Here is a 67,535-nt window from a genome sequence, read left to right as displayed (position 1 = left end):
AGATACTTTCTTCACGACATGTTCTTTCGTATAATTAATCAGTATGGAGCCCGCACGGACCGGTTAAGCTGTGGATACAACGAAATATAATGCTAACTTTCTGTGGTTATAAACATTATTGCATGTTGACCAAAAAAAAAAAAAAAAAAAACATTATTGCATATCACTACAAGAAAACACACCGAATTCCGACGGAGGTTCCGACGGACACAATTGTCGTCGGACATTTGTGACGGAATACTGACAAATTTCCGACCAAATCCAAAAAAATTAAGTCGTCGGAATTCCGTCGGCCATTTCCGACAGAATTCCGACGAAACATGGTTCGTCAGAATTTTTCGACGACTTTTCGACGATATTCCGATAAAAAATGTAACCGTTGTAGTCGTCGGAAGTTCGTCGGTATATTCCGACGAATTTCCGACGACATTCCGATTAACAGCAAAGTCGTCGGAATTCCGTCGGTATTTTCCGACGGAATTCCGACTAACCATGTGACCGTTGCCGACAAATATATATGACCGTTGTATAGCCGTTTGAGATTGGACAATACCGACGGAATTCCGACGGACTGCTTTACATCCGTCGGAATTTCGTCGGAAAGTCGTCGGAGGTCCGTAAGCAATTTCCTATAAATACAACCCCTCCTCATTCAACTCATTCACACTTCATTCTCTCTTCATTCTCTTTAGTCATAACAATTCCGTGAAAATCATGTCTTCAGAAGTTTATTATCTTTCGTGGATGGATAAACCTCATTTGGATCCGAACACCAATTTGCTTACGGAAGAATAAGTTCAAGGGATTGGAGAATTCATGAGGCTTGTTCAACAGCAACCGGATGCAAAAAGTGGTATGTTAAGATGTCTCTGCTCTTCTTGCAATAATAATAAGGTTATAAAAGAATTTGATGTTTGGACTCATTTGTATATGAAAGGGTTTTCACGTAATTATAAAGTTTGGTACCTTCATGGGGAAACTGGTTATGAATATGGTAGTACTAGCGAACCTCAGCCTGTTAGTGAACCTCAGCCTGATATTAGGTTAGAAGAATCTAGAATGGATATAGATTATGGTGTAGGTACTGAGCAGATGGTACATGATCATTATAGAGGGGAAGAACCAAACCCCGAATCTAGGAGATTTTTTGACATGTTGGATGCAGGAAAACAACCTTTGTATCAAAATTGTATAGATGATCATTCAGTCTTATCATCTGCAACTAGATTAATGGGTATTAAGACAGACTATAATTTGGCTGAAGAATGTATGGATGCGATTACTGATTTTGTCAAAGGTATTCTACCTGAGGATAACCTTGCACCGGGTTCATACTACGAGGTTCAGAAACTTGTTGCAGGTCTTCAACTACCGTATGAAGTGATAGATGTATGTATTGACAACTGCATGATCTACTGGAGAGCGGATGAGACACAGAATGTATGCAAATTTTGTGAGAAACCTCGTTATCAGGAGACGAGGGGAAGAGTTCCGATCCCATTCAAAAGAATGTGGTATTTGCCTTTGACGGAAAGATTGAAGAGGTTGTATCAGTGTGAGCGCACAGCAAAAGCAATGAGATGACATGCAGAGCATTCCACAAATGGTGAGATTAGACATCCTTCAGATGCAAAGGCTTGGAAACATTTCCAGTCAACATATCCAGAATTTGCGGAAGAGAGAAGAAATGTTTATCTTGGATTATCTACTGATGGTTTCAGCCCATTTGGAAAGCATGGAAGACAGTATTCTCTATGGCCAGTTATTGTGACACCGTACAACTTACGGCCGAGCTTGTGCATGCGACGAGAGTTTTTGTTTCTCTCAATTCTCGTCCCCGGGCCAGATCATCCTAAAAGATCACTAGATGTGTTTCTTCAACCACTAATATATGAGTTGCAACAACTATGGGCACATGGTTTTGAGACATACGATGTTTCGCGCAAAGAAAACTTTCAGATGCGGGCAGTACTTATGTGGACAATAAGTGACTTTCCAGCATATGGTATGGTTGGATTGCGTTGTGTAGTATTCTATTGTGATTGGTATGACACCACCCCAGATAGAGGAGTGAAGATTGATGCGTTTGGTGTTACATCAGTTCATTCGCGGCGGAAACTTCAATATTATGATCCCTTTATTCTTGGTTCGCAAGCTGATCAGGTATGTCAATCTATTCATAATTTTTTACCAATATAATTAATTAATGTTATATATTTTACTAATACTTGTATAATTGATATGTATAGGTGTGCTACATCAGTTACCCTCGGGTGACGTACAGAGACGATCCATGGGTTACTGTAACGCAAATCAACCCAAGAGGACGAGTGGATGGAACTTCTGATGATGATGAACCATTGCAACCAGAGTCTACCAGCAACGCCCAGGCAGTTGAAGATTTGGAAAATGTTCAACTCGTTGAGAATTTGACTGTGTTTGGACATGATACTGTCGTACATTCAGAGCCGGAAGCCGAGGTTGGGGAGTTTGATGAAGATTCAGAAGATTCTGATTAGTTTTTTTTTTTTTTTTTTATTGGTCCGTCGGAAATCCCTCGCAATATACCGACGACATAGCGACGACAATGGGTTTCATTGAAAATTTGAAAGGTCGTCGGTATTTCGTCGGAAAATACCGACGACATTCCGACGAACTGGACAAGTTCGTCGGAATGTCGTCGGTATTTTCCGACGAAATACCGACGACATGTGTTTCTATAAAGTTTCAATAATAAAAATCTATAAATTTAGATACCAAAACTATGAAAATAACACATAATAAGTGTTTAGTATAGTATTAGATCGCAACCGTTCAAATATAACAACTCATTAAAATATTTATGTATGCATATCATTGTTTTCATAACATCTCATCTTAACATTATATACTTATACAATCATATTTATATAAGCTTACACTACAAAAAATGTTATTGTGTAAAATCGTGTTATAAAACATTTTTATTGTTAAATCTTTATGCAAATACTATATATATTATCAAAGATTTGGATTTTGCATTTAGAAACTTGAAATCAACACCCTAAACACTAAGTCGTCGTAATTCCGTCGGAATATACCGACGGAATGTGTCCGTCGGAATATACTGACAGACACATTCCGTCGGAATTTCAATTTGCCCGGGAGAACCAAACCGCTTGAAAATTTTCGCGAATTGGCATTTGGTATATTTTAATTATACCGACGGAATACCGACGAACCCGTGTCCGTCGGAATCGTCTGATATAATAACCCTCCTCCTTCTTCTTTCTTCGTTATCTCCGCATCTCTCTCTCTAAATTCCTCTCTCCACCGGCGATTCACCGGCGATTCCTCTCTCTACACCGGCGATTCCTCCCTCTACACCGGCGATCTCCTCCTCCCCAAACCCTAAATCATGTAAGAATCATCCCAAACCTTCTTTAATCTCAATTGTTTAGGGTTTTGGATGTTAGATCTCGGATTTTAGGTTGTTTGATTGATAGTTTAGGATATATAAGTTAGGATTGTTGTTTGGATTGTTGTTTTAGTTTTTTTTGGAACATTTTTTTATTTTTAAAAACGTTTTTTGATTTTTAAAAATGTTTTTTGATTTTTTAAAACGTTTTTTTATTTTATTTTTAAAAACGTTTTTCAAGTTTCCTGTAATGAAATATATATAATAAAACGTTTTTAAAATTTTTTAAAAATATTTAACAACATTTTTCTATATTTATAAATTTTTTAAAATTTTGTATACATATATATATATATGTAAATCATGTATAATAAAAAATTTAAAATTTTTTATAATTTTTTATAAGTTTCCACTAATAAACTATGTATAATAAAATGTTTTTTTTAAAAAAATATAAATATTTAACAACATTTTTCTTCATTTATAAAATTTTAACAACATTTTTCTATATTTATAATTTTTTTATAATTTTGTATACATATATATATATATATAAGGTTTAATAGTTTTTTTTAAAACGTTTATAAAACCTTTTGTAAATATATAAATGAAAACATTAAAAATAGAAATGATTTGAAAATATGTTTGATGTATTAATTTTTTTTTTAGGGCCGAGGATGAAGCCCGTCCCGCAGCCCGTCTTCGACGTAGTTCGGTGAGCAGTTCCCGTGCATCGGGATCGTCTCATGACTTGGTTCCCGCATATATTCCCGCTCCAGCTCCCTCTGCCCCTCACGCTGCCCCTCACGTTGCTGCTCAACAAGATCCGGGGGTCATGCCGGTTCATCTATTGGTTCAACAACCAGGTCGAGAGCATCTCCCGTTTCTCCAACCCAACCCACGACGAGGCCATAGCACTTGGTTAGTATTTTTTTTATTTGTACCGTTATATTTTTTCCTTTAATTAACTTGCTAACTTGTATTTTTTTAAAGGTTCACCAAGTCAAAAAATGGCATTAGCCGGAGCATCAACCAGATGATGTACTCCATGCTCCGTTTTGGATATCCAAAGTGGAGTGTGATCCCTTCCGACGAACGAGAGTTGTGGTTTCGTCAATTTGCGGTATAGTAACTCTTCATTTTTTTAAAGTTTTTACATTTTTTTAAATATATTTACTTATTAAATTGTGTTTGTTTTGTAGCAAGAGTTCAACTGGCACTCCGATCTTACGGAAACAGTCCGTAAGAAATTCAACGAAAAGGCCATGGACTCTTACACAAAGCAGATAAACGCGTGGAAGACAGTTTGGCAGAAGAACAAGAAGCCACGGTTCATCAACGGGACGGTGTGGGAGCAGTTGATAGCTCATTGGGAGAAGGAAGAAACTGCAGAGACGTCTTCCCGGAACTCCAGGAACCGGAAGAGCGATCGTGGCGGGAAAGGTATGTATGTGCACAACCTCGGCGCTTGCTCTATGTCTACTAAGGAGGATGAACTTGTAAGTTTTTTATTATTATTTATCTTTATATTTTTTAAATAAATATTTTATATATTTCTTGGCTAATAATGGCGGTTTTTTTAGATCGAAGCAAATGACGGTAATCCCGTTGATCGTCTCCAACTCATTAAGGTGGCTCACACTAACAAGACGACGGGTCAAATTCAGGACCCCGTGATCAAAGGTGTAGTTGATTTGGTGGAAGCTGAAATAGTTTCTCAATCTCAGCCTCTCTCTGATGACGGCGACTCTACGGGAGCTTCAACCAACCTGTCTCTATTGCAAATAAATGAGATGGTTGAAAAGGTAATTTTTTTATTAATATATTTTTTTTATAATTTCGATTACTTACTTGTCCCTATTTACTTACTTTAAATATTTTTGTAGGCGGTTCCTAAAAGGAAAGGAGGCCGTTTAGTTGGGTTGGCCCGTCGTGCTTCTTCGTATCCGGCATCTTCTTCGCAAGCTCCGTATGCCGATCCCATGATTCTCGAGGAGCTACATGACAAAGATGAACGGATTGGGGCATTGGAGGAGCAGAACACCACTATCCTTTCGGAGAATGCCACTATCCGTTCGGAGAATGCCACTATCCTTGCTGAGTTGGCATCCCAGAAGAAGTTCAACACCGAGATTATGCAGAAGCTAGATCGTTTGATGTCTTCGAGTTCATCTTAGTTTATTTCGGCTTTTTAAAACTTTCGGAATGTTTTTTTTTCTATTTCGGTTTGTATGAATTTTAAACTTTCTGAATGTTTTTTTCCTATTTCGGTTTGTATGAATTTAAATTATATAATATTATTAGTTTTAAATTTCTGATTTTTTTAATTTATTAATATCAAAAAATATATAAAAAAGCAAAATCAATTCGTTTTTAAAATTGGTATATACCGACGGACAGGGTCGTCGGAATATACCGACGGACAGGGTCGTCGGAATATACCGACGGATATATATCCGTCGGAATGTACCGACGAACCACATTTCGTCGGAATATACGACGAACCACATTTCGTCGGAATATACCGACGAACTAGGTTCGTCGGTATATTCCGACGACCATTGTCCGTCGGTATATTCCGACGACCAGTGTTCGTCGGAATACACCGAGGAACACCCTACGTCGGAATTGTCCGAGGAACGTTGTCCGTCGGTACGTAGTTTTTCCGATGAACTCTGGTCTCGTGTGTCCGCATCGTAATATCGTCGGAAGTTCGTCAGAATGACGTTTCTCGGTATTCGTCAGAAAGTCGTCGGAAGTACTGACGAAATTCCGACGAATTTTTTTTTCCGACGAAACGATACTGACGGACGGGTTCGTCGGAAATTCGTCGGAATCGGGCTATTCCGACGAATTTCCGACAATTTCGGCCATCAGAATCCCCCTGTTTTCTTGTAGTGTATAGTATAGAATTTGACTTACCAACTTTACCTAGAAAGCTGGATAACACATGAATCCATCCAAACCTTTGAATTCACACTAGATAATCACCAGACGCTTTGAAATAAATAACTTTTTTAAGCTAAAACAAATAAGGTTAACAATTATAAGCTAGAAATGAGGTATTTGGCTGATTACAAGATGTTAGATTTAGTATATGGTTCCGATATAGTATAGTAATTTGTTATGTACAGTATACGATTCCAAGGTATATAAAAATTTAGCATATGATTTGTTGTATGTAAATGTTAACTAGAAAAAAAACATGAATATTTAGATGATATACGCTGCCCACAAGATAGAAAATCATTGAACTATGTGGTTATAAAGAATGCATGAATTTCAAATGTTTTTTCCTCGTTCATAACATATATTACATGGACGATCCTACAGCCGACAATTCTACCACCATATAAGAATACACGTTTGACTATATCAGACCTAGCCGTCCTATGAGATTCATGTTCGATGGTACGCCATGACCATGTTGAAAACCTCTTGTAACTCATTTTCTCCATAATTTGCGTTTTATGGGGTTTGAACCCTAAAACTCCTGGTGTCACTTAGTCAAAACCATTGAACTAATGGGCTTCCACACATACTCATCTATAATTTGGGGATTTTAATCAAATAACAATCATTGACAAAAAAAAAAAAACTTTTGACCATACACGAACAAACCAAAAAACGGCAAGTAGTGTCAAAGGCTTTCCAACACAGCTGGCTAATTCGGCCGATTTCCTAATTACTGGGCCTTTGAGTAAAGAAAAACCCAATATCTTCTTGTCGGATTTCTGAAAATTCCTAGCACGTGAGTTCCACGTGGGGGTAAGGAACTGAGAAAACCCTAAGCGAATCACTTGTTGGGAGGAGACGCTGCCGGAGTCGCTGATTGAGAGAGAAACAGGTACGTTCTCTGCGGCGATCTCTCTCTCTCTGTATCGATTAACTGTTTGATTATAGAGTTTATAGACAAGTTGTCAATCTCTGCTTCAGACAAAACCTAGGCTTCGTAATGTTCTGTCCGAAATGTACACTTTTTTTTTTTTTTTTTTCAAACTTGGTTTGATTTTTTTTTTTTTCACTTTTTTTTTGCGTTGTTAGGTCGTTTTCCGATCCAACGAAAATGGCAGATCAGGAGGCAGACACCAACATCGAGATCTGGAAAATCAAGAAACTGATCAAAGGCCTCGAGTCCGCAAGAGGCAACGGGACGAGCATGATCTCGCTCATCATGCCGCCGCGCGACCAAGTCTCCCGCGTCACCAAGATGCTCGGCGACGAGTACGGAACCGCCTCCAACATCAAGTCCCGCGTCAACCGCCAGTCCGTCCTCTCCGCCATCACCTCCGCTCAGCAAAGGCTGAAGCTTTACAACAAAGTCCCCACCAACGGGCTCGTCCTCTACACGGGAACCATCGTCAACGACGACGGCAAGGAGAAGAAAGTCACCTTCGACTTCGAACCTTTCAGGCCCATTAACGCCTCCTTGTACCTATGTGACAACAAGTTTCATACTGGTGCGTTGAACGAGCTGTTAGAGAGTGATGATAAGTTTGGTTTCATCGTGATGGATGGTAACGGGACTCTGTTTGGGACTTTGAGTGGGAACACTAGAGAGGTGCTTCATAAGTTCACTGTCGATTTGCCGAAGAAGCACGGGAGAGGAGGGCAGTCCGCGCTTCGTTTCGCTAGGCTAAGGATGGAGAAGAGACATAACTACGTGAGGAAGACTGCAGAGCTAGCGACGCAGTTTTATATTAACCCTGCTACTAGTCAGCCGAATGTCGCGGGTTTGATCCTTGCTGGTTCTGCGGATTTCAAGACCGAGCTTAGCCAGTCTGAGCTGTTCGATCCGCGTCTTCAAGCTAAGATCTTGAACGTGGTTGATGTCTCCTACGGAGGCGAAAACGGATTCAACCAAGCGATTGAGCTCTCTGCTGAGATTTTGTCTAACGTGAAGTTCATTCAGGAGAAGAAGCTGATTGGGAAGTACTTCGAGGAGATTAGTCAGGACACGGGGAAGTACGTGTTCGGTGTGGAGGACACTCTCAAGGCTCTGGAGATGGGTGCGATCGAGACCTTGATCGTGTGGGAGAATCTTGATATCAACAGGTACGAGCTGAAGAACAGCACGAGCGGGGAGATAGTGGTGAAGCACTTTGGGAAAGATCAGGAGACTGATCAGAGCAACTTCCACGACGCGGAGACTAACGCTGAGCTTGAAGTCCAGGAGAAGATGCCTCTCCTCGAGTGGTTTGCGAACGAGTACAAACGTTTTGGATGCACGCTTGAGTTCGTGACTAATAAGTCGCAAGAAGGGTCGCAGTTCTGCAGGGGGTTTGGTGGGATCGGTGGTATGCTTCGTTACCAGCTTGACATGAGGACGTTTGATGAGTTGTCGGATGGTGAAGTTTATGAGGATTCTGATTAGAGTGGGAACACTTTTGGTGATGGTTTTGGATCGATACAGTGATTGGTCTTTTATCAAAGCTTTTGTCTCTTTCTTGAGCTTTTTGTCTTCTCGGACAGTTTAATGTGTTTGCTAGACAGTTTTTGTTGTAATTGATTCTATTTTGGAGGTTCTGGATAATTCCTTTTCGTTTTTAGTTTTTTGGTTTTCAACTATTTTTTGACGAGAAAATCAATGGTGAAATGTTTAGTTTTGTATTTGATTTAGACCAATGGAGAGCTAGAGTTAAACTACACATCTCATTTTATAAAGTTCTCCTGCATGGCTTTCTATCAAGTCAACGCTGTTTACTCGTTTTCTATGTGTGTGTGTTTTAGTGTTCTTGTACAAGAGCAAAGCATTGGAAACACACATTTCTCAAAAAGCTAAATAAAAAGTTGAAAAGAAGCAAAACACATGTTTTGTTTCAAAGCTAAAGATAAAACAATTATCTTATGAATACATGGTTAAAACTTTTGATGGAACTAAGTAATAAGAAAATGACTGAACTAAAGACGGCTTAAGTCTAGCTCTGTTTCACACAGATACTCCTTTCTGTTCCCCCAAAAGAACTGGACTCATCAAACCAAACCGGTGTAACCGACAGTGTCTAAAAGCACTGCTTTGATTTGTTCAGGCACCACATCATGGCCTTCTTGGCATTGCTGATTTAGTGAAAAAAACAAAAAAAAAAAACAAAACATGTTAATACCACTACAAACCATTTCTAAAATTAACTACTCTTTTGACTGCTTAGTGTACTAACTTAGTAATAAAAGTACCTCAGCGCGGAAAACATCCAAAGCAAACCCGTTAAAGCAGCTAACAACAGCTTGTTGAACATCCAACCCTAAATTATCCAAAGCTCTCATGGTCGAAAGCAAAAGACCAGGTCGTCGTCCACAGAACATGTGAATGTTCACTGCCTTCCCTTCCCTTAACTTAACCTCAATCTACATTATTAAAAAAAAAAAAAACAAAATATATAACAAACCAAGAAGCCTTACTTTAAAGCAAACAACAGAATCAGGTTATTGTTATTCTTACTCTTGCTTGCTCGCCTCTAGGGCTTGGGAAGGAAGAAGAAGGGCACAACTCTTCCTTAACACGGTAACTTAGCGTTTGCGTGGTCGGTGTTAACGGATTCAAGCTTGAAGAACTCGGTGGAGCAGTAGACTCAAGTTCGGTATGAAGATCGTTGATTCTCTGTAAAAGCTCTTTAAGATAATCAATAGCATCACCAAGTATAGATGCTCTATCCATCTACATCCACAAAAGAAACAAGAATCTGCATGAGATCTTAAAGGAGAAGAAAGAAAGAATCTTTAACTTACTTTGCTGATCTTGGGAACGACCGATCTAAGCATGTAAAGCCTGTCGTTAAGCTTCTTCCTTCTTCTTCTCTCAGCCATTAGATTCTTAGCAGGCATGCCTTTCTTCTTGCCTTTGTTATGTTCATCAGAGATGATGTCGATGATTCCAGTACTTGCGTCATCGATGTCAGGCTCGTAGCTTGATCTCCTCATCTCTGAGGAAGACTCCGAGTTGCACGTTTTGCTGCTTGAGCTCTGACGCATCGCAGCTCGTTTCTGGAACAGTGTCGGCTGCGAGGTGGACGAAGCTAAGACGTCTAGTGGTTTCAGAACCTTGGCTCTGTTCTCGAAAACTCCATTAGCGACTCCTGTAAACTCCAGAGGACTGAATCTGTTACTTACTCCGGCGGTGTTTTCCGGCGGTGAACTCATTCCAGCGAAACTCATTGAGTTTGGAGTCTGGTTTACATGTGTTTGTCCGAAAAACCCAGAACTGAAACCGAGTTCATCAAAAGGGTTGTTGTTGTTGCTGGTGGGGACGTTGAGGAGAGAAGTGATGCATGCTTTGGTAGCTAAGAAAGATTGTTGTTGTTGTTCTTGTGGAGTAGGGTCGAGTGTGAAGTGTTGCAATTGAGAAGATGTATCAGTAGATTGCTGAAGAAGGAGAAGTAGATTCTCTGAGGGGTTTGAAGGAAACCCACCACTGAATCTGAAGTCGTTTTGGTTGTTGTTATGGAGGATGGTTTGAGAACCGTGGTGTAGTGGTTGTGGGTTATTGAACCAGTTTTCTTCTGTGTTTCTGACCCACGAGCCAGATTCATCGTTATCATTGCCTGCCTGAGATTGTTCACCAGCGTCGTGAAGCCAAGTTCCGTCGCCGTTCATAGTGAAAAGTTTCGAACTTTGGGAGAAGTTGGAAGCAAAATGAAACCTCTGAAATGGGAGAGACAAGGCGAGTGGAATCACGAGGATCTTATGAAGATGGCTGATCAAAAAAAGAAGATAAAGGAGAAAAAATTCAGAGCTCAAATACTAAAAGCTAAGACTTGCCACTGATTCTCGTGACGATCCCCTTTGCTTTGCTTTACGTCTCTCACCTCCTTCACTTCATCTTTGCCACCTCTCTCTCATTTTTTTTTTATTTTTCTGTGTACTTACTCCAGTTACAGGGAGTGGTATGATTAGAATTTAGAGGGCTAAACCGGACCGTTAAGTTTGTTACTTTACATTTTCCATGTCTAACGCCTATTCTTATTCCAAACAAACAAAAAATTGTAAGTCGGTTGACAATTGTAAAGTTGAAAATAGCTAATGTAAATGGTTATATGAAATAGTCAAATAAGAATATCCGAGTATTACAATTTCATCTTGTATTTTGTCTTTTGGATTTGAAGCTACAACTTGAATCAATTTTCGACCAAAAAAAGAGAATCCAATATTTCAAGATTAACTTGGATAAAAGATGTCGGAAGCAATGGTCCCTTTCTTTTATAACAACGAGGCCATGGTCCCTTTCTTCTCATCTTCCTTTGCCCTCCACTCATTTTAAAAGTAATAAAAGTTTTTTCTATTATAAGAAAAAAAACATCCACAAAACAACAATTGTTTCACATTGCTGTAGCTAGCTGATTCCTTTTCTTATGAGCATACTTCAAATAATCGATTTTTTTGTTATCTTTCTAAGTATCTTTTTTTTTTTTTTGAAACACTATCTTTCTAAATATCTAAAATCTATTGTAAATTAATGGGAGAAAGAAATTGTCTATATCTCATAATTATGGAGCTCTTTATATATATAGGGAATTACAATAGACCGTCATAGATAAATGGAAAGTATACAAATCCTAAAGTGATTAGGAAAATGAAATCCTAAGCATACAAAGAAAAGAAAACTGTCTAAGTAAAAAAAGAATATGCCTATTTGGTTATGACATTCACAAATCGGTTCATAACACTCCCCCTTGAATGTTATAACCATAAGAGCTCGTAATACGCTTTGGATGTTGCCTTATTAAAATATTTCCAGAAAAACCCAGTGAGACAAAACCATGGATAAGGAAAAAGAGTAGAACACGTATTACTCCTTCTGATTTGAACCTCAGTGAAAGGTTGATGTTGAAAGTAACTTGATGAATAGATCTTTTGAACTGTCACTTGAATGAACATGAAGTACTTGGACCCCTCTCGTCTTCTAGAACTCGTTGGTGAAGAAAACTTGGGTAGAATATGTTACTTAGCCGTCGATCATCCTATACTCTGATCGAATGGACCTTGACTACACGCGCCTACGGCTTGCCCCATGATAGTTGGTCTTTCTTTACCATCGGCCAAAATCTGATCGAACATATTGAGTTATGGACCTCCAGCCCTGCGGCCAAATATACTCACAAATTTCTTGGCTAATGTTGTTGCGATGGTTTGTTTCATAACCTGTCTGAGATCTGATAGATAACATGTATCAACAAAACCAATTAACCCTTCTTTGGACTGGTTAGTATAAAATAAATCAAAATATATGTCTAATCCCGTCTCAGTGCCTTTAGGTCAAATATGAGCTAAGTTTAGATAGTAAATACACGGCAAAACATGTATCTGGTCTAGTGTAGCTTGCCAGATACATCAGAACTCCTATGGCACTGAGATATGGCATTTCAGGACCAAGAACTTCTTCATCCTCTCTCATTGGACCATGCACACGAATTTGTTCTTTATCAAATCTCTTGAGTACATTTTCTGTATATGCCATTTGATGCACAAGGATTTCATTATTAATGTACTCAAACTGTAAACCCAAACAGAATTTCGTTTTGCCTAGGTTTTTCATCTCAAATCTTTCTTAAGATATTCAGCTGTTTGGGACATGTATCGAGAGGTTCAGATTATCAACATACACTGATATTTTCGAATTTCTTTATGCAATGTTGTTCTCGAGAACTTTTTTTATCTTTGAGCTCAATAACCTCTGGTACTTCTATCTTTTTATCCAGTGGACCATCTAATTTCATTTCTTATATATATAGCCAGACTTATTAGGAATCTAAAAGTATATGTATCCACCACAGGGGAGTATATTTCCTCATAACCTATTCCTGGTCTATTGTGAGAATCCTTGTGCAATAAGCCGTGCTTTTTATCTCACGATTTCTCATATTCATTTCTCTTACTCACAAATACCCATTTATATCCACTGGTTTATATCATATGGCGTCTATATTATATGACCAAATACGTCTCTCTTCTTTAAATAGTCTAACTCCATGTTTCCATTTAATCCAATCTGATCTTACGAGTGCGCACTCTTATATTGACGTGGGTTCCTGATCCTCGTTTATATCCATTAGTTCAAGTGCTACCTTGTGTATAAATATATCATCTATGTGTCGACATTCTTATGTATTCCATTATGTTCCAGACATGATATAATCGATTACAAACTCATTATTATCAGGACTATTAGTACCCTGAAGCTTGGCGTCCCAAGCCTCAGTGTTTGGTACCTTAGAGCCGGCCGGCTTTGTTTTCATGTCTAGGATGGTTTCATCGACCTCAGATTTGTTTATCATTCTCTGCACCTTTCTTTTATTTCCGAGGATTCTTATCTTTGGAACCTATCGGTCTACCACGTTTATAACGTTGTCTAGACTCTGTAGCAACTTGATTATGTCCTTCTTGGACTTCATTTCGAATTAGTGCATTATAAGCTGGTATATATGACTTAGTCACTCTCTTTCGGGTCAGCAAATGAGTCTGGCAATTGATTAGCTACCTTTTGTAAATGTATTATCTTTTGGACGTCTAATTCACATTCTTTAGTCCGAGGATCTTGCCAAGACAATGATGGTTGATTCCGTGTAATCTCTTTTACTCTTTTACCAGCTTATTACTTTCTTCCCCTAATCCGTATACCTGGCCTCAAACTGATCACCCATATTTGGCTCAAGATACTTAATAATCGTGGGAGAATCATATCCAAAATAAATTCTCATCCTCCTTTGAGGTCCCATCTTAGTTCTCTGTGGTGGAGTAATTTGTATATAGACGGCACATCCAAATGTCTTATAATGGGATATGTCTGGCTCTTGACCCGTTATCTAATTGATGGAGAATATTTATGCTCACTAAATGGCATGATGTGTATTAACTTAGATGCATGTAAATTTCGTGTGGTCCAAGCTGTGACTGAGAGTTTTGACCTCATAAGTAATGGTCTAGCAATCTCTGTTGTATGCGTTTAATAAAAGATTTCGGCCAAACCGTTATTGGTATGGACATGTATCACGGAATTGTCCACACTTACTCTCATAGACATACCATAATCATTTAAATGCTTGAGACATGTATTTACCAGTTTATTATTTACTTAGTCTCATTGACTGGTGATGGCCTATCAATGAGTTTCCCTTGTGTACATGCTACACACGTGAGATTCTTTGGGATAACTCTTTCTTCCTTTCAATGTGTGCCCATTTGTATATCAATTTCGCATTATGTTTGAACCAGGATGACCAATCCGGTTATGTCATAAAGTGAATATTTTTCGCAGGCATTTAGCCTCTATCATCCTGATCTTGACATAGTAAAGACCAGTAGAGAATTCATGTATAGTCTCGGCCATTTTTCTATGGTCTTGGGCGAATTTTATATATCTAAAAGGAACTTTTTATTTCCTTTGCCCATTGTTTCAATATGGAAACCACTCTTATATCTTTTAAACTCAATGGGCTTCTATGAGTGAATATAAATCATTAGATCTCTTTAGTCTGCCCGTAACCTATCATGAGAATGGCAATACCCGCAACTATATTTCTTATAAACTTATATATTTGAAAAATCATTCATTCCTTTTATTAAGTTCAGAGCAAACAAAGCAATAAAATAAATTCAAAGTGATAAAAAAAAGCAAGTATAAAAGCAAAACAAACACATAAGTCGAAATCAACATTATTCTTTTAGGCAATCAGAAGTTTCATATTCCGTAGGATCATCTCTTTCATGATCAAAAATCATCTTTACCATCTTTATATACAAAGTGGACTTCAGGATTCTTCCCTTTCAGACTCTCTTGATAGAGGTCATAAAGATGTTTGGGAATCCTACATATCTTAGCCCAATGGTTCCCCATTCCACATCTATGGCACACTGATTTGGTCGAGCTTTGTGGTTTAAAGGATATACCACAGTCTCTGCCTCGACCATGGCTCAAATTAGGTTGATATCCATGGCCTTTGCCATAGTGGTTCCCACGACCAAATGTATAATAGTGGCCATGGCCACGTCCTTTCTACCCTCCACAGCCATGGCCGTGTGGTCTATCATCCTGGACGTGGTTAGATTCTTTGGATTCTTTCTTTTCCTTTGCGGTCTTATTGGCTTCAGGTAATGGGGTTTATCCAGGAGGTCTCAATTCATTGTTTCTTATTAGCTAGCAATAGACTCATCCACGGACTTGTAGTCATGGATTCTGAGATTCCTCCATAGCTTTTTTGTAATAACACATTTCTTTGGTGATCATATCTCGATTTGAATTTTGTCCAAAGGTCTAGAGGATTCTCAATTGTGAAATACTGATCTTTGAGACTCTCAATAAGATGATGGTGAATAATTAATGTTGCCCTGTATCAATCTTTCTCATTGGCATTATTGCCTTCTATGATACATTCACCAAGTCTTTTTGACTTTACGATAATCTTTGTATCCAAAGCCCACCGTAAATAATTATCTCCAGAGAGATTTAGGGCAGCAAAATCCAAGTTGATTTTCGACATCTCAAATCATATTTCACTCAATATTTAGGTATAATTTTCATGCGGCCTTACTCTTAAAAACAATCAATTCGGATTTCAATCTTGTGAGGACAATGAAACTATCAATCTTAAAGGCATTTAATCAATCAGTCAATTTCTAGCAAGTCTCAGCAATACTATTTCAATGTGCTCATAATATTATGGTTTATCAAAACTAGCAAAAACAGATTCAATTAATCATGCAATTAGGGTTTAACAATCAATGGATTTTAGCAAGACTAGTAAAATATTTATTAATCACTCAATCAGTTTCAAGGCTGATTTTAGCAATACTAGAATATAGATTTCAAGCATGAATTTCAATGAATCAGTTTCAAGGCTGATTGGTATTTAGCATAAACCGTGTGTAAATAATCTCTATAGTATCCGAATTTATCAAACCTCAAAAACATATAATCAGATCAATCAATTTAATAGAACTCATAAGCATAATGAATTTAGGGTTTCAAGTTTCAGATATGCGGATTAAGGTTAAGACTAGAATTAAAGTTTCATGATTTCTAATCATATCAATCAATAAAATCGAACCTAGCATACAATCTTAAACCTCAAGACATTAGATTTTATCATGAATCTATCAACCTAGCATACAGATTCTCTATTCTCAAAAACATCCAAATCATATCAATATAACCTATCATACGGACTATTTAGGGTTTTTATTTAAAACTGATCAGATTACAAAACTATCAATCCTAGCAGATGATATTAAACCTCAAGAATCATGCAATCAGATCATTCGGATTTTAAACAAGTAAACCTCAATCAATCTATCAACCTATCAGATTATATAAGCAAAGCAAGCTAGCAACCTATCAGATTCAATCAATGTTTTAATAGGCTGGTCGGTTTAAAAAAATCAGATGAACAATTAACCAAGCAGGATGCGAAAATAAATCTATCAATCCTAACTGTGATCAAAGCATTAATAAAAACAAGCAGGTCAGATTTAATCAAGACTTAAACAGATCAGAATTATTAAACTAGCAGGATGAGAATAATAAATCTAGCAACTTAACGGTTAAACAATTCTAGCAACATCGCATCAGATTCAATCAGATTTAAAACCTCAATGATCAAAACCGAAAACAGTTTTGATTTCAAAAATATTCGATTAGGGTTTTAATATGTGATTTTGATAATTATAGTATAATTAATTCCGATACTTATATTATTTAGGGTTTATAGATATAGGGTTAGGGTTTATCGGATTTTAACTTGTAAAATCCGATTTGGGGTTTTAATCATGTAGGAACATGATTTAGGGTTTATCGGATTATTAGAATCCGATTTGGAGTTTTAAGGTTTTAGGGTTTAGATGTTTACCTTAACCTCCAAACGGGTTGAACGGACCACTGAGAATCGAGAAGAACTTCGCGAGCTGGTACGTGCCGAATCGGATCGTCGGGTCGCGAAGAGCAGTCGGGATCGTCAGTCGGATCGTCTATCGGATGCGATATCGGGATCACCTGGTCGTCGGTACGTCAGGATGCAAACAGATCATCTAGTCGGGTACTTATCGGATCGTCGGATCGACTGAGCTTCTATCGGGTCGTCGGATTGAATGGTCGTATTGGATGGCTTTATCAGATGAGAGGGTAACCGCCGAGAGAGAAAGAAAAATTATGGTTTATGATGATCAATGTTTCAAAACGAGAAAGAAAAGGAAAATAGGGTTTCTGGTCGATTTTAAAACTATGGAATTAGGGAGCTTCGTGCTGATAACGTGTTGTAAATTAATGGGAGAAAGAGATTGTCTATATCTCATAATTATGGAGCCCTTTATATATATATGGAATTACAATACATCGTCATAGATAAATGGAAAGTATACAAATCTTAAAGTGATTAGAAAAAGAAAATCTTAAGCTTACAAAGAAAAGGAAACTGTCTAAGTAAAAAGGAAATATGTCTATTTGGTTATGGCATTTACGAATCGGTTCATAAAAATCCTCAATTATACCATAATAAATCCAAGGTTAAACATTTAAATATCAAGCCGATGAACACAAGAGTTATTTACAACTAGGAGTTAATCCGCGCTACGCGCGGAGCTATTTTGATTTTTAAATGTTAACTATATAGTTATTCATTTGAACGTTGTATTCTGAACAACAACAAAATTCTAAATTGTATGTTCGTGTGAATAGTAATTTCTTTAGAAAAAAAACAGAAAACTATACATTTTTCATATAGATGTTTCATATAATTTTCCATTTTTTATATTATATATTTACTTATTATTTAAATTTTCTTAATTTGTAGGGCAACTCTTTCAAATAGTCGTTTTTAAGTTTTTGTCACAAAATAGTCATCAATAAGGAAATGACCAAAATAACCCATTTTATTTTGAAAATTTTAATATTTCTTTTTTATTTTTCAAACTTTGAAATCATATCCACAAAACTCCACCTCATAACTCTAAACTCTAAGTCTAGTTTATTTAACCTTATAGCATAGATGTATTTTAACTCTTTAATAAATGTTTAATTCAGATAAATGTTTAATTTAGTTTTTCTTTTTTTTATATTGTATATTTACTTAATGTTTATCTTCTCTTATTTTGCATAGTTATTTATTATAAATTTCCTGCTTTTATATCAATCATAATATTACGACATATTTAATATAATATTTTATTTCTTATATACTATATTTACTTATTATTTATTTTTTCTTATATTTTATATTTACTTATTATAGTATATAACATTTCTATATGATTAATATTACTAACAATAATATTAAAATATTACATAATATTAAATTATAAATCTATTATAATATTAGAATAAAAATAAAATATCATAATAATATTTCTTATTATTTATTTTTGTACTAATATTTATATGTCTTTTTTTTTTTACATCAATCATCTACAAACTCATGCTGACTCTGTAAACAAAACCGGTAACTCTGTCCATGTGAACGACGAAAGATGGTTGTTTCCTAGCACTGCGTGCTAAGCTATCCGCCTTTGGATTTTCTGTCTGAGGTACATGAACGATCTCTGAGTTTTGAAAGCTTCTTTTCAGCAGTTTAATGTCTTCCTGATAATTGTCAAACGCTGGTCATTCTTCTGGTTCCGAAACCATCTTTATTAATTGAGAACAATCTGTCGCAAATGTGACATGAAATTACCGTAAATTCCTCATGCATTCCATTGCCCATATTAGCGCTTCTACCTCCGAATGAAGAAGTGAAAGACTTGCCCGGACATTCCGTGCCCCTAACAATCCATCAAAACCCGCTAAAGTGATGTACCAGCCTTGTCCTAAGAATTGTTCCTTATCTTTCCATGAGCAATCTATGAAACACCATTTTCCTGGTATTGTTGGTACAATTCTTTCATGTACTTGATTTGCAACCCTCTAATTATTTGTTACATGTGCCTCCGCCCAAAGTGTTGATTCTAATTCCGGTAGTTTAAGCGTATCTCTTGGATCAACATCCAAATTGCTAAAAACTTTGTTGTTTCGACCTTTCTAAATATACCATAATATCCACGCAAATTGGTGATCCTCCATTTTTGGATTAACTCTCCAAAAAAGATGATCCATATTTTTATGTCTTATAGTCTATATTTACTAATTATTTATTTTACTATACATTTTTCAGATAGATGTTTAATTTAGTTTTTCCAGTTCTAATATTATATATTTACTTATTTTGTATTTTTCCTTATACTGTATATTTACTTATTCTAATATTACGGTAGATGTTTAATATAATACTTGTATTTCTTATATAGTATATTTACTTATTATTTATTTTACTATACATTTTTTCAGAGATATGTTTAATTTAGTCTTTTAATTTCTTAATTGTATTTTACCTTCTTCTTTTTTTCTTATACTATAAATTTACTTATTCTAATTATTTTGTTTTTATATCAAATGATAATATTATGATAGATGTTTAATGTGATAAAAAATATTATCTTATATTCTGTGCTTATTTTTCTTATATTATATATTTACTTAGAAAAATATTTGAAAATAATAAAATGTTAAACTATACATTTTCAGATAGACTTTTAATGTAGTTTTTTTATTTCTTATATTGTATATTTATTTATCTAATTGTTTTGTTTTATATCAAATCATAATATTACGATAGATGTTTAATGTAATATTTCTATTTCTTATATTATATATTTACTTATTATTTAGATTATTATATATTTTCAGATAAAAGTTTAATGTATTTTTTGTATTTGTATATTGTATATTTACTTATAATTTATTTTTCTTCTATTTTATATTTCCTTATTCTAATATTATAATTTATGTTTAGTGTAATATTTTTATAATGTAAATTTAATTTAATTTATTTAACTTTACATTTTTCAGATATATGTTTAATTTAGTTTTTCCATTTTTTATATTGTGTATTTACTTAATGTTTACCTTTTCTTATTTTTTATATTTATATCAATGATAATATTACGATATATATTTAATGTAATATTTTTATTTCTTATACACTATATTTACTTATTATTTATTTTTCTTATCTTTTATATTTACTTATTCTATTAATAAGATAATGTTTAATACAATAATGTTTAGTATAATATTTCGATTTCTTATATTTTGTATTTAGTTATTATTTTATAGATGTTTAATTTAGTTTTTCATTTCTCAATTGTATATTTACTTATTCTAATTTTTTTTTGTTTTTATATCAAATGATTATATTATGATAGATGTTTAATGTAATATTTCTATTTATTATATTGTATATTTACTTATTATTTATTTTTCCTTATATTGTATATTTACTTATTATTGTTTAATGCAATGTTTCTATTTCTTATATTGTTTATTTACTTATTATATATTTTTTCTTATATTGCAAATTTACTTATTATTTATTTTCTATTTTTTAAATAATAATGCCACGTGTCATCTTTCGGGAGAAGCTTTTTTTACTGATGTGGACGCTCTATGGAGCCTCAAAAGATCTCTTTTATTAGTATAGATGTTTAATGTAATATTTCTATTTCTTATATTATATATTTACTTATTATTTACATTATTATATATTTTCAGATAAAGGTTTAATATATTTTTTGTATTTTTATATTGTATATTTACTTATAATTTATTTTTCTTATATTTTATATTTACTTATTCTAATATTATAATTTATGTTTAGTGTAATATTTTTATAATGTAAATTTACTTTTATTTATTTAACTTTACATTTTTCAGATATATGTTTAATTTAGTTTTTCCATTTTTTATATTGTGTATTTATTTAATGTTTATCTTTTCTTATTTTTTATATTTATATCAATGATAATATTATGATATATATATTTAATGTAATATTTTTATTTCTTATATACTATATTTACTTATTATTTATTTTTCTTATCTTTTATATTTACTTATTCTATTAATAAGATAATGTTTAATATGATAATGTTTAGTATAATATTTCGATTTCTTATATTTTGTATTTAGTTATTATTTTATAGATGTTTAATTTAGTTTTTCATTTCTCAATTGTATATTTACTTATTCTAATTTTTTTTTGTATCAAATGATTATATTATGATAGATGTTTAATGTAATTTTTCAATTTATTATATTGTATATTTACTTATTATTTATTTTTCCTTATATTGTATATTTACTTATTATTGTTTAATGCAATGTTTCTATTTCTTATATTGTTTATTTACTTATTATATATTTTTCCTTATATTGCAAATTTACTTATTATTTATTTTCTATTTTTAAATAATAATGCCACGTGTCATCTTTCGAGAGAAGTTTTTTTGCTGATGTGGACGCACTATGGAGCCTCAAAAGGTTGTATTTTTATATTTACTTATTCTAATATTATAATTTATGTTTAGTGTAATATTTTTATAATGTAAATTTACTTTTATTTATTTAACTTTACATTTTTCAGATATATGTTTAATTTAGTTTTTCCATTTTTTTATATTGTATTTACTTAATGTTTATCTTTTCTTATTTTTTATATTTATATCAATGATAATATTATGATATATATTTAATGTAATATTTTTATTTCTTATATACTATATTTACTTATTATTTATTTTTCTTGTCTTTTATATTTATTTATTCTATTAATATAAGATAATGTTTAATACGATAATGTTTAGTATAATATTTCGATTTCTTATATTTTGTATTTAGTTATTATTTTAAAGATGTTTAATTTAGTTTTTCATTTCTCAATTGAATATTTACTTATTCTAATTTTTTTTTTATATCAAATGATTATATTATGATAGATGTTTAATGTAATATTTTTATTTATTATATTGTATATTTACTTATTATTTATTTTTCCTTATATTATATATTTACTTAGTATTGTTTAATGCAATGTTTCTATTTCTTATATTGTTTATTTACTTATTATATATTTTTTCTTATATTGCAAATTTATTTATTATTTATTTTCTATTTTTAAATAATAATGTCACGTGTCATCTTTCGAGAGAAATTTTTTTACTGATGTGGACGCTCTATGGAGCCTCAAAAAGTCTCTTTTATTAGTATAGACTATGAGTTAACCCGCGCTACGCGCGGAGCTATTTTGATTTTTAAATGTTAACTATATAGTTATTCATTTGGACATTGTATTCTGAACAGGAACAAAATTCTAAATTGTATGTTTGTGTGAATAGTAATTTCTTTAGAAAAAACAAAAACTATACATTTTTCATATAGATGTTTCATATAGTTTTCCATTTTTTATATTATATATTTATTTATTATTTAAATTTTCTTAATTTGTAGGACAACTCTTTCAAATAGTCGTTTTTAAGTTTTTATAACAAAATAGTCATCAATAAGGAAATGACCAAAATAACCCATTTTATTTTGAAAATGTTAATATTTCTTTTTTATTTTTCAAACTTTGAAATCATATCCATAAAACTCCACCCCATAACTCTAAACCCTAAGTCTAGTTTATTTAACCTTATAGCATAGATGTATTTTAACTCCTTAATAAATGTTTAATTCAGATAAATGTTTAATTTAGTTTTTCTATTTTTTATATTGTATATTTACTTAATGTTTATCTTCTCTTATTTTGTATAGTTATTTACTATAAATTTCCTGCTTTTATATCAATCATAATATTACGATATATATTTAATATAATATTTTATTTCTTATATACTATATTTACTTATTATTTATTTTTTCTTATATTTTATATTTACTTATTATAGTATATAACATTTCTATATGATTAATATTACTAACAATAATATTAAATATTACATAATATTAAATTATATAATATTATGTAATTTTATATAATATAACATAATATTAAATTATATTTACTTATTATAGTATATAACCTTTCTATAGACCTCCTATTTCTATTTCTTATAATTTCTATTTACTAATAATTTTATATTTTAAGATAGATTTACATTTTAAGATAGATGTTTAAATACTAATGTACTTTTTCCATTTTTTAAATTGTGTATTTCTTTTTTTTATACATTCTATTTGCGTAATATCTATATTTTACATTTTGAGATAGATGTTTAAATATTAATATACTTTTTCCATTGTTTTTAAGTTGTGTATTTCTTTTTCTTATACTTTCTATTTACTTAATATCTATATTTTACATTTTAAGATAGATGTTTAATATTTAATGTACTATTTCCATATTTTAAAAATTGTGCATTTACTTTTTATTGTATATATAATTCATATATTTATAATATTTACTTATTATTTATTTTTCTATATATTGAGTATTTCTCTTTCTTATACTTTATATTTAGTTAATATCTATATTTTATATTTTAAGATAGATGTTTAAATCTTAAAACTTCTCCCGAAAGATGACACGTGGCATAAAATATAGTTTTACATTTTAATATTACTAATTTTAACATTATGGAGATAAGCCTCTTTTTTTTAAAGTGAAAAATAGTAATTTTACTTATGTTTAATGTAGTTTTTCTATTTTGTATGTTGTATGTTTACATATTATTTTTTAAAAATAAAAATGTAAAATGGTAATTTTACATATGTTTAATGTAGTATTTCCATTTTTTATGTTGTATGTTTACATATATTTATTATTTTCGAAATTATATATAATGTTTTTTGTTTTTTGTTTTATAAAACGGTAATGTTACATTATGGAGATAAGCCGTCTTTTTCTTTTAAGTGAAAAATTGTAATTTTACATATGTTTAATATAGTTTTTCCATTTTTGATGCTGTATGTTTGCATATTATTTATAATTTTTGAAAATTAGTAATATTAAAATGTAAAACTATATTTAATATTATTGTGGAGTATCGTAATGCTCCTCCTCCTAGTAATATTAATCATATAGAAATGTTATATACTATAATAAGTAAATATAAAGATGGACTTTCTATGATTTATAATAAGTAAATTTTCGTGAATAAGAAATGTAATTATTAAGTAAATTCATTTTTCTTATATTTTATATTTAGTTATTCTAATATTATAATATATGTGTAATCTAATATTTTTATGTTGGATATTTAGTTATTATTTATTTAACTATACATTTTTCAGATAAATGTTTAATTTAGTTTTTCCATTTTTTATATTGTATATTTATTTATTGTTTATCGTTCTTATTTTGTATATTTATTTATTCTAAATTTTGTTGCTTTTATATCAATGATTATATTACGATATATATTTAATGTAATATTTTTATTTTTTATATACTATATTTACTTAATATTTATTTTTTCTTATATTTTTTTGTTATATTACGATAATTGTATAATATAATATTTCTATATTTTATATTGTGTATTTAGTTATTATTTATTTAACTATATATTTTTCAGATAGATGTTTAATTTAGTTTTTTTCATTTCTTAATTGTATATTTACTTATTATAATTTTCTTGCTTTATATCAAATGATAAATTATGATAGATGTTTAAAGTAATATTTATATTTCTTATATTGTATATTTCCTTTTTTTTATATATATATTATATATTTACTTATTAATTTTTTTATATGTATACTTTTTTTATTATTTTTTATTAATGTCACGTGTCATCTTTTAGAAGAAGTTTTTTTTTGCTGATGTGGACGCTGCCTTAAAAGCTCCCTTTTATTAGTATAGTTCGTATATTTTATATTTAGTTATTTTAATATTATAATAGATGTTTAATCTAATATTTTTATGTTATATATTTACTTATTATTTATTGAACTATACAATTTTTAGATATGTGCTCAATTTAGTTTTTCCATTTTTAATATTGTATATTTACTTACTGTTTATCTTTCTTATTTTGTATATTTATTTATTCTAAATTTTTTGCTTTTATATCAATGATAATATTACGATATATATTTAATGTAATATTTTTATTTATTATATACTATATTTACTTAATATTTAGTTTTTCTTATATTTTATATTTATTTATTCTAATATTACGATAATTGTATAACATAATATTTCTATTTTTTATATTGTGTATTTAGTTATTATTTATTTTACTATACATTTTTTAGATAGATTTTTAATTTAGTTTTTTTTCATTTCTTAATTGTATCAAATGATAAATTATGATTGATGTTTAATGTAATTATAATAGATGTTTAATGTAATATTTCTATTTCTTGTATTGTATATTTACTTTTTATTTATTTTTCCCTATATTGTATATTTACTTATTATTTTTAATGTAATATTTCTATTTCTTATATTGTATATTTACTTATTATTTATTTTTCTTTATATGTATATTTATTTTTTATTTTTTATTAATGACACGTGTCATCTTTTAGAAGAAGTTTTTTTCGGTGATGTGGACGCTCTATGGAGCCTCAAAAGCTCCATTTTATTAATATAGATACATTTTTCAGATAGATGTTTAATTTAGTTTTTTTATTTTTAATTATATATTTACGTAATCTAATTTTCTTACTTTTATATCAGATGATAAATTATGATAGATGTTTAATGTAATATTCTATTTCTTATATTGTATATTTACTTTTTATCTATTTGTCTTATATTGTATATTTACTTATTATTGTTTAATGTAACATTTCTATTTCTTATATTATATATTTACATATTATTTATTTTTCTTTATATGTATAATTATTTTTTATTTTTTGTTAATGCCTTGTGTCATCTTTTAGAAGAAATTTTTTCCGTTGATGTGGACGTCCTATGAAGCCTCAAAACCTCCATTTTATTAGTATAGATCTCTATTTTTTTAGTATAGATACATTTTTCAGATAGATGTTTAATTTAGTTTTTTTCATTTTTTAATTATACATTTACGTTTTCTAATTTTCTTGCTTTTATATAAGATTATAAATTATGATAGATGTTTAATCTAATATTTCTATTTCTTATATTGTATATTTCCTTTTTATTTATTTTTCTTATATTGTACATTTACTTATTATTGTTTAATGTAACATTTCTATTTCTTATATTATATATTTACTTATTATTTATTTTTCGTTATATGTATTTTTATTTTTATTTTTTGTTAATGTCACGTGTCATCTTTTAGAATAAGTTTTTCCGCTGATATGTACGCCCTATGGAGCCTCAAAAGTAGATACATTTTTCAGATAAGTGTTTAATTTAGTTTTTTATTTTTTAATTATACATTTACGTTTTCTAATTTTCTTGCTTTTATATCAGATTATAAATTATGATAGATGTTTAATGTAATATTTCTATTTCTTATTTTGTATATTTACTTTTTATTTATTTTTCTTATATTGTATATTTACTTATTATTGTTTAATGTAACATTTCTATTTCTTATATTATATATTTACTTATTATTTATTTTTCTTTATATGTATTTTTTTTTTTTTGTTAATGCCACGTGTCATCTTTTAGAATAAGTTTTTTCCGCTGACGTGGACGCCTACGAAGCTTCAAAAGGTCCATTTTATTAGTATAAATTATATTTGAGATCATATTAATTTAAAATATATTTTTGGACTTTTGAAAGCTAGCGTAAATTCTTTAAGTTAAGAATGATTAAGTCACTGTTAAAAATATTGTAGGTAAAATACACCAACAAGGTCAATTGACTATATTTACTAGTGCTGACACAAATTCATTTTAAACCCTAGAGTTAGTCTATGGTTATAATGCCTAATCATTATGGAAAAGAAATGTGTTACTTGAGGGCCAAGATTTTGAATATTTTAGACAGGTAGGCCCAATATTTATTGCTACGTTTGGGCCGTACCAGTGAGATTCAAAACCTTCTAATTAATCTGGAGGTTTACAGCTCATCAAGATCTGAAAATGTTATTCGCTGGAAGCAGCATTACTCTACCGGTTTAACCTCGCCCCCGCAACTTTTCTCACTTTCCGAGCACGTTGAACAAAGAGATGGGTTCATCACAGTCTTCACAGCTACTCGATGAAGAAGAAGACGACGAAGAAGATGAACCAGAAATCGAAGAAGAAGAAGATGCTAACGGCGGACTGAACAGAAGAAGGACCGAGCTGGACAGTCTTTTGGTGAAGAAAGTCCTCGAGCAAGAGCCCGAGATGCTTCCCTGCCACGCGTCCGCCTCCCCTCTCTCTCCTCAGCTCTCTTCCCTCGGCACGCCTCGAATAGGACCTTCGATCAAAGTCTGGGACCCTTACAACGTCCTCCTCGCCCCACCTCCTCCTCTCTTCTCCGGTGTCTCCTCCTCCGCGGTGGAGCACGATCGCGCCGCTGCCGTCACGGAGGTTTATCTAATCAGCCACGGAGAGTGCGATCTCGACCTAAGGCCCGATCTGATCGGAGGGAGGTGCCACGTGGCAGCTCTCACCCCCAACGGGAAACGCCAGGCGAGGGCTCTCGCCGTGTTTTTGAACTCCGAAGGCGTTCGGTTCGCCTCCGTCTTCGCTTCGCCTCTGGATCGTGCTAGATCCATGGCCGTTTCCGTTTGCCAGGTAATCTCACTTCAGATCTTAAGGCTGTGTTATAGATGAATCATTGCCTTTGATACTCTTCATAGAGTGTTTAGGATCGTTGAAGAAGACGAAATGTTGATTTGTAACTGATTCTTGATTAAACGCTGCGTTTGATGCTTCTATGTAGGAGATGAATTTTCCGGAGGAGCATGTACAGTCCTCAGACGCTATCGTTGAGATGAGTCTAGGAGAATGGGAAGGCTTCCACAGATCAGAGATCTACACGCCCGAGACTCTGAGTTTGATAGAGAGAAGCCAACCTGACTTCTCACCTCCGTCAGGTGAGTCACTCAGACAAGTTGAGTTTCGGATGGTTCAGTTTCTCAACGGACTTAGGTCTACACATCACAACAATGCTCGAGTAGGGTTGTCACAGAGTAGTAATCCTCACTCGCTAGCTACGTCTATTCATCGTCCAAGTTTGACGAGGAAGAAGTCTGGGAAGAGCAGGTTTCAGGTGATGAACACGACGGGTAGTGAAGAGATGTTTAATCATCAGAACGATGAACAACAGCTTGGTGATGTAAACAGCAAGAGTTCCTCTTCTCAGCTCTCGACCTGCATTGGAGTTTTCACACATTCGTTACCTATTAAGTGTCTTCTGACCGGTGTACTCGGATGCAGCTCGGTAATGACGCATAAGATCTGTGTGGAGGATTCCTCCGTGACCGTGTTGCAACATTCGTGGAAAACCGGGTGGCAGGTTAAGCGGTTGAATGATACCGCTCATCTCAGACTGTTGTAGCATCATTATTGTCAAGACATTCACACGCCATTTGAGTCTGCAGAAGAATATCAACAAGCTTTGCGGATTACATGCTACTGTCACGAGCCTCTTATATTGTTTGTTTTTGAGAAAGAAAAAAGGGATTAAATCGTTAATTTTTGTTGTCTTTATAGCCCATCTTTGTTTTGTTTGATTCATTTCATTTGCAAGCTTTCTAAAAGAATATTTTATGTAATTCTTATTAAACCAAAGGTAAAAAGAATCTTATATTATGAATGATTAGCACATTACTTATTACCCTTAGGTGGTGGAAGTGAGAAGAGGTAAATGCAATCACATGACTTAAGAGGTAGAAACAAAACAGGCATGTGAAAACAGTTACGGACCCATAATGTAGTCCGTGAAGACATTCATTCACTTCTTTGTTTCTTAGTAAGACACGCACATACACACATGGGAACAAAATAATCTGTCTTTTCTCTGTTTTGTTCTTTATAATCACTTGGAAGAAGTATCTTTCTTCTCTGCAGAACAGAAGGAAAAGAAAAAGAAACACCCATGGCTCTGTCGTCTAGCTTCTCAGTTTCTGTGTTTCTCTTGATCGTTTTGTCGGTTCAATGGACTCTGGTTTGCAGTGAACCCACAATCTTAGCTTCTCCTGCTGTCTTACCGTATAGCAATGCACCGGATATGTCCTCGTTTTTCCCTTCTCCGACCAAAGACCGTACATTCGATACTGCTGCATCTCCTGCTCCAGAAACAGAGGCCCCTGGTCCTAGCTCAGGCCAGTTTAATGGGAAGGTTGCAGGCATCTCCATGCGGCTCCGTCCTGATGTTCCTTTGGTTCTGGTCATTGTTGGGATCTATAGCTTTCTATCTGTACTTTATTGATGTTGTAATCTTTGTGTTTCGCTTTTACTTTCCTTCTCCTTGTTATTTTTGTTCTTAAACCTTGCGAACTTCGACATGTACTATGTTGATACTGTTACACTTATGTGTATTTATTTATTTAAGAAATTAACAGTATAATTAGGAATATACCTACAGAAGTCAGATGTGTTAGTAGTACTTTAGTGTCATCCAAACCATGTGACTTCTGCGGATGGATAGCTCAACTTTACGAAGAGAAAAAAGTATGAACAAAAATTGAGTCGGTCAGATTTGTTTTTTTTGTAAAAACGAACAAATTTGAATTGCTCTGACTGATGAAAAGTAGCTTAAATACATAAAACGTTACAGTGAAATAAGAAAATATTATTATTTGAGAAGGTACCAACTGTATAACCTCTTCTCTCCTCCACAAGTATCAGAAACTCATCGGAATCTAAAAAGACTCCGGCCAAAATAAAATTACAGTATCTTGAGTGCCACCTTAATATTTCCTTCTTTTATTTTCAAAATATATTACGAAAAATAAAAAATGAAATATATAGAACACAAACAAACATAACAGATGGAGAAGAAGCATCAAACCAATCTCTCATCAATTTCAAGCAAGGTTGATCGTGAAGGAGACATAAGGATGTGTCTCCGAGTCACCGGCTAAACCAGCCATGGCAGCTCCTCCATCCTCCTCGCTTTTCCAGTATAAACTGCATTGTTTTTTCATACAATCAGACTCAAACATTCTACTTCTTACATGTAGCCTATGTCTAGAGCGATAAAGCATACCTGTTGGTAGAATCACACAAGCGTTCAAGAATGGAGCGTACTTTCTTTTCACTCTTCACAGCCGGAGATAAGACGCATGCCTGGAAAATAAGTCATGAAAAGAGGAAGTAGTTTGGTCAGGGAGTTAACAGGGTTGAGGGATTCACTTGAAAAAGCATAGCTTGGAGTCATAACTTACCAAGAACGCAGGAGGTAAACCATATCTCATTATGCTCTCAGCGAATATGCGCACAGCACAGAAATGCATCCAGGAGCTGAAAACCTACAGATATAGACCAAATGATCAAAACAGATTCGGGTGTTGATTTCTAAGATGATGTTTACCAGAGCATAGCTATATGTACCTCTCCATAGCTGGTGTAGCACCATTGCAAAAGGGAGGTTCTCAAACTTTCCTGATCCTGAACCAACTTTTCTAGCTCTTGTTTACGAGTCTCTTGTGCTTCAACGCTATGTTCAAAATCACGGATCTAAAAGAAAAGGGTGTACAACGTACGTTGAACAAAGCTTTTAGAATCAACAGGTAGTTATTTCTGATTGTATCACTACTACTAGCAGGTAGCTATTTCCAACTTCTAAGGAAGCTATAAAGGCCATATCAAGAACTTGAATAGCATACTCACTTGGAAGCCTTTCTCACGGGCACTTGTCCGGTAATTGTCTGCAACACGACTAAAGAGAGTGACGGTGTAAAGAGCGTACTCATTATCCTCAAACAACTTCTTCGAGGACCTAGGAACCTGAAAACAGTTAGAATAAAGTGATTAATATCAATTTCACTGTGACGGAAAATATTTAAGTGGTTACCAGTGGTCTAAATCCATAAACTCAAACAAATCAACAGCTTACCACATATTCGGTTAATGTCTCGTAACATGCTAGCCAGTCTTTCTGGGAGTACTTTGGAACAACAGCAAGGAGAGTCACGAGATGTTCTGAGGCCACAATATCTTCTGGCTTAACCAAGTTTGAGAGGTCACGAACAGCTAAGCTGTAACAAAAAGGGGGAGATCAGATCAGCCGCATTGCCACAAAATATATACAATATCTAAAGAGAAAAAAGATAAAAAGGCCAACAGCATTATCATATAAACATTACATGGCATTGAGTTGACCGCGGTGATGAGATTGCAAAGTATGAATAATAGAAAGTAAACAAAAGCTTACCTTCCACTCTGCTTTCGGTTAATGGCATTGAGTTGACCGCGGACATTGTTATATTCAGCTACACGAACCTGAATACACGTGAAATCAGACTCGTTAGCACTACCAATTCACTGAATCACCAGAAGATATTTCTAATCAGAACGTAAACCAAGATCTACAAACTACTATTCACAAAGAAACTCACATTGTTCAAACATGTAATACCAACGGACCCATTCAGCTAAAGGTTAAGCATCAATACCTTGAGATCATCCTCAATCTTGGCAACCTGAGACTGAATATTCTCCACAACCTCCTTCAAAGGCGACATTGTTGGGTACTTAGCTTCATCCCACACAAACCTTGACGCCAATCAAAACAAAGTTTCGTTCTTTACCGATCTTGATCACATCATAACAGCAATCAGAAAGAAGAAAATGAGATACCTGGTGAGGTAAGAATCAACAGGAACTCCATCAACAGTAAGAGCATTGCTCTCAACACCAGAAATCCTCTCCAGCTCCTCGATCTGCCTCCTGATCTTCTGAGAAACTCCTTCCACAAAGCTGTTCGACTGCACATCCCAATCGATCATCATCATCGTGATCCAATCAGGAGAGGAAAACGCGAAATGTTACCTTGAGCAGATCATCGCCGAGAGCGAGAAGAGAATCTAAGGTTCCAACACGAAGATTAGGTATGTTGAACTGCCAAAATTGAAATCAAAATTAGATCGAAATCACAAGATCTCTGCTGGAAATTAGATCGCGTACCCGATAAACTGGAGTATCGAATGAATGCTTAGAGATCTGCTCTTGGAGACGATTCCACAAGGAGGAAGAAGAGTCCTTCACCGGTAGAGACACCACCCAGTACCTCGACGTCATTGTTTCTCAAAATCTCTTTCTTCTTCTTCTCCGATGGATCTCTCTACTTCTTCAATCATGATGGATAAACCGGTTCGAATTATATTACTAACGGGAGTAAAACCAAACCGGTTAGATAGTGGCAGTAGCGCTAGACCGGTTAAGTATCTCCCCGCACGATCTCCAAAAAAATCAGTTACGAGAAAATGGGCTAATGGGCCGAGCCCAATAAATAAAGTAAATAGAAAATTACCGCGAAAATTTTAGGGCTACAGTTTGTTTCTGTTTGCTCAAAGCCCTAACTCATCGAACCCGCCGCGAGTCTCTGAAGTGTGAGGAAGACGATTCATTCATGGCTGACGTTGAGAATCAGCAGGAGTCATCGTTTCCGGTGAAGCGGAAATCGGATCTCTGTTCCCAAGACGAGGACAATGTGGCGAGCAAGGCTCAGAAGCTTAATCCGTCGTCGAGCTCTGCTGGTTCCGAGTCTAAAGACGGAGAAGTTAACGGAAGCGGTGTCGAGAATATAGGCGTACCCGACGATCTTGCAGATGAAGAGAAGAAAGAAGGTGGAGATGGAGAAGAAGAAGAGCAAGAGGAAGACGAGGATGATGATGATGGGGAGGTTGATAGGAAAGGAAAAGGCATATCGAGAGAGGATAAAGGAAAAGGAAAAATGATCGAAGTTGAGGAGAGTGACGACAGTGATGATGATGAAGACGACGAAGATGGCGATGAGTACGCCGAAAGCGATTTGTCAGACGATCCGTTGGCGGAGGTGGATTTGGATAATATCCTCCCGTCGAGGACTAGGAGACGATCGATCCAGCCTGGAGTCTACATCTCCAATGACCGTGGTGGAGCTAACGAGGATGATGATGATAGCAGCGACGATAGTGACGCTTAAACGTTGGTTAGTGTTGAGATATTAAGATTTTAGTAAAGAGAGTTCGTCTCTTGTTCAGTGGTTATTGGTCTTAATCTAGTGTTTCCAACTCTTGAACCGAAGTGTGCTATATATATATATCTATGATGTTATTGGTCTTGAGTGTAAAGATCGTTGCTTGTTTGCTTGTGACTTGACACTAGATAAAACTAGTATTGAATCGGTAGATGTGTGAGATAAGTAATAGGGATTTACTATATTAGAGGCCATGAATGATCATTGAAAGTCTTGTTTGAGAAATGAGAATAGACTCGAGGATCTGTGACATCATATGCATTGAAGTGAACATTCCTGAAATCGATAATGATGCAAGCTTATATTCTCGTGAGGTGGGGATTGCGTTAACGCTAAACTAGTTTGAGAGAATATGAGAGTACTAGAGATGATCAAGATCACTCTGTTGGCAATGCTCCTCACTCTTAAGAAGTATGACTTTACTCGCAGTCGAGAGACTCTTCACATCTCATTATTTTAAGCAATGATAAAAGTTGTTCTGTGATTGTTACGTTCATATGATTCTATTCAGCTTGTGAGAGTTTCTTGTGACTGCTTCTCTAGACTTTTTAAGCTAAAGGCTTCTCAACTAAATCTATGTGTGCTGCAGCGAATATCTCTGAGGGGTTAAAATGCTCTTGCATAGATTCGTATTTCAATTATAAGAGTTACAGATCTTTTGTCAGGAGAATATCATCATCGCTCTTATGTTTTTCCACAAGAAAAAGAGAGGGAACTGGACCACCTGGGATTGACTATGAGAACTGTAAAAGGGTTCCTTTCCGAATAATCTCATATTGGGAGATTCATACATACGTTTGTACATAAATCAGTGATATGGATATGTGTGGTAGGTATGGTGATATGTGTAATGCTGCTGTGTTTGAATGTGTGTGAATAATTGGGACATGCGTCATCATGAGTCTCTGCTTTTTGGGCCTTTGAATCAGGCCTTCTTCGGCTTCATAGGATAAAAGGAAAAAGAATCTCATGAACCAACCAAAAGCTGGGAAAAAGAAGAATGGGATCAGAGTTCTAGATGAACAAAAAACAAAAACTTTTACCAAGGATAGAGACTTAACTGTAGTTTTATATTTCGGATATTTTTGAAAAAACTCCCCGAACCATTTTAAGACCACCAAACTCTCTCGAATGAATAAAATTGAAACATGGGTTTTCTGACAATTAAAGTTTTGATATCCAGGATATTTTTCATCTAGAAAAAAATGTTTTCTCTTAACAACTAGTTGAGTTCCTTTTTTTTTTTTTTGACATCGAAATAAAATCAAACTTAGGCTGCATCCATTTGGTTAGCAACAGGGGCTAGCCACCATGGAGCGCAACTTTGAACATAAAGAACCCTGAAATCGCGTGACCGGACTCCTTTTGCCAAGCCATCCACACAGATATTAAGAGACCATGAGACATACGCAATAGAGAAGATGTCGAAACTACTACACATAGCTTTGATTTCGTCCAGTTCCGGTGCCAATGTCGGACACTCTTCGTCATCTCTTTGTATAAGGTTCACTAATTGTTGACAATCGGATTCAAAATGCAATGACATGTATCCTCTGTTTAGCGACTCCAGCATTGCCCATATGAGCCCTTCAGCCTCTGCATGTAGAGGAGATTCCGTCGTGTGTGCTCTCTTTGCCCCGAACAGAGATGTCGCTCTTGCATCTAGTATCACGAAACCTAGACCAGTGCCTTCTCGAGAACTTATCCATGAGGCATCTACCTGGCATCTCCATCTTGGTGGTTCCGGAGCTTGGATCATTGTAGATACATCCTCGAGTGCCTCATTCATCACCGTATCTTCCATTATTGGCGTGAGTTGAGCAATCGTCCAGCTCTCTGCTTCTCTCATGGCGATTTGGATCGTGTCCAGCGGTGTAATGTCCTTGTTATTAAACAGCTTCTCGTTGCGCGCCTTCCTTATATACCACATTATCCATGGAAAGACTTTCATCGTTTCCGCATTTACGCCATGTCCCTTTGCTTTCCCTAGTAGATAATCGATGTTTTCAAAAAGAGATTGCCGCAGGAATAACCCTGGAGCTGTAGGGATTTGCGACAGAGCCCAACACTGCAAAGCAGGTGGGCATTCAAATAGAGTATGGTTAATAGTTTCGGAATCCGCACCGCAGCGAACACATGTACTTTCTTGAGCACAATGGCGATCTCTTAGATTCTGCGCCGTAGCGACGTATCCAGAGATAGCTTGCCAAATGAAGTGCTTCAGTTTACTCAGCGCTTTGATCTTCCTTGTTGCTTTTTTAAGATCGGTAGTGCTGGGTTCAGACATCAGTGGGTGGAGAGTTTGTGTCCGTAGATCGTAAGCTACTGTATAACCAGACTTTACCGTGTATGTACCAGACTTTGTAAGGTCCGTCCTGTAGCAGTCCCTTCTTCCTGTGCGGCTCACCCGTATAGATTTAACCCGAGGTATATCTGCGGCTGCAACAAAAGTACTCAGCATCTCTGAGTTCCATGTGTTAGTTTCCGTATCTATAAGATGGTGAACCCGTAGGTGATCATCTCTGGAATTGTCGCAGCAAAAAGGTGGTCTTGCGGGATACGTAGGAAGCCATGGTTCTTCCCAGACCTTAGTTTCATACCGTTTCTGATCCTCTTTCTTAATCCTTGTAATAGGACTTGTTTTCCTGCTAGGATACTTCTCCATCCGTACGATGGGTTTGAGGATTTATCTATATTCATTGGGTTTGTATGTCTATAGTACCTTCCTTTCATCACCCGAGCCAGGAGAGAATTTGGATATTTGAGTAGTCTCCACAGCTGTTTGGCTAAAAGCGCAAGGTTGAAGTCTTGAAAGTCTCGAAATCCTAGTCCTCCCCTATCCAATGGAATACAAATCTTGTCCCAAACCACCCAATGCAATCCTCTGCTTTCACTCTTTGTAGTCCACCAGAACCGAGAGACTGCACTAGTAAGATTTCTAGTGATTCCGTTTGGAAGGAGATAGCAGGACATTACATAGGTAGGGACAACCTGAGCCACAGACTTGATTTGAACTTCTTTTCCCCCCCTTGGATAATAATTTCGATGACCATGAATTGGTACGATCATTTAATCTTTCCTGTACGAAACTGAAGACTTGCTTCTTGGATCCACAAATCTTCTCTGGTAAGCCGAGGTACATGCCCATTCCTCCATCTTGGTTGATATCAAGCGACCTTTTCAGGTCATTTTTTACGGACGCTACAACCTTAGAACCGAACATAACTGAGGATTTTGACTTATTCATTTTTTGCCCTGAGGCTTTTCTGTAGACGTCCATGATTCTCATTAGTTCACTACATGCGCTTTGTTCAGCTCTACAAAAGAAGAGGCTGTCGTCCGCGAAGAGTAAATGTGAGATCGGTGGACTCTCTCTTGCAATTTTAATACCCGAGATCTTCTTCTCCCTTTCAGCAAGCTGTATTTGCGATATCAGAACTTCTGTACAAAGTATGAAGAGGAAGGGAGATAACGGGTCTCCTTGACGCAGGCCACGCGAGGGTATAATGTTGCCTTTTGCTTCTCCGTTTATGAGAACTTTGTAAGAGACCGATGATATACATCGCATGATCAACTGGATCCATCTTTCATCAAATCCCATCTTTTCCATTAAGGTTTCGAGGAAGCTCCACTCTACCTGATCGTACGCCTTACTCATATCCGTTTTAACCGCTACAAATTTTTCTTTGCAGCTCGGATTCGTTCGCAGGGCATGGAACATTTCATGTGCCACTAAGATATTATCTGTAATAAGTCTACGAGCCACAAAGGCCGATTGTGCTTCTGAAACTAGCTTTGGAAGCCCTTTTTTCAGACGCGATGAGAGGGCTTTTGAGATGATCTTATAGCTTATGTTGCATAAGCTTATTTTTCTGAACTCCGACATGTTCTTCGGACGCTCCGTCTTTGGTATTAAACATATATTGGTCTGGTTTATGCGATCGTCAAGCTCTCCAGAAGCAAAAAAGGCTTGGACTGTGTCCACAATATCCTTTCCCACTATTTTCCAGAAACGTTGATAGAATAAACTGGTCATCCCATCAGGTCCCAGCGCCTTTTTTGGGTTTATAGCGAATACAGCTTCTTTGATCTCGGCCTCATTCGGCTCTCTCATCAAAGTGGCATTCATCTCCTGAGTAAGCGAAGCGGTAATGTACCGGAAAGCTTCGTCTCGGTTACTCGGTTCTGAAGCCGTGAAGAGAGAATCAAAGTAGCTGTTGGCCAATCCTTCTATGCCCTCTTCTGTCTCCACCCAATTCCCCAGCGAGTCCATCAGTTTGGTGATACGGTTCCGGGCTCGGCGCTGTTTTTTTTTTCGCATGGAAGAACTTCGTGTTCCTATCTCCTTCCCTTAGCCAAATAGCTCTACTTTTCTGTCTCCAGAAGAGTTCTTCCTCTCTGTATGCTTCACATAGTTTCCATTTTAGCTCTAACTCCTCCTCACTGGTCATATTATCATTACCTTGTGCTCTGTCCAGTTCCATTTCGAGTTTTTCGATTAGCTTCAAGTTATTTGATGGGTTTCTTCTTTTCCATTTAGAGATAGCTTTTCTACACCAGCATATCCTCTCAAAAATATTTATCGGCTCACTTGGATCATCTTGACCCCAGCCATGTTTCACCGTTTCCGCAAAGCCCTCCTTCCCTAGCCATCTCCGATCAAACTTGAAGCCTCTACGACCGGTCGACTCTTTTGATTTGATTTGTATTAGGACAGGTCTGTGGTCAGATCCCCATCTAAGTAAATACTCCGCGTCAGTGTGGGAAAACACTTGGTGCCAGTCTTCGTTGCCAAGTGCTCGGTCTAAGCGACATTATACTCTCCCTGATCTTCTTCTGCCTGACCATGAAAAGAAATTTCCTTTGTGTGGAAATTCAATCATCCCACAGGTTGATATCATGTTCTTGGAAGGAAGGAAGGAAGCTTCTGATCTTTTGCGACCTCCTCTTTTTTTCGAGTTGCTGGTGATTTCATTGAAGTCGCCCACCATAAGCCAAGCTTCTTGCCGTCTTAAGCTTATCCTCATGAGTCTTTCCCAAACAACCTCGCGGTATTCAACTGCCGGATCCCCGTACACAAAGGTAATAAACACTTTGTTGCCTTCGATCTTTGCTTCAACATCAATCATTCTTTCATTTGAAAAATCCACCTTCACTTCAGCACATTCATATAAAACAAAGCAAGTCCACCGCTTCGCCCCACTGGCTGTACGGTGAACAAATTATCATAACCAAATTCAAACTTATAGTCTTGCAAAAAAAAATTGTTTTTTGTTTCACAAAGAAAAAGAAAACTAGGACGAAAATAGCGGTGCAACTCTCGCAAGTGTTGCTTTGTCAGGTACGCGCCAGCCCCCTGACAGTTCCATGCTATTGCATTCGTATAAGAGAACTGGGTGGTTTCTGAGACACCACCGAACCTGAGGTAACCACTAGTTTCCTGCTTCTAGAAGCAGAAGGATACACCTCATTACGAGGGACCTTTTTAGACTGTCGTGGAGCCATCACCATGTCTCTAGCTGGCTTCATCTGCTTTGATTTCGGCGACATCCTTCCCCGGGTTGCTAGCTTCTTTGATGCTGTTGTGCCTTTGATGTCTGGACTCCTCGCTCCTCTCTTTCTTGTCTGGTTTGTATACACCAGGGCACCTCGAATCTCCTTATCATCTTTGCTCCCCTTAACGACCTTCTTTTCGTTCTTTTGTTCCACTTCTATTCTCGTGGGTCTAGGGGCCTGGACTGGAGTTTGCTGTCGTCATGCTTTGTCTGGTAAGAGATGGGACAGAGCTTCAATTTGTCCTTCTTCTAAAGCATCATCTGCTTCCTCTGTCCCTAGTTCGAAGTCCTCATCCAGTAGGTCGTCGTTTTCCAGCATCGCCGCATCCATCTCTCCCTCGGTCAAATCATCAATGGGGTTAGCTAGGGCTTGCTCCCCTTCTGTTTCTTTAATGGGTGTCATCTCTTTATCCATATCGTTCAAAATGTTTCCCTCTGGAGTTTCTCCTTGCGCTAACTATTTTCCACCCAACATGATACTATTGTTATCATTGGAGAAAGGGTCATTGACCTTGGCCAGCTCTGCTAAAACACTGGTTTCTCCTTGATTCTTATCTTGTTGGTGGTCTAATTGTTTTTCTGCATTCCTTTGAAGTATTTGCAGACGTGCCTCAGTTGATATTCCCCCGTCTCTTCCTGATACCTGATCTGAGCTCCTTCTTGTACTAGTTCGGTCACGATCCTCTTGATCTTTTGAGTTTGAGTTACCCATCCTATTCCCACCATTCCTAGGATTTGAAACTGGTCTCCATTCAGTTTGATATTTGGGTGGTGATCTTGTTTTCCGACCCTCGAAATTTCCTCTATAGCTCGGTGGTCTCAAGTGCTCAGAGATGCTCCTCTGGGAGTCCGATGAGACTCGGCTGCGAGAAGGTTTCTTACGAGATAATTCTTCATTTCTTTCAAAGTTGTTGCTGAGGTTTTTCCTTCTCCACTCAGAGGACGAGGTTGTATCTCTTGTCTTATCTCTTGAACCCACTCCTGAACTATGTTGATAGGGGTGATATCTGTCATTAGCTCTTTGATATTGTGTTGGAGTAACAGAGTCAAGTCTATTCCAAACATTTTTTTAGTGGGTGACACGTTTCTCTGTTAGTTTGTTCCTTAGGTCTCGATTTTCTTCACTGGGGGTTCTCCTCCATGCTATGTTTGAGGTATCGTCCTAATGGTAAGTCTCTCTGCCCCTCTGTATCTCTGGGGAGACCCTGCATTGCGAGTCCAATCTGGTACGTTGGGGGGGCCGAGAAGGTTTCTCGATTGGCTCGCTCCTCTGCTTCCATTTGCTCAATTCTAGCCACTCGTGTTCTTTCCTTATGTCCATCAGTGAGCTTTGGACATGTTCCTTCCTCATGGGAAATCCTCTTGCAAGTAAAACAATGCCGATATAGGTCTTCGTATTGAATTTTGACCTTGACAACATCTCTGTTATCAAAGCCTACTTTGCATTCAAACTTCAAAGGTTAATCTCCTTTGACACAGATGTGCACCCGTCCTCCTTCCACATCTGTTTTCTCGAATATCCCCAAAGCTTTTCCCATGCTTCGATAAGTCTCTTCCTTTTTATAGTGACTTGGGATTCCCGAGACCACAGCCCAAAAAGAAAGAGTGTTTGGGAAATCTTCTTTGATCGTCGGGATCCATCTTTCCAGAGAGAAGCTTCATTTGTTAAAATGGCAGGGCCGGCGCTGTAGAACTTTAAGCAAGTCCTCTTCCTAATCAAAATCAAACTGGAATTTATTGTGTTCCAAGGTTTGTGCCCCGAACTCTACCTTCCACATCCCAGATTCTACGCTTAGGCATGTGCTTCAATAAGGCTTCCACGCTCCTACCATCCTCGTGAAACATCCTTCCTACCAAGGTGAGTTTGAACTTTTCTATCAGATCTGAGTTATCAAAGACTTGAACCCTTATGATTTCCTCTTCTTCTTCCTGGATCTTTCTCCTCACCAGACGTGAAGTCTCATCCTTACCACGGTTTCTCACAAGTCAATTCATCAGGAGTTTGTTCTGTGACAGTAAATCACAGATCAAAGTGTGGGACTTGTTTAACACGGAAACACACCAAAACGGTGGAGAGGCTCGCAAACTTGTTACAAAAAGGTTTTTAAGAAGGTTCAAAATACTCTGCACTCTTTGCAGGACACCGGTGATGAGAGGAGGGTGGTAGTCTCCCTCTCGGCGGTCGTTGCTTGTCGGAAGGGTTACAGCTTCGAAATCGCCTAGGTTATCGCCTAAACCCTAAACAGCGGAAAGAAAATCGTTTTTTATGTAATTTGGTTGTTTTTGTTCAACTAGATGAGTTCTTATCGTATGAAAATCCCTTATATACTAAAACACAAGTCATATGACCAATAGATTTTTGCCACCTGGCTTGTGCTTCAAAATTAGTTAGGAAAAAATAAATGCATCATTAATACAGTTTTCTCTAAATTGTTTCTAATTCGTAAACACACAATATTCATCTTTCTCACTTCCTTTGAAACCACGTTCTCCACCTCTTTCATATAAACTGTTTTTTAGTTATAGAATAAATCCAATCATCAACAAATTTATTTACGAGCTTCATCAAAAGTTAAAACATATTTTCTTCTTTTTTTGAACGTTAAAACATCTCTTTTACAATCTTCAGTTGCTCAACGAAGCAAAACAAGTGATCATTTATCTCTAATAAGTTTTCAATTTGAGCTTGATAGGTTTCTTCGTATCTTCTTCTTTTTTTTGGTATCAGTTCAAAAAATTTATCGTTCATTGTCTGGATTTACTTAAAAGGTTTTTTTATATGGTGGTGAATTTTAAATTTTGGAGGAAAGAAATTGATACTGATACAGTAATTTTGGAGTTCATATAGAACTTATTCTGCAAAATCAGAGTATAAAATACAACATAAATATTTTTATGTTGTTCAGTTTTGAAATTTATTTTAATTTGCTGCAGAAATGTAGTAAAAAACAAAGCTGATTTTGAAGAAGCATCAAAGCTGATGCTGATTTGGAAGAGACATCAACGAATGGATTAGAAAGGTACGATGCAAAACGTTTGGCCATTTATAATTTCAGGTGAAAATTTTCTTAATCTTAATGCTTTTAATGGTTTTTTGACCATAGAGTTGTAGAAATGCCTTAGCCAAAATCCTGTGTTAACTCAAAATATTTAATTAAGAATCTTCTGTAGTTAATTTTGGAAATTTCAGGTTTTTGCTGATTAGTTTTAACGACTATCTAAAACATGTAAATGTGTGTAGATAAAAAATAATTTTATTGCTTCATTAATAATTTAATTAATAAAATATATTTTTAATAAAAATAATTTAAATTTGTGAATTCTAATCTTTAAAATCCAACAAAATAGGTTAGTTTTCCTTAGGTGTGCGCTTTTCAAGAAAATACGTTAAGTAATTAAATATGAAGTGTTAATGAAATCATTATCTTAAACTGTAGAATTTTAAACAACAAAAACGGTAAACTTATTCGACGCACCATTTATTTATATATATAAAGTAGACTTTTCTTTCTTCTTATGACATGTGGAAGGAGAGTTTGTTGACATGTGTCCTCTTTTTTTTTGTCTTTTTACATTTAGATCCTTCTTCTTTTAGATTATTGCAATCTGGTTCACTATTTTCTAATTATACACTATCTAATCCTTCTAACATTAACCATCATCATTTGAAGCTTGATAATCTATTTTATTGTTCAAAAAATTGCAAAACGAAAACTAACTTAGCCCACTTTATGATAGAGTGTCTTGGCCAGAACAATCAAAAGTCAGTAAAATGTAAGAAGATAATCTTGAGATAAAACAATCCCTCAAACACAAATGAGCGTGATCAAGGACCAATGCAAAGAACCAAGAAAGCGGGTTAGAGGAAGAATAATCAACAGAAGGCCAAAATCACCACGAAGCAGGAAGAGACATACATAACGAACGATAAGCACAACCACCAGCTAAGAGGTAAGAAACACCTCACAAACTAAACAAGCACAAACAAGACGCCGATCCCGGTGAAGAACGACAAAGCTCTGGATAGAAAGGACCAAAGCTCCAAGAGACTAATACCACACATTTATACTAAGGGAAGCAAGGGAAGAAGAGAACAACATGAGTGAGGGAGAACGGAAGCCAACCCTCGAGAAACATGAGCCCAAACTTGAGACCAGAAACAATCTTCCAAATCTACAGAGCATACTCGGAGCCGGAGGAGAACTCTATCCAAACCTGGAGTGGCAAACATGACGAAACGGAGAGTCACAGAGACGCAAGCACCGATGAAAGCTGCAACGAGATGAGGAAACATAGATGGAAGGGTAGACAAAACGAAATCATCAAATCATGGAACCGTCCTCGAGCTATAGAAGTCAGATCACCAAAAAAACATATCTTGAAAACCAAGACGAGAAGGGAGTATCGATGGTAAGCTAACGACGAGGAAAACAACTTCAAAGACGACTAAACTCTGACCCAACTCAAAAAGATGCAGTTCCTAACATCATCTGAAATCTAAGGAAGAAGAAGAGCGTCCAATATTGAATGGAGCAGCTTAAAACGACGCGAGAAACAACTGCACAACTGAGAACTCCTAAATCCGGTCTACAACAACTACCAGAAATCTCAAGGTGATGAAGGCGATAAAGAACAAGAGCAGGAGGTGAGTCTTTTTCGGTGATGATGATGAGAAACACCGCATACCAGAAAGGTAAACAAAATACATAGATGTTGAATGCTCAATGTCAAAATATGGGAAAAGGCAAAAACATCTTGAAAGTTATAATGTTCAAAAAATATGAAAAAATAAAAGACAATTTTGGCGCTGGAAGCGTTAATCTTATGATCAACAAATGCATAAATGCAAAGTTATTGAAATTCAATATATTTTTACATTAGAGGCTCACTTCACTACTAACAAATATTATACAGACAAAACACATTATTGAAAAAACAAAGACAAAATATATTGACATATCACTATTACTACTACATAACACAATAAAAACAACAAATAACGTTCTTAACAAATAAAAGTGATCACATAATTACATTATCCAAAAAATCATACTTTTAACAACAATAAAACAATATTCCGCGCGGACACCCCCTAGTATTTTAAAATTTATAGTTAATTATATTAGGTATTTGTTATTCTGAATCATAGACAAATAAAGGTGTTGAACCAAAAAAAAGACAAATAAAGTATGAATCAACTATAGTATTTTAAGATATATTTTATATTTTCACATTATATTTTAATTATTTTTGAAAAATATTGTAAACATGTATCCATTTTTAAAATAAATTTATAGTTAATTATTTTATCTTTTCAATAGCTTTGCTTGAATCACTTCTTATATTATGTGCAATAATATTTGATAAAAATAATAATTTATTTTGATTGAAAACAATAACATGATCAAATAAAGTTTAGAAATAGTCCATTGACCCGTGCTATCCGTGCTATGCACGGGAGGAAATACTAGTTTTACTTAAAATAGTAGCTTCTTTATAGATGTCTAATATTATTCATAATAAATAAATCTTGTATTTATATATCAGGAGTCGCATCCACATCCGAATTTACCCGATAATTTACCCGCATTAACTAAGATAAATAGATGTTTAACCCGCATTAACTAAGGTGATATGGAGGTTGGTTACACAGTAAAATCCAATAATTTCAGGCATTATCTTAGTAGACTAAAACCACTCACTATAGCTGGTGAAATTTCGGGACGATAGTGAAAATGGAGATGATTACTAAAAGTGACAAGATAAAGATAGATAGGTGGCCTTCACATGGCAGCCATTGTAGCATATGATGGGTCAAGAGAGGTGAAATCATCACTCGTCTCATTTTAAAACTGTAAATATAAACATTTTTGTGATAATTGAACATTAATCCATAGTATGTTAGTAACTGTTTAGTTATGAACTACTACGTATAAAGACAAGCTTATTAACAATAGGGGATTTATACGTTATTTATTTTGTGAAAGATGAATAATAAACCAAGCTAAGATTTGAATGAAGCTTGTTTCTACATCCACATATAACAGCCAATGAGGAAATTCTCTTCGGATTATGAAAGGTAATTAGTTGATATTTTGTGAATGTAGATGGTCCTGATTACTTACCAATAATTAATAGGGAACCCATAGTTATCATCATTTTAAACATTAGTTAAGCAAAAAGAAATGACTGTTATTCAACCAGTAATCATGATTTGGTTTGTGTACTCTTCATTTTTACCCCTATCTCTAGATGTAATAATTTGCAAGTGGGTCTATTATTGAGCTTGATTATGAAGGTCTATGCCACTTTCTTTATTTGTTTGTACCTTTTATATGTTTCTTAATGGTTGTTGTCTTGAGATTTTGTCCATTTCTTCTGGATTCCTTTATTATTTGTTGGTTGATTAGAAGATATATGTACAAACCAACACAAGTATTTGTAAGTTAATATTTTAAATAATATATATACCAAATCGAAACATAACGTAGATTAGACCTAGTAATAGTATCAATCCAGTATCAGTTGGATTTTAAAAGAATAAAACTACAACCCTTTTTTTTGATCAAAAATAAACTACAACCTAAATCTTTTTCATTGGTCGAATATTAGATTATGATTTATGAATTTGTTACAAAAAAGAGTTGCCAAGTAATCGAGATAGAACCCTACCCATAACAACCATCTTTTGAGAAAAAAGTTTGATTAGCTTTTAAAATTGTTTGGTTATAAAATATAGTATCATACAATAAAATATATAACCAGAGAGTCAGCTTTGGTGGTAAAAGGGTTGCGGCTGTAATTTCCGCCATCCGAATTCGATTCACGCTGGAAAGAAATATTTACATTGTTTAAGTTCCCGGCAAAAAAGTGAAAACACTTATTTTTTTGGTAAAAAAAATATATATATATACACACGTGGAAAGAGAGATCAAAACAAATTTCATGACCTTCTAATTCGGTAAATCCATCAATGGTGTCTTCGTCCATACAAATACAATATACAATTAACGAATTTTTATTTGTTTTTTTTAATAAAGAACTTTATTTGATTGATTATCTAATTTATACGCTTTTTTTTTTTGACATCATCGCTTACATACGTTTAACGTGGTAATAACATATTCTCAGTACGACTGTACGTTTGAACTCTTTTATTTATATTACTAATCGTTGCACTTTCTAACAACCGTGAAAGATTATCTAACAAATCAAAACCATTGAATCTTTTTATTTGTCACTAATTAATTAATTAGCCGAGAATATTGATTATCGCGTGTATGTAACAAGAATCTTTCCGCTCCTATTGGCCGTGAAACTTTACGTGGCAATATCGTAATAATACGAAAAAGGAAAGGGTATTTTTAAATATCGTTTAGCTCCTGACACTAATACATCACTTCATCACCCTTTCTCTTTGTCTAAAGGACTCGTAAAAACTAACAGCACCTGTGATAAACTAACAAGCACCGGAGACGGTTCTATCCATTGGATTTTAAATATAAATATATATATATATATATATATATGTATATAGTTGTGGGTTCTATTAAATAGTCTATAATTCATATCTAGAGATTCTAAAAATTTGTTTTTAGAATTTTTGGATAAAGGTTCTATGCTATTTATTGGACCATAGAACTACATGTATAATATATACATACATATATATTTATATTTAGAACTTCAATGAGTAGAATACGCTGGAGGTGCTATAAAAACCAGTGGTGTCAAACACATGCAACATCATACCACTCTTCAACGGTCAAGATTCCTTTCGTGGCTACCCGTCAAACCAATCTCCACCCTCAAACCTAACCTCGGTTAAGTTTTTGGTCAGCTTGGTTTAGCTTTTCCTCTCTTTTTATTTCCACAGAGAAAGAGAGCTCCTTTGCTTTGCTTGCGTGATCTCTTCTCTCTCTCTCTCTCTCTCTTGATCATCTCATCATCATTGGACTCGAAGAAGCTGTTCAGAGTTTTATCCTTAGATTCGATTCATAATTGAGTTTCTCAGTTCTTCTTCTCCTTCTCAACGTTTTCCTCGCAGATCTAGCTCCTCTGTTTCCCTAGAGATCTGAATCTAAAACCTTCATTGTTGCTATCGATTTGAGCATTCTCGTCGACCCATTCATCTTTCTTCATCAAAGCTCGAGACTTTCAATAAGCTCTCTGTTTCTTAAAGTCAAAGTCTCTTCCTTTCCAGTGAATGAACAGAGCACTCTGTTCTGGAGCTTACCTCCTCTGTTTCTCAAAGTCAAAGTCTCTTCCTTTTTAGTGAATGAACAGAGCTCTCTGTTTCTAAAAGCCAAAGTCTCTTCCTTTATTTAGTGAATGAACAAAGCTCTCAAGTTTCCGATGAATTACTTCCCGGAGGAGGTAATCGAGCACATTTTCGACTTCATAGCATCCCACAGAGACAGGAACTCGATCTCTCTGGTCAGCAAATCATGGCACAAGATCGAGAGATACAGCAGGCACCAAGTCTTCATCGGAAACTGCTACGCCATCAGCCCGGAGAGGCTAATCAGGAGGTTCCCCTGTCTCAGATCTTTAACTCTCAAAGGGAAGCCTCACTTCGCTGACTTTAACCTTGTTCCTCACGAGTGGGGAGGCTTCCTCCACCCTTGGATCGACGCTTTATCCAAGGCACGTGTGGGGCTCGAGGAGCTCAGGTTGAAGAGGATGGTTGTCTCAGACGAAAGCCTCGAGCTTCTTTCGCGTTCCTTTGTGAGTTTCAAGTCTCTGGTGCTTGTTAGCTGTGATGGGTTTACTACTGATGGCTTAGCTTCAATTGCTGCTAATTGCAGGTAAGGAAAGAGTGTATAAAGTTTTAAACTTTATCTTTTTGGGTTTGTAATATTAATGGGTTTGATGTTATTATTAGGAATCTTCGTGAGCTGGACTTGCAAGAGAATGAGATAGATGATCACAGAGGTCAATGGCTAAACTGTTTTCCAGACAGCTGTACAACTCTTGTCTCGTTGAACTTCGCTTGTCTTAAGGGAGAAATTAATCTGTCTGCGTTAGAGAGACTGGTTGCAAGGTCAACGAATCTGAAGAGCTTGAAGGTGAACCGTGCAGTGCCGCTAGATGGATTGACGAGGCTAATGAGCTGTGCGCCGCAGCTGGTTGACTTGGGAGTAGGGTGTTATGAGAATGAGGCGGAACCTGAATCTTTTGCCAGCCTCATGGCTGCTATAAAGAAATGCATTTTGTTGAGAAGCTTGTCTGGCTTCTCAGAGGTTGCTTCTGTTTGTCTCACGGCGTTCTACCCGATTTGCGAAAACCTCACCTCCTTGAATCTCAGCTATGCAGCTGAGATCCAAGGCAACCATCTCATAGAGTTTGTTCAGTTTTGCAAGAGACTTCAACTGTTATGGGTAATTTTGATACCAGTTTGTTCTCTTTCCATCAAGGTTCTAAAATTCGGTTTAAGGGTCCGAAATGATTTTCGTAAAATCCGATTTATATAAAGTATTTCAAACCAATTTAAATCGGTTTTAATATAACTAAATTAATCTAATTATATTAAATTAAGTGATAATGTTAGTACTAATTCTCAAATTTGTCAAATTTCTTTTGTTTTATATTATTTAATTTTGATAATTTACCGCCGATTAATCCAAAACTACAATATATATAAAATAAATCTGTTAATGCTTAGGGTTCGCCTAGACTCCAAATAATCCGCCCTAGCGATTTGTTAGCACAACAACTCATGGTTTGTTCCTACAGATACTGGATAGTATTGGAGACAAAGGACTTGAGGTTGTTGCTTCGTCATGTAAAGAGTTACAAGAGCTGAGAGTGTTTCCTTCTGATCCACACGATGAAGAAGACAACAACACTGCTGTTACTGAGGTTGGACTGGTCGCAATCTCTGCTGGTTGTCCTAAACTACATTCCATTCTCTACTTCTGCAAACAGATGACAAACGAAGCTCTCATCACCGTGGCGAAAAACTGTCCAAACTTCATCCGGTTCAGGCTATGCATCCTAGAGCCAAACAAACCAGACCACATCACATCTCAATCACTAGACGAAGGCTTTGGTGCAATAGTACAATCCTGCAAAGGCTTGAGAAGACTCTCTGTCTCCGGTCTTTTAACAGACAAAGTCTTCCTCTACATTGGCATGTACGCAGAACAGCTTGAGATGCTGTCCATAGCCTTTGCTGGGGACACGGACAAAGGAATGCTGTATGTGTTGAATGGATGCAAGAAGCTGAGGAAGCTGGAGATAAGAGACAGTCCGTTTGGGAACGCGGCGCTTCTTGCTGATGTTGGCAAGTACGAAACAATGCGATCCCTTTGGATGTCGTCTTGTGAAGTAACGCTCGGTGGATGCAAGAGGCTCGCGAGGAATGCGCCGTGGCTTAATGTGGAGATTATTAATGAGAATGAGAATGAGAATGGGAGGATGGAGAGGAATGAGGAGGATGAGAGAGAGAAGGTTGATAGACTTTACCTTTACCGAACTGTGGTTGGGACTAGAAAAGACGCACCTCCATGTGTTACGATCCTTTAGTCTCTCCCATATCTCATGTTGGTATTGTTTTAGGCTTCTTGATGTCGTTAGTTAGCTCTTTCTCCAATGTACTTTTGTTTCAGACGAGAAGCTGTGTTTTGAAACTTGAACATGTTCTTTTCTTGATCTGTGTTAATATAGAGTTTTTGTTTTTATCAAATATCAAGCTGAGTATATATTTTCAAATAATTCAGACAAATTACAAAGAACATACATAGGATTCTTCTGAGTTCTGATACATGTTGTGGATTTAGTCCACTCTCAAACAAAGAGGTACATGATTAACAGACAAAGAAACATTCACAGTATATAAAGACATAGAGAAGTTATGGCATGTATTGGATTTGATTTAAACATACAATGTGACTGTAAATGACGATAGTAACAAGAGATGATCCGGGGAGAAGGAAGGGCATTCTCAGAAGCATTCCTCCAACAGACAGCAACAGCACATAGCAGCAAGACTGCAATTTGCAACCCAGTGGGTAAAAAAAAAGAAAAAAGAAAGAGAATTAATAAAGCAGAAGGAACAATCTTTAAGTCAATCATAAGTCTTTTACTAGACAAGTTTCTCACTCAAGTTGAGCATAAGAAAAGTTGTAGAGATGACATGGACACTAGAATTTCAAAAGAATATACCTTATTTACAGATTTATACAAAAATAGTTTGGGTAGGCAGAGATCCACTAGAATCACTTGAGTGGAAGCAAAGATCATGTCCAAAATCTGGTTAGCTAGAGTCACAAGCTATATATATATATAAAAGCTCCTATAATGAATAGCTCTAAACTCTATCGCATATGCCAAGAACCTTCCTTAGAAGATCAACAGAGCACAAAATATAAGGATCAATACGTACGAATTTGCTGCACACAAATTCCGTTTAAAGGAAAATGAAAGTCAAACTATGGTGTGACTTTCACAGTAGATGTCTAGATTCAACTCACATAATGACTTATCCATACATCAAGTCAAGGAATCTGGTTCTAATCAGGATCATTTGGCCCAAAACACAAGTTCAGTGAACCCAAAACATTTAAATTTAGTGAGTGACCTTTAAACACACACGTAGGCTCCTAAAGTATCACAGATCAATTCAACACAAAGTAGCTCCAAAAGCTTAAATTCTCAATTCATATTCTTTGATACCGACACAAAGATTGACCACAAAAAGACGCAAGAATCGAATCAGTTCACAAACACAATAATGAAAGTGATTCTAGTAAATAATAATGGCGGGAAGCTAGAGAGACGAACCAGCCACGGAGGAAAGAGGAGCCGTCAGAGTTTGAATCCTGGTAATGGTGATGATCGTGCTGGTAGTGGTTGCAGTGTTGCGGCGGCGGCGGCGGAGGAGGATAGTTACCGGCGAAGTAGCCTTGATAACCGCCTTCGTAAGGACGCGGTGGCGGGTACGGTGGATACCCGTGAGGCTGAGGTGGAGGATATCCTTCGTGATGCGGCGGAGGATATCCCGGCGGCGGCGGCGCCGGCGATGGATAACCAGGAGGCGGATAGTGAGATTGGTATCCTATTGGTCCGATTGTTTTCAAATCAGATTTTAGAATCGATCAAAGATCAGAGAATCGAATCGTAATTGAATCATAATTACGAACCTGGTGGAGGATACGATTCCGGTGGAACTTTCTCGTAGCTCATTTCTCTTTCGAATCAAATAGTGTTTTTTTTTTTTTTTTAGAGAATTGGGATTATCGCAAAACAAGGGAACTAAAAAGATATATTTTTTTCAGTTTCACGGACTTTGTCAAGCTGTCTTTTTCGATTATTAATAAGTACAGTCACGTCTCACGTGTCATTTAATCGTGCTGTCACGTTCATATTGGACTTGGGCCTAAAATCATTTATTTTATTTTATATCGCTTGTATATAACGAACGCCCTTGTGTGTTTTACTACTGGGCTGGGCTATTAATCAAATTGGGAACACAATCGCTAGCTAGCTAATGGTTTATGTTCTTTTCTTTTTTTTTTTCTGAACTTGTAAACACAAAGTTGCACAACACATTGTTTTGAAAGTGGTATTTCATCTAAATAAAGAGGTACATATGTCAAACAAAGTAGATGTTTCGAATAGTTGTTACATACACAGAGAACCTGTTCTTCTAATCCATGTTGTAGATTAGTCAACTCTCAAACAAAGAGGTACAGCATTAACAGACAATGAAGCATGACAGAACATAAAAACTGATAGTTATGGCATGTGTTGGAGTCTATTTAACGTATAAACTGCGACTGTAACTGTTCTCTTTTAAGTATTAACAAGTACAGTCACGTATGTTAAATCGTCTTGCTCACGTTTTGGACTTGGGCTGAGAGTATTAATAAGGACAGTCATGTGTCGTCTACTCGTATTGCTCACTTTAATGTTGGACCTGGTCCCAGAACTTTTTTAATTTTATGTCGCTGTATGAAGCCCTTTTGTGGGGGGGGGGGGGGGGGGGGAAGACAGTTGCTATGGTTTTTTTTTATGTTCTTGTTTTTTTTTCTTGTAAACACATTGTCTTGAAAGTGACTCAAGCACTGAATCACCTTGGTTCAAGCTATTATAAAGTGGCTGATATTTTAGAGCTTCATGCAATAAACGTTGGGATCAACACACAAAAAAAAGGTTATGACAAACTTCATTTTTCTAAAATCTTTATGCTTTACCAATGTGCACATGAAACGGCTAATTAAGAAGGCCGCTCTCTTTCCTTTACATCATGCAACCCTTGAAAATTTTACGTTAGTTGGTTGTTGTAAATATTAGTATAATAACAATTTTACTAACCGGTTTGTATGGATTAAATTTCCTTTTGCTTGACCGTACAACTATATATATTTAACGCACATGTACATGTTAATTATGAAGAATAACAAACTTTCGTTTCATCATCTTCTTCATCTCTCACTCTTAGCTCGAGCTTGAATCTAGTTCTTCATCATCTTTGATTCTGAAGTTAATATTTTTTTTTTGGTGTAAATGTTAAATTACGAAGTTAATATGGTATCAGATCTGAAATTGTTGAGATTTGTATAACAATGTGTGATCTTAGTTGTAATTTGCAATGTATAACTAATGTGATTCATGATTTATATTTAACGTTTATCAAATAGTATTAGTTTATGATTAACAACACATTGTTAATTAGGAAAAAAACTCACTATAGTAGCAAATAAACCAAGAGTTACTACAATACAAGAGCTACAACTAGTAAGCGCCCATGCACATGCAACTGCGTCTGCGTTTGAATCACTAAACGCGAACGCTTTGGTTATTATGGAGAGAAGCATTGGAACACAAAACTCTCATAAACACCACCGCCGGTAACCTGAAACTCCTTTTCCGGCCGAGATTCAGATATCCGAGGATGGCTTTTTCTCTTTTCCTGTACTTTACTTGTACAAAAGCCTAGCCTCACATTTTTATCGGCAACGGCGGCAGCTTTTTTCTCCATTCTCCGGCGGTAGACATACTCTTCCGATATGAAGACATCCATTGGAATAACTTGTACTTCCGTTAATAAGCTTCGTCGAGAATCAAGATGTTAGAAAAGGAACCTTTGAGAATGTTTTTCGAAAATGAAAGAAATGTTTTCTTATGCAGTTTCAAGTTTCTTGATATAACTGAAGTGAATGGCAAAGTATTAAGTTAATTTATAGAGGGGTAGTAAAACAATGGGCAATAGCTTCCTTGTTTTGATACATGTAAAGGATTTTTTTTTTTTTAAATGTTTTTCCATAAAAGTTGTTCTCCCCCGGTATAGGTCTGTACTTCTGCTAGTTTTCAGTGAAAAAAATTAATTACTTAACTAGTGGAACCTAGTTTTAATGGATTCGATGGATTTTGATAGTACTATGTTTTATTTTCCTTTTTTCAAAGGTGATATGATATAGAACCAAAGACGATTTTCGACTGGTGCAACCCTTTTTGTTGGCCTTTTGGAATTTTGATTAGTTCGTGGATGTCTAGTGAGTAAATTTCTATAAATAAAATTATTACATTGGGTGTATTTATATAGAAGTGAATAATTTATAAACACAATAATGAAATGCTATAGCTGCTAGTTACCAGAGATTCATATGACGATTTGTGTTATATTATAAGGTCTTTTTTCTGTTCACCTTATTTTTTTGTTCACCCTATTATAATATGGACAAATCTCCAAAATAGCACATTTCTAAGTTTATATCACAAAAATAGCACTCAAAAACTAAAATGACCAAAATAACACATTTCTAAGTTTATCCTTTGAAAATTTTAATTTTTTTATTTTTCAAAATTTGAAATCTTATCCTCATTTCTCAACTCTAAACCCTAAACCCTAAACTCTAAACCCTAAACTCTAAACCCTAAACTATAAACCCTAAACCCTAAACCCTAAATCCTAAATCTTAAACCCCACCATTTAACTCTAAACCCTAAATTTGTGACTTTTGATAAAACATTAAGTGCTATTTTTGTGACTTTTGACTTTGAGTGCTAGTTTGTGAACAAAAACTTGATTTAGTGCTATTTTTGTCTTTTTCTCTTATAATATGGTCAAACACTCTAAATATAAACAATAAAATACTTTTTGTTTGTTTTTCAAACATCATTAGAAACAGAATTAGAGCCTTTGACATTTACCTAAAAGCATGTGAACACACACACTTTATAATAATTAAATATCCCCAAAAGTTATCCAGAAAAGCAGAAACTATTAGCATTTCTTGAATGAAGCTCTACCTAAAATATCGGCTACAGATAAAATTCGAGCAACGAGTGTAGACGGTTTCAGAATGAAAACCGCGGGTCGTAGAACACTAGAACGTATAATAAACCAACCCAACCCCCTCTTTTGTCGCCTTATTCACGTGTCTATCTCCTTACTAAAATTACAGTTTTACCTGCTTTTGTAACATCTCATTATGGGCCGAGTTTAGGCTCATTAATTAAACAAATTCCACACGCTTTGTTTCTATTTCTTTAAGGGACTTGGTGTCGCCTATGCGAGAAAGAAGTTCAGTGTTTGACGTTCGAGAAAAAAGTAAAACGACATGTAGTTCATCTCTTAAACCAAGAAACAGAAAGACGTTATTGAAATCACTGATAAAGCTCATTCCACGCTCGCCATTAGTGATGGCAATCATGGACTTGGACCGCGGGCCTGACCTGTAAAAAACTATCGCGGGACGGTATTGGGACGAGGTTTTCTAGGCCCGTAAATTTGCAGGCCTCGCGGGACGAGATTTTGCGGGACTGGGCCTTTTGCGGGATGGACCGAAACGGGTAATGCGGGATGGGCCGAAACGGGTCATGCGGGATTACATAGACCCATATTTTTTTTTCATTTCTTATTTTACCAGAAAAAAACGAGAGAGAGAGAGTGAGAAGAAAGCGATTCTTGTGACTTTTCCCCTAGAAAACATAAGGAGTTTCGGCGATGATGATTCGAGCTCCGGCGATGATGATTCGAGATCCGGCGATGATGACTCCAGCTCCGGCGATGACGATTCGAGCTCTGGTGGTGTTATGATTTGGTTTTCTCTTTTTATTACACACAACTATGAATTGATTTATTACAATGTGAGATTTCTTGTTTAAGTTGATTGGTTTTGTTTTCAGTACTGTGAAATGATGTTTTTCTTAAATTGAATTTGGTTACAATGATGTTGTTTAGGAGAAAAGTTAGTTGTATACCATGTAACTTGTATAATTTGACAAAGTGATTCACGATTTTTTGAAATCCAAAGAATTACGAAGAGAGATGGCTCGATGAAGACATACAACACTTGAGCCAAGTTATTACAAAGACAACAACTCAATCAAATTCAAACTTAATAAAATCTTATGTTGATAACAAAAAAAAGGCTTTTAATTCAAGAACGCAAGCACAAACGGAGCTTTATGGCATTGATTTTGATAAGGTTTTAGTGAAGCTTAATGAGCTCTCTTCAACTCTCTTACACAACTTTTCCACTTGAACATTCATGAAGGAAGCTGTAGTAGGCGGTTTGATAAGAAGGCATCCCGCGGGACGGCCCGCGAAGGCCTATATGTTATGCGGTACGGGTTTGGGCCGACATTTTGAGGACCGCAGCCCGCGCGGGACAGGCCCGCTGTGACCCGCTTTATGACTAACCCGCCGCGGTACGGGACGGAACATGATGGGTAAATCTGTTTGAAATCTCTACTCGCCATAGCCATTTCTCTCCTCTGTAAATTCTACATAAGAGGGAGAGTGAGTGTCTCAGAGCTCGAGCCACCACTCGAGTTAAACGAAAGTTAGAGATTTTAATGGAACCCATGATTCTCATTCGAAAAAAACTACAACTTATGGAGAAGCTGGAGATAGTGGAGCTGTGTAATTATCCGAGATTGAAAATACATCAGTTTCCAACTGGTAATAGATAGAGACAATGACTAAGACAATGACTAGGACCTTTTACAAGGAGTCTGACATGTAGTTGATATGTTTGTTGTTTTATCAAGAAACGCAGCTTGATGGTGAGACGTCCTCTGAGGAGAAAGACATTGATCCATCACTGTATCGACAAAACCTTGGCGTAATTGGAGCTCAAGATGTCACGAGTAAAGCTCCAACTTCAGATTCAAGCTTAGTAGATTCTGAAGTTGGTAACATAGTCAATGGAGAAGAATCTTCTAGTATGAAGCTGGATTATCTTCTTATGGTATGTGACAGAGAGAAGCAGAAGTTCTTGTCATCTTTTGTTGGTCAGGTTTGACACCAAAAAAGAAATTCAAAACTTTTATTAACTCAAAAACAATGTGAAAATGCTTATTTTGCTCCCCTATGGAACACTTTACTCAATGCAGAAAATCAAAGTGAATGTGGTTATGGCTAATAGAAACACAAGGAAGCTTATATTCTCCATGAGGACAAGAGAAAACGAAGAGGAGGTTGAGAAAAAACGAAATCTGATGGCTAAGCTTTGTGTTGGGGATGTTCTGAAATGCTGCATCAAGAAAAATTACTTATTTTGGTATTTGCTGTGAGGTACTGAACCAAAGTTCACCATATCTTTGTAGTACCTTCTTTGCTAATTGATCCGTTTGGTTGAAACAGGTAGAAGGTGTCACTGCATTGATTCACCAATCAGAAGTTTCATGGGATGCCACTTTAGACCATGCTTCATGTTTCAAGATGGGTCAGGTAGAATGAGTGATTCCACTGTTTTGTTTTAACCTTCAAAAGTGGTATCACCCAATAGACTTAAACAGTAAGTGTACAAGAATAACATATGATTTCTAAGCACATAAACTTTCTGTAGTAAGAGCCATTAGCAGTTATGCAAAGAAACTCACTTACTTCACTTAGGTAGCTCTTCACAAGCATCTGTATCGATCTTTCTGGCCTAGGCCATGTTAGTTTGCTCACCCAGATGGATCATTTGGGTGAAGATGCAAATCGATGTTCGTTTTGTGCATTATAATGCTACAATCCAAATGGATCATCCAGCTGAATTTTTAAAAACTCATCTCAAATTCTCACCCAAATGAAAGTGAGTCTTGATGGTGCATCTGGATGCAGATGCATCTAGTTCAGTCCAAAATGAAAAAGACAAAAATGATCTTTTAAAATCAAAATATTATTTTCAAACCCTAAATTCTATTTTTTTGCATATACATGTTTCTGCTATAACCAAAAAATGCATTTTCTCGCAAAAACTGAAAAACACACTTTTCCGCCAAAAACCGCAAGATGCGTTTTTCCGAAAAAAAACGTAAAACACACATTTCCATAAAAACACATTTTTCACCCAAACAAGTAAAACCGCACTTTTCGACCAAAACCGAAAAATCGCATTTTCCCGTCAAAACAAAAAAACGCATTTTCCCGCCAAAACCCAAAAAACATTTTCCCGCCAAACTCCAAAAAACATTTTCTGGCCAAAACCGCAAAAAGCATTTTCTCGCCAAAACCGGTAAAAACACAATTTTCTCGCCAAAACCGGAAAAACGCAATTTTCCCGCCAAAACCATAAAAATGCGTTTTTCACCAAAACCGGAAAACAGAATTTTCCCGCCAAAACCGGAAAATGCATTTTCCCGCCAAAACTGGAAAACATAATTTTCCCGCCAAAACCGGAAAAACACATTTTCCCGCCAAAACCGGAAAACGCATTTTCCCGCCAAAACTGGAAAACAGAATTTCCCCGCCAAAACTGGAAAACAAAAATTTTCCGCCAAAACCGGAAAAACTCATTTTCCCGCCAAAACCGGAAAACACAATTTTCCCGCCAAAACCGGAAAACGGAATTTTCCCGCCAAAACCGTAAAACACATTTTTCCGCCAAAATCGGAAAAAACACATTTTCCCGCCAAAATCAGAAAAATGTATTTTCCCACCCAAAACCGGAAAAATGTATTTTCTCGTCGAAACCGCAAAAATGCTTTTTCCGCTAAAATCACGAAAATGCTTTTCCCGCCAAAATCGCAAAAAAACGTTTCCCGCCGAAATCGCAAAAAAAAAAAATTTCCCGCCAAAATCGCGAAAAAAACTTTTCCCGCCAAAATCCTGAAAAAAAAATTTCTCGTCAAAAACATTTTTCCCGTCAAAACCGCAAAACACAATTTTTCCGTCCAAACCGCAAAACGTATTTTTCCGCCAAACCCATAAAAACGTATTTTTCTGCCAAAACAACAAAAATGCACTTTTTCGCCAAAAATACATTTTTCTTCAAAAACCGCAAAAATATTTTCTGCCAAACCCGTAAAAATACTATTTTTCTGCCGAAACGTAAAAAAAAATATTTTAATTATTTTATTAACAAGTCCACTTGGATGCATGGACGAAATGAAGAAACGAACAACACCCATATAGAGCATCTGGATAAGACATCTAGATGGATCATTACAAAAGAACAGGGCCTAAACATGTGAGATGTTTGAAGCAATCAGTCAAAAGTAACCACCAAATCGAATTATGAAAGCGTTGATTGGATGGACAAGTTTAACAACCATTGTTTGATTGGACAACGCCGTTATCTAAACTTTTAGTGTGCTGTGTACATCATTACTATGAATCAGTTAGTTAAAAATATTATGGTCAGTGAATGACAGTAAGATTACTTCAGAACTTGAGAGATTTACCGCAAAAAGAAACACAATAACGCGTAGGAAAAATATCCTCTGTTTTTTGCAATTATTCTCGTAGATTTGGTTATCAGTAGGTATCACGTTTTACAAAAATAGAATTACAATACATGCCGCAAGAAAAAGACTTTCTCTTTTTAATTTCCCCAATTTGGTTATCAGTATTCAGTAAGTTTCACATTTTTACAAAAATATAAATTAAAATACATACTGCAAGAAAAATACTTTTTTAATTTCGCCAATTTGGTTATCAGTAGTTTTCACATTTTTACAAAAATATAATTAAAATATAAACTGCAACAAAAAGACTTATCTTTTTAATTTCCCCAATTTGGTTATCAGTATTCAGTAGGTTTCACATTTACAAAAATATTATTAAAATACATACTGCAAGAAACATACCTTTTTAATTTCGCCAATCTGGTTATCAGTAGTTTTCACATTTTTACAAAAATAGAATTAAAATACAAACTGCAACAAAAAGACTTATCTTTTTAATTTCCACCAATAAGTTATTTATTTATTTAATCCTCCCGTGAGGAAAAAGACAAGATTGAGGATGAATATACGTAACTGAAAATTGAGGAAACAGAGCCATCAACCTTTCAACACGGATGATCATCATCATCACTCTCTGCCGCCTTTAAATAGAAACCAACAAAGACATTCTTGAGCCCACACTCACTCCTTTCCTATTTCTTCGCTTTGCGTGCCTTCCTTCCTTCTTATCTACTTGTATCCCACAAAAAGCTACTTAATACCATTTAATAAAGACCCCAACTTTCTTGTGTCTTCTCTCTTATCATCTTCGCTGTGATCTCTCTGTCTCCCTCTCTCTTATCCAAAAGATTAGTATAAAAGGATCGATCTTTCCTTGTGGGTTCTTCCATAAAACTTCGATTCTCGACTATGGGTTCGTCTGTGGAGCAGAACATTCTCGTTACCGGCGGTGCTGGATTCATCGGGACGCATACCGTCGTCCAGCTTCTCAAAGAGGGGTTTAAGGTCTCGATCATCGATAATCTTGATAACTCTGTTATCGAAGCCGTTGATCGGGTTAGGGAGCTCGTTGGTCCTGATCTCTCCAAGAAGCTCGAGTTCACTCAGGTAACACTACTCATCTTTCTAGATAATCTCATAAAGGTGTTGACTTTGTGATTAAAATCGTTGCTCTGTTATTGTATCTCTGTATGAATTGCTCTGTTCTGTGATTTCTTGAAGAACGTCTTCTCTTTGTGATATCTTCTTACGTCTCCTTCCTCTAATATCTTTAGAATTGTAGTTGTTTCGTAGAAAAATCTCATAAAGGTGTAGTCTTTGTGATTGAAACGTTGACCTGTTAATATTGTATCTCTGTATGAATTGCTCTGTTCTGTGATTTCTTGGCTCTCGGTTTCTTGAGAAACTTCTTCTCTTACTTGTATCTTCTTACTTGTGTAGACTTGTTTACTTAGAAGGGTGTTGATTGATTACAGGGTGATCTAAGGAACAAAGGGGACATTGAGAAACTCTTCTCCAAACAGAGGTATTGTTCTTTGTTAGATTCTTCTTTATGTTCAGGAGAGTTGTTAAAGTTAATAACTTTCATTGATCTTCTTGTGAGGTAAACAGGTTTGATGCTGTGATCCATTTCGCGGGTCTCAAAGCTGTGGGTGAAAGCGTTGGCAACCCTCGCCGCTACTTTGACAATAACTTGGTTGGAACTATCAATCTCTACGAGACCATGGCAAAGCACAACTGCAAAATGGTTAGAATAAGATCCTACACCCTTTAATAAAATGCTTAAAAATTTCATCTTTTTACATTAGAGTGTTGCTTGAACATACATACATACAGATGGTGTTTTCATCGTCTGCAACTGTCTACGGACAACCTGAGAAGATTCCATGCATGGAGGACTTTGAGTTAAAAGCTATGAACCCTTATGGTCGCACAAAGGTAAATAAACAAAAAAGCTTTACACTTTGTGAGTTTGTTTGAAAGCCTCTCTCTTTGTGGCAGCTCTTTCTTGAGGAGATAGCTAGAGACATCCAGGCGGCGGAGCCAGAGTGGAGGATTGTGCTGCTGAGGTACTTCAACCCTGTGGGTGCACACGAGAGTGGAAGAATTGGCGAGGATCCAAAGGGTATCCCTAATAACCTCATGCCTTACATACAGCAAGTAGCTGTTGGACGCTTGCCTGAACTCAATGTCTATGGACATGACTATCCTACCGAGGATGGTAGTGCGGTAAAGACACTAGTCTCAATCTCAGGGTCTCGTATTCAGTTTTGGTTTTATAAGAATATGATTTGAAAAACAGGTGAGGGACTACATCCATGTGATGGATTTGGCTGATGGGCATATCGCTGCGCTAAGGAAGCTGTTTGATGATCCAAAGATAGGTAATGATCTCAGGAGATGATTCACTCTTTGATGGATACTTTCTCAGACACATGTTTGTTGTGATTATCAGGCTGTACTGCTTACAATCTAGGGACTGGAAGAGGAACGTCTGTGTTAGAGATGGTTGCTGCTTTTGAGAAAGCTTCTGGCAAGGTAACAAACACAGAGCTGAGTGAAATTAGAATATCTCTGGAATGTTTTTGTGTTATAAAAATGGTAACACATTTGCAGAAAATACCGATCAAGCTTTGTCCGAGAAGGCTAGGAGATGCAACAGCAGTTTATGCCTCAACAGAGAAAGCTGAGAAAGAACTTGGCTGGAAGTAAGTTTCCAACTCTTTTCACCATTAAACCATTTGGTTTTAAACAGCTGTTAAGTGATATAATCTGGTTTAAATTGTGATTTAGGGCAAAGTATGGAGTGGAGGAGATGTGCAGAGACCAGTGGAATTGGGCAAACAACAATCCATGGGGTTACCAGAAGAAGCGTTGAACTTTACTCTTTCTCTCTAATCGCTCAATATACAAAAGAAAAGTGTTTACATACACACATCATATATAGTTTGCTTTTAGTTTCCATGTAACCGAACGGGTCTGTTTACTTCTATGAATAAAATAGCTAGTTGATGATTCTGTTGATTGATACACTCTATGGATAGTTCAAGATTTTATTACAATCCAACGATGATTTGTATCAAATAGAGCCCACCAGATCAAGAAAGCATACTCCAGAAGCTTTTGTTCAATCTACCATCAGATAACATATCAATAACCATCTTCATGGTGGAACCATCTGCAGCAAACCCACACCTCTTCATTTCTTCTATGAGTTCAACTGAAGCGACTACACCACTACCTCCGAGATGAGCTCGGATCAGTGTGTTGTATGTACACTCATTTGGCGCAATCCCATCCTCCTCTCCCATCTTTTTAAACAACATATCCGCTTCAGACAGTGAGCCTTTCTTACACAGTCCTGCAATCATTATGGTATACGTTTTGACATCAGCCTTCACTCCTTTGAGAGGGAGAAGGCTAGAGAATAGATCCCAAGCATCATCGACTTTCCTTGCATTGCACATCCCGTGAATGATGATATTATAGACGCCGATACCAGGATCCATCTTACTCGTGTGCATTTTGTCAAGTATTTCTAAAGCCTCTTCTAGCTCTCCATTGTCACACAATCCATCCAACAAAATACCATAAGTCACAGTATCAGGACGAGCACCTTCAGAAACCATCTCTTGGAAGAGTTCTTTGGCGACATTAAGTTTTCCCTCTTGACAAAACCCTTGGATGAGAATGCTATAGGTGATTGTATCAGCAACCAACCCTCTCAAAGAAATCTCCCGGAAAAGTTTCATACCATCATCAACCCGTTTAACTTTACAATGACTACCATAACTCCATAAGTCACAATACTCGGTTCGCACCCCTTGCTAACCATCACATCCATCATCTGGTTGGCTTCATCTAAGCGGTTTTCAATGCACAACCCATCTATCAAAGAGTTATATGTAATGGTGTCAGGATCTATGCCCCTTGTGATCATCTCATTGTACAGTTCTTCAGCCTCCTTAAGTTTCCTCTCTTTCACCAAACAATCGATCAATGCATTGAAAATAACAACGTCCGAGGCGATTCCCCTTGTGATCATATCCTTCAACAACTGCGCTCCATCGTCCCATCTTCCGGCTTTACAGAAGCTGCTTATGAGAGAGTTGTAGGTGACGACATTCGCTTCGATCCCTTTCGCCTCCATTTCATTGAAAAGGCTGAGTGCAGAGACTATCAACGACCATACTGTAGTGGACTACATTAAGCTTCACCTTTGCTTCCATGTGTTTTAGCAAGTCCAAAGCCAAGTCAGTGTTCCCCGACTTACAAATGCTGTTCAGAACCGGTCCATAGGTACATGCGTTAGGTTGACAACCATGTTCCACAATCCGATCGATCAGTGCTACGGCTTCAGGCACTTTACTGTTCAGACAAAGTCCATTAACAAGTGTGCTGAGTGTTATGAGGTTTGGTCTAACTTTCGTTTCAACCATTCTATCAACTAATGCCACAGCTTCTGAAACTCTACCCTCGAGACATAACCCGTTTACCAGAGTTGAAAACGTGAATGTGTCTGGCTCATACCCAAGTTTCAACATCTTTGCCAAAACAGAAAAAGCAAAACCGAGCTTCCTGCGACGGCAGAAGCAGTTTATTACTATGCTTAGGGTGTAGATGCTATGTGCGATTCCTTGCAACTCCATCTGCTTGCAGAGGGACAACACGAGTTCGTACTGTTTTGTCTTGGCGACGGCACTAAACAGTCTACTGAAATCTATGAGCCGTTGTTTAGTGTTTACGTGACCTTTAGCAATGGTTTTAGATGTTATTGTAGATCAGTTTATGACATAAGATGAAATTATATAAAAACACAACATTCTGAAAATTTGATTAGGTTATAAGAGTTATCTGAAAACTAGAGGAAAACCAAAAGAAAATTAAATTTCTTTGGTTCCTTTTTTTACCTTATAATAGCTTTATCTTCCTCAGTGACAACAAGCTCTCCATCAACAAACTCACAATACTCGAAAGGCAAACCAAGCTGCTTCTCCATCTTCTTCACTATAAACACTTGCGATTCCTCACACACTGTAACCACAGTCCCTTTCCTTCCCAGCCTCCCCGTCCTCCCAGCTCTATGTGCGTAGTGCACCGCGTCCGTCGGAAGTTCAAGATTCACCACTAGATCACATTCCGCAACGTCAAGACCCCTAGCCGAGAGCTCGTTGGTCACAAGTACTCTAACTTCCCCGTTCTTGAACTTCTTCAGAACCGTTGATCTCCCTAGCTTCCCAAGATCTCCATGCAGCTCGGCGCATGTCATACCACGGGCTTCTAGTTTGTACACCACGTCTTTCAGCTGTTTCGAGTGGTTCATGAAAGCTATAACGGACTGGGCATCAAGGGCGTGGACGCATCTCCTTAGGGCGTCGACTTTGTGTTGATGTTTTGAGATGCAGTAAAAGTGTTTAAGCGCTGGAGGTAGGCTCTGGATAGTGGTCTGAATCTGGCCGTTAGCCTCAGAAGTTGTGGGGGTTAAGCTAATAGCCGGTGCGGTTGGTTGAACGGTGTCAAGAGGAGTGGTTTTGTTGGCTTGGACAAGAACAGGCTCGTGGCTCCAGCTCTTAGCTGCTCGAATCACCGAGAAGGGCACAGTTGCAGAGACTAGAATGGTCTGGCGGTTAGCACGTTCATCAACTTCTCCTTTCGGACCAGCACCAGCTCTCCTTCCTACATGTTCAATAATCCGATGGATATCTTCACGGAAGTTAAAAGACAAAAGCTCATCGACTTCGTCTAGCACCAAGAATCTACACCCGTGAGTGTGCAACCTCCCGCTTTTGCTTATCTCCGCAATTCTCCCGGGAGTGCCAACAACGATAGCAGGTTTGTTCTTCTTAAGCGCCTCCTCTTGCCTCATACGGTTCGCACCACCTACCAACTGCTGAACCATTCTACGGTGATCAGGTCCGAGGAGCTTCTCCACCTCTCTTACTATCTGCATACCGAGTTCTCTAGATGGAGCCACGATCATCGCTTGAATCTCCGCTCTCTTCTCGCTGCTCTTAGCTTTTCCTGAGAGTGGACCGATCTCTGATAGTATCGGAAGCAGATAAGCTAAGGTTTTGCCGGATCCTGTGTAAGACTGAATCACTGCGTCATGACCTTTGATGATCGCTGGGACAGCTGCTGATTGGACATCTGTTGGGACAGAGAAGCCTTCTCTTTCCAAGCTGTCTAGCAACGAATCAGGGAGGCCAAGCTCCTCGAATGACTTTGCAGAAAACAAAGGAGACACTATCTCAGCTGGTTTCTTCTCCTTCACTACTTTGACTTTATAGTTCGTTGCTGCTCTTACCTTACCTTGACTCATTTCAGGAACAAAGCTTCCTTCAAGCTTCGTAGCCTTACTCTTCCCCGATCTCCTTGGGCTGTTGTTCCCTAGTTCAAGGCTTGCAAGAGTAAGAGAACCATCTCCTTTCGCAACGTGGCATAAGAGACGTGATTGACGGTGGTAGTTAGTCGCAGCAGAACGCCATGATGATATCTTCCTGAATGCTGAAAAGTCTTGGAGAAGAACAAGGAATCGAGTTGAAACTGATGCCGCTGCCATTGTCACTCGAAGTGTGCGTAGCTAACAAGAAAGAAAGCCTCTTTGTAACAGCATGTGCTCAGTACAGCCTACAAAATTAGATAAAATCATCTGTGAAATTCAGATTAAACAGCAATTAAAAAAAATAAAAAAATTCACAGATACACTGAGAAGACTGAAATAAAAGACAGAACTAAGAAGAAGATAAAAAAGAAAGCCAAGGAACCAATGAGGCAATTCGTCGAACACCTGGCGGGGGCATGTGAAAAATCATCAACATTTTCATCACCCAATAAGCAAATCTAAGACAGCATCCACAATAAAACCAAAGAGAATCCTGTAAAATCATCCAAACACTAGGCTCGAGACTCACATCCCATAAAAAAAAAAAAAAAAAAACTCAGAAGCAATCTAAATGGCTAACAAAATTTCCAACACTGAAGATAAGATAGGCACCGAGTCCAAGTCTGAGAAAAGATTGTAGCTTTTTTAGCAACAACAAAGTACAACGAGACTAAAAAAGGTACCTCCACGAGACGCTAAGGCAGAGGAAGAAGAGGAAAACAAAACCTTTCGTCTCTCCTCCAAGTCTCTAGTTATTAGATTAAAAAAAAAAAGGTTATGCTCTAAATTGACATAACCGGACTTAATAACCGGTCTAAAACAAACCCGAATATACTGTACATGATTAATGTTTTTTTTTTTTTTTTTTTTTTTTTATTAACCAGGTGTTGACCTTGCGGCCCACCACTTAGGCCCGGCGCCAGCCTTTGTCTGTACCTTCTTACGGGCCCTGGACACGCCTCCCCCTCCCCGCGAGTCGAACCGGTCACCTCCCCTCTCCAAGGAGGATACCACTGGACTACGAGGTCCTGGGTTGATTAATGGGTTTTTGATAGTTCTCTCTCATCATTTTCATATATATGATCATAAAATATCTAGAAGCTTTTGTCCAATCTACCATCCCGTAACATAACAATAACCATCTTTATGGGTGGTTCAACTGAAGTCATTGGCGGAGGTAGAAAATATTTAAGTTACACTATTTTTTTTAATTTTGTTGGGTTCATTGCCCCCATGTTGAGCCACTGACTGAAGTGACTACACCACTACATCGAGATGATGTCTTCATGTCTGAATATACCAGCATGACTTTTTTTTTTTTTTTTGAAACACTTTTTTGAAACACTATACCAGCATGACTTAGAAACGATAAACATAATGAAAACGTAAGGCATCACGCTCTTGTTTCCATGTTAAACAACAAAACTTAAGTTTCTAATAATTAGCATCATAAAAAACTAATCAGGACTTTCTCGTAGATAAAGATAAGTTGACGGGACCGTTGGATCTTATGACACCTTCAGGGAAAAGAATCCTTCGGGAGAGACCAGTTAAACCTTCTACAAAAGCAAAGGAGATGCATGGGCAATCCACTAGCCGTGGATGGGGAAATCGAGGTCGTGGACGACGCGGTGGACACGGTTAGACATTTCGATTGGTTTCCGATTGTTTCTCTCGTTTATTATATGAACTTTTTCTGTTGTAATCGCTTTTCCAACACTCTATAACTTCGGTTGTAGTTTTTAACTTTTATGATAATAATAATTAAAAAAAAAAAAAAAAAGCATATCCAAAAAGCTTTTGTTCAATCTACCATCAGATAACATATCAATAACCATCTTCATGGTGGAAGCATCTGCAGCAAACCCACACCTCTTCATTTCTTCTATGAGTTCAACTGAAGTGGCTACACCACTACACTCACTTGGCGCAGTCCCATCCTCCTCTCCCATCTTTTTAAACAACATATCTGCTTCAGACAGTGAGCCTTTCTTACATAGTCCTCCAATCATTATATTGTACGTTTTAACATCAGGCTTCACTCCTTTGAGAGGGAGGAGGCTAGAGAATAGATCCCAAGCATCATCGAGGCTAAACCGAGTTTCCGGAGGCGGCAGAAGCAGTTCTTGGTTATGTTGAGAGTGTAGAGCTCAAAGGCAACACCATTGAATTCCATCTGCTTGGAGAGGGATAACACGAGGGCTGTGCTGTTTTGTCTTGGCGACGGCTTTGAACAGTTTATTGAAGTCAATGACGGTAGGGAGGGGACGAGACCGAAGCATGGAATGAAAGAGATGAACTGCGTCATCTTTTTTAATACCAGCAATGCCACTTGTCAATCTCTCTTTGTAAGAGAGGTTTCTGTCGCTTCTGAGACAAGAGAAGTCTCTTTCGCAGCGAGACAAGAAGTCCTGTCGGCTGTTGAATAAAGCAGATGTCAGAGTAACTGTCTCCATGAAACGAGGATGAACAGATCTCAAGGATTTAGCAACACTCCGTATCGTCAGTACCATCTCAACTGCTGAATCGATCCTTTTCCTAGCTCAAACCTGAACTCGCTGTCTGTAAATCCTCGAAAGAGCCACGGCACGAGCTCTAGTGACGGACGAAAGAAAACCCACAACGTGTCGACCAAAACAGTTCAGTTTTGATCGGTTTAAATCATACCGGAATTGGTTTAGTCGAGTGTAACGTTCACGCAAACCAATTCGATACA

The 67,535-nt window shown here is 36.3% G+C and overlaps 12 protein-coding genes across 15 annotated transcripts; 6 read left to right on the top strand and 6 right to left on the bottom strand.

Moving 5' to 3' along the window:
* The first annotated feature begins 7,105 nt into the window (after nucleotides 1-7,105).
* On the top strand, nucleotides 7,106-8,946 carry LOC106362056 (eukaryotic peptide chain release factor subunit 1-2). Its single transcript, XM_013801873.3, has 2 exons — nucleotides 7,106-7,244; nucleotides 7,442-8,946. The coding sequence occupies exon 2, from the start codon at nucleotides 7,464-7,466 to the stop codon at nucleotides 8,769-8,771; it is 1,308 nt and encodes a 435-aa protein (XP_013657327.1). The 5' UTR covers nucleotides 7,106-7,244; nucleotides 7,442-7,463; the 3' UTR covers nucleotides 8,772-8,946.
* A 202-nt stretch (nucleotides 8,947-9,148) lies between these two features.
* Nucleotides 9,149-11,425, bottom strand: LOC106362055 (transcription factor SCREAM2-like). Of its 2 annotated transcripts, XM_013801872.3 has the most exons (5): nucleotides 11,153-11,403; nucleotides 10,124-11,035; nucleotides 9,837-10,052; nucleotides 9,572-9,742; nucleotides 9,149-9,454 (listed from the first exon to the last, which is right to left on the bottom strand). In XM_013801872.3, the coding sequence occupies exons 2-5, from the start codon at nucleotides 10,985-10,987 to the stop codon at nucleotides 9,371-9,373; spliced, it is 1,335 nt and encodes a 444-aa protein (XP_013657326.1). In that variant the 5' UTR covers nucleotides 10,988-11,035; nucleotides 11,153-11,403; the 3' UTR covers nucleotides 9,149-9,370. The 2 variants fall into 2 exon arrangements, with proteins under 2 accessions (XP_013657326.1, XP_048622329.1); XM_048766372.1 differs by having other exon boundaries at nucleotides 10,124-11,425.
* A 15,787-nt stretch (nucleotides 11,426-27,212) lies between these two features.
* On the top strand, nucleotides 27,213-28,884 carry LOC106362049. The gene is made up of 2 exons (XM_013801864.3): nucleotides 27,213-27,864; nucleotides 28,013-28,884. The coding sequence occupies exons 1-2, from the start codon at nucleotides 27,310-27,312 to the stop codon at nucleotides 28,628-28,630; spliced, it is 1,173 nt and encodes a 390-aa protein (XP_013657318.1). The 5' UTR covers nucleotides 27,213-27,309; the 3' UTR covers nucleotides 28,631-28,884.
* Nucleotides 28,885-29,041: 157 nt separating this feature from the next.
* Nucleotides 29,042-29,650, top strand: LOC106362048. Its single transcript, XM_013801863.3, has one exon. The coding sequence runs from the start codon at nucleotides 29,171-29,173 to the stop codon at nucleotides 29,501-29,503; it is 333 nt and encodes a 110-aa protein (XP_013657317.1). The 5' UTR covers nucleotides 29,042-29,170; the 3' UTR covers nucleotides 29,504-29,650.
* Nucleotides 29,651-29,851: 201 nt separating this feature from the next.
* Nucleotides 29,852-32,717, bottom strand: LOC106362046 (V-type proton ATPase subunit C). Its single transcript, XM_013801860.3, has 12 exons — nucleotides 32,549-32,717; nucleotides 32,203-32,403; nucleotides 32,068-32,136; nucleotides 31,876-32,003; nucleotides 31,692-31,791; nucleotides 31,451-31,518; nucleotides 31,133-31,274; nucleotides 30,907-31,023; nucleotides 30,628-30,753; nucleotides 30,462-30,545; nucleotides 30,284-30,363; nucleotides 29,852-30,204 (listed from the first exon to the last, which is right to left on the bottom strand). The coding sequence occupies exons 2-12, from the start codon at nucleotides 32,314-32,316 to the stop codon at nucleotides 30,102-30,104; spliced, it is 1,131 nt and encodes a 376-aa protein (XP_013657314.1). The 5' UTR covers nucleotides 32,317-32,403; nucleotides 32,549-32,717; the 3' UTR covers nucleotides 29,852-30,101.
* LOC106362047 (histone H2A.Z-specific chaperone CHZ1) lies at nucleotides 32,648-33,350 on the top strand. Its single transcript, XM_013801862.3, has one exon. It carries the CDS (start codon nucleotides 32,648-32,650, stop codon nucleotides 33,200-33,202), a length of 555 nt encoding a protein of 184 aa, XP_013657316.1. The 3' UTR covers nucleotides 33,203-33,350.
* Nucleotides 33,351-46,564: 13,214 nt separating this feature from the next.
* LOC106362045 (protein AUXIN SIGNALING F-BOX 3) lies at nucleotides 46,565-49,498 on the top strand. Its single transcript, XM_013801859.3, has 3 exons — nucleotides 46,565-47,618; nucleotides 47,696-48,191; nucleotides 48,547-49,498. Exons 1-3 carry the CDS (start codon nucleotides 47,143-47,145, stop codon nucleotides 49,336-49,338), a joined length of 1,764 nt encoding a protein of 587 aa, XP_013657313.1. The 5' UTR covers nucleotides 46,565-47,142; the 3' UTR covers nucleotides 49,339-49,498.
* Nucleotides 49,499-51,114, bottom strand: LOC125591702 (cysteine-rich and transmembrane domain-containing protein WIH2-like). The gene is made up of 3 exons (XM_048766371.1): nucleotides 50,955-51,114; nucleotides 50,596-50,869; nucleotides 49,499-49,802 (listed from the first exon to the last, which is right to left on the bottom strand). The coding sequence occupies exons 1-3, from the start codon at nucleotides 50,995-50,997 to the stop codon at nucleotides 49,757-49,759; spliced, it is 363 nt and encodes a 120-aa protein (XP_048622328.1). The 5' UTR covers nucleotides 50,998-51,114; the 3' UTR covers nucleotides 49,499-49,756.
* A 1,296-nt stretch (nucleotides 51,115-52,410) lies between these two features.
* Nucleotides 52,411-53,387, bottom strand: BNAC08G15750D. Its single transcript, XM_013799774.3, has one exon. It carries the CDS (start codon nucleotides 52,835-52,837, stop codon nucleotides 52,616-52,618), a length of 222 nt encoding a protein of 73 aa, XP_013655228.1. The 5' UTR covers nucleotides 52,838-53,387; the 3' UTR covers nucleotides 52,411-52,615.
* Nucleotides 53,388-58,997: 5,610 nt separating this feature from the next.
* Nucleotides 58,998-61,452, top strand: LOC106362044 (bifunctional UDP-glucose 4-epimerase and UDP-xylose 4-epimerase 1). Its single transcript, XM_013801858.3, has 9 exons — nucleotides 58,998-59,544; nucleotides 59,913-59,962; nucleotides 60,049-60,184; nucleotides 60,274-60,375; nucleotides 60,439-60,666; nucleotides 60,740-60,821; nucleotides 60,893-60,975; nucleotides 61,054-61,145; nucleotides 61,231-61,452. Exons 1-9 carry the CDS (start codon nucleotides 59,347-59,349, stop codon nucleotides 61,313-61,315), a joined length of 1,056 nt encoding a protein of 351 aa, XP_013657312.1. The 5' UTR covers nucleotides 58,998-59,346; the 3' UTR covers nucleotides 61,316-61,452.
* An 83-nt stretch (nucleotides 61,453-61,535) lies between these two features.
* On the bottom strand, nucleotides 61,536-62,587 carry LOC106359321 (pentatricopeptide repeat-containing protein At1g12620-like). Its single transcript, XM_013799044.1, has 2 exons — nucleotides 62,211-62,587; nucleotides 61,536-62,130 (listed from the first exon to the last, which is right to left on the bottom strand). The coding sequence occupies exons 1-2, from the start codon at nucleotides 62,585-62,587 to the stop codon at nucleotides 61,536-61,538; spliced, it is 972 nt and encodes a 323-aa protein (XP_013654498.1).
* Nucleotides 62,588-63,226: 639 nt separating this feature from the next.
* On the bottom strand, nucleotides 63,227-65,627 carry LOC106362041 (DEAD-box ATP-dependent RNA helicase 47, mitochondrial). Of its 3 annotated transcripts, none has more exons than XM_022707856.2 (2): nucleotides 65,503-65,627; nucleotides 63,227-65,064 (listed from the first exon to the last, which is right to left on the bottom strand). In XM_022707856.2, the coding sequence occupies exon 2, from the start codon at nucleotides 64,994-64,996 to the stop codon at nucleotides 63,344-63,346; it is 1,653 nt and encodes a 550-aa protein (XP_022563577.1). In that variant the 5' UTR covers nucleotides 64,997-65,064; nucleotides 65,503-65,627; the 3' UTR covers nucleotides 63,227-63,343. The 3 variants fall into 3 exon arrangements, with proteins under 3 accessions (XP_022563577.1, XP_022563579.1, XP_022563578.1); XM_022707858.2 differs by lacking the exon at nucleotides 65,503-65,627 and adding an exon at nucleotides 65,432-65,455; XM_022707857.2 differs by lacking the exon at nucleotides 65,503-65,627 and adding an exon at nucleotides 65,225-65,335.
* Between the last annotated feature and the right edge of the window lie 1,908 nt (nucleotides 65,628-67,535).

Source organism: Brassica napus, chromosome C8, assembly GCF_020379485.1.
Source record: "Brassica napus cultivar Da-Ae chromosome C8, Da-Ae, whole genome shotgun sequence".
Lineage (NCBI taxonomy): Eukaryota > Viridiplantae > Streptophyta > Magnoliopsida > Brassicales > Brassicaceae > Brassica > Brassica napus.
This window is presented reverse-complemented; position numbering and strand designations above follow the sequence as displayed.

What these genes read in the sequence shown, in the direction of transcription:
- LOC106362048 (XM_013801863.3), top strand. Translation starts at nt 29,171, where the DNA reads ATGGCTCTGTCGTCTAGCTTCTCAGTTTCTGTGTTTCTCTTGATCGTT.
- LOC106362041 (XM_022707856.2), bottom strand. Translation starts at nt 64,996, where the DNA reads ATGGCAGCGGCATCAGTTTCAACTCGATTCCTTGTTCTTCTCCAAGAC.
- LOC106362045 (XM_013801859.3), top strand. Translation starts at nt 47,143, where the DNA reads ATGAACAAAGCTCTCAAGTTTCCGATGAATTACTTCCCGGAGGAGGTA. An exon ending in TCAATTGCTGCTAATTGCAG is followed by an intron (nt 47,619 to 47,695) that starts GTAAGGAAAGAG and finishes TGTTATTATTAG; the next exon opens with GAATCTTCGTGAGCTGGACT. An exon ending in AGAGACTTCAACTGTTATGG is followed by an intron (nt 48,192 to 48,546) that starts GTAATTTTGATA and finishes TTGTTCCTACAG; the next exon opens with ATACTGGATAGTATTGGAGA.
- LOC106362044 (XM_013801858.3), top strand. Translation starts at nt 59,347, where the DNA reads ATGGGTTCGTCTGTGGAGCAGAACATTCTCGTTACCGGCGGTGCTGGA. An exon ending in CTACCGAGGATGGTAGTGCG is followed by an intron (nt 60,667 to 60,739) that starts GTAAAGACACTA and finishes TTTGAAAAACAG; the next exon opens with GTGAGGGACTACATCCATGT. An exon ending in GAGAAAGAACTTGGCTGGAA is followed by an intron (nt 61,146 to 61,230) that starts GTAAGTTTCCAA and finishes ATTGTGATTTAG; the next exon opens with GGCAAAGTATGGAGTGGAGG.
- LOC125591702 (XM_048766371.1), bottom strand. Translation starts at nt 50,997, where the DNA reads ATGAGCTACGAGAAAGTTCCACCGGAATCGTATCCTCCACCAG. An exon ending in GGAATCGTATCCTCCACCAG is followed by an intron (nt 50,870 to 50,954) that starts GTTCGTAATTAT and finishes TCGGACCAATAG; the next exon opens with GATACCAATCTCACTATCCG. An exon ending in TCCTCTTTCCTCCGTGGCTG is followed by an intron (nt 49,803 to 50,595) that starts GTTCGTCTCTCT and finishes TGCAAATTGCAG; the next exon opens with TCTTGCTGCTATGTGCTGTT.
- LOC106362049 (XM_013801864.3), top strand. Translation starts at nt 27,310, where the DNA reads ATGGGTTCATCACAGTCTTCACAGCTACTCGATGAAGAAGAAGACGAC. An exon ending in TGGCCGTTTCCGTTTGCCAG is followed by an intron (nt 27,865 to 28,012) that starts GTAATCTCACTT and finishes GCTTCTATGTAG; the next exon opens with GAGATGAATTTTCCGGAGGA.
- LOC106362055 (XM_048766372.1), bottom strand. Translation starts at nt 10,987, where the DNA reads ATGAACGGCGACGGAACTTGGCTTCACGACGCTGGTGAACAATCTCAG. An exon ending in TCGTTCCCAAGATCAGCAAA is followed by an intron (nt 10,053 to 10,123) that starts GTAAGTTAAAGA and finishes TTGTGGATGTAG; the next exon opens with ATGGATAGAGCATCTATACT. An exon ending in CTAGAGGCGAGCAAGCAAGA is followed by an intron (nt 9,743 to 9,836) that starts GTAAGAATAACA and finishes TTAATAATGTAG; the next exon opens with ATTGAGGTTAAGTTAAGGGA.
- LOC106362047 (XM_013801862.3), top strand. Translation starts at nt 32,648, where the DNA reads ATGGCTGACGTTGAGAATCAGCAGGAGTCATCGTTTCCGGTGAAGCGG.
- LOC106362056 (XM_013801873.3), top strand. Translation starts at nt 7,464, where the DNA reads ATGGCAGATCAGGAGGCAGACACCAACATCGAGATCTGGAAAATCAAG.
- LOC106359321 (XM_013799044.1), bottom strand. Translation starts at nt 62,587, where the DNA reads ATGGAGGCGAAAGGGATCGAAGCGAATGTCGTCACCTACAACTCTCTC. An exon ending in GTTATGGTAGTCATTGTAAA is followed by an intron (nt 62,131 to 62,210) that starts GTTAAACGGGTT and finishes AATCACCTATAG; the next exon opens with CATTCTCATCCAAGGGTTTT.
- BNAC08G15750D (XM_013799774.3), bottom strand. Translation starts at nt 52,837, where the DNA reads ATGGATGTCTTCATATCGGAAGAGTATGTCTACCGCCGGAGAATGGAG.
- LOC106362046 (XM_013801860.3), bottom strand. Translation starts at nt 32,316, where the DNA reads ATGACGTCGAGGTACTGGGTGGTGTCTCTACCGGTGAAGGACTCTTCT. An exon ending in TCGATACTCCAGTTTATCGG is followed by an intron (nt 32,137 to 32,202) that starts GTACGCGATCTA and finishes CAATTTTGGCAG; the next exon opens with TTCAACATACCTAATCTTCG. An exon ending in AACCGAAAGCAGAGTGGAAG is followed by an intron (nt 31,275 to 31,450) that starts GTAAGCTTTTGT and finishes TTTTTGTTACAG; the next exon opens with CTTAGCTGTTCGTGACCTCT.